This window comes from Chiloscyllium plagiosum, unplaced genomic scaffold (genome assembly GCF_037043375.1).
Source record: "Chiloscyllium plagiosum isolate Xiang-an unplaced genomic scaffold, Cpla_swu_hap1 HiC_scaffold_48, whole genome shotgun sequence".
NCBI lineage: Eukaryota > Metazoa > Chordata > Chondrichthyes > Orectolobiformes > Hemiscylliidae > Chiloscyllium > Chiloscyllium plagiosum.
The window spans coordinates 35,011,105-35,072,052 of NW_028270186.1; the positions used below are offsets into that span (position 1 = coordinate 35,011,105).

The window sequence follows — 60,948 nt, forward strand, 5'->3', positions numbered from 1 at the left end:
GCATGGCACTCATCCACAGATTCAATCAAAAAGCACTTCGACCTGGACCCAATGTACCGGCCATTGCAACCAATAGCTGGAATTGACAACCGGAAGCGGCAAATTCAAACCACTACAAATGCCGGAGGAAAGATCACAGAAGCCCTTCACAGGATGCTCCCAAGCACTGAGGATGTCACCTAGACAGGGGAAGAAACGTCTGCAACACAAATTCCCAGGTCGGCAAAAAGAACCACAACAACGAGCACACGAGCTACAAATCTTCTCACAAACCTTGAACATTCTCTGTGGCCAGGATTGAGAGTCCTGAAGGTTGTGCTGCCTACCTGGTACATGGGTTTGGGATATGTCATCTGGGGTGCAGACGAACTTGGAGTGGGAGGGGAATGAGTCAGTGGCCAGGGTTCGTGTTGGTACCAATGGCTGGACAAGCAAATGACAATGAGAAGAGGGACGATAAATACAGAACTGCACTGTTATATCGGAACGCAAGCAGTAGAAGAAATAATGTAAATAAGCTTGTGGCTCATACAGAAGTTAGCATGCATGACATGGAGGGCATCACAGTGACATCACTGCAAGAGGATCAGGAGTGGGAGCTGAATTTCAGTGGGTATTCATCCTGCCGAAATGATAGGCATGTGGGCAGAGAGACAGATTTGTCTCATTCGTAAGTAATGGAATTGAATCAATTAGAAGCAATGAAGTAATCTCAGATGGTGTAGAATCTGTGTCGGTAGAACTGGCAAATCAAATAGCTGAAACAATGCTGCTGCAGTTATGTACAGGCCGCCAGACAGTAGTCAGGAGCTGGGGTGTAAGATACACAGGAGATAGAAAGATCTGTAGGAAAGGCAACGTTACAGTGATTATGTGGGATTTCATTATGCAGCTGGACTGGGAATTCAGGTTGATAGTGGTTTGCAGGAAAATGGATTTGGGGAATGTCTGTGATATGGCTTTTTGAAGCAGCTTGAGCAGGCAGACTAGATGAGGAGAGCTTTGGATGAAGGAAATAATAGGAGGCAGTGATCATAATATGATTGAACTTATTCTGCAATTTCAGACGGAGAAGTTAGAATCAGAAGTAATGGTATTACAGCTGGATAAAGGCAATTACAGAGGCATGTGAGAGGAACTAGGTAGAATTAACTGGGATACAGGTCCAGAAGGAAAGACTGTGGACAAACAATGACAGGAGATATTTGAAGCAATTCAAGATGGACCAGAGATTTATCTTGAGGAAAAAGAGGCATGATAGAGAGAGGATGAAGCAACCATAGCTGACTAGGGAAGTTAGGGACAGCATAGAAGCAAATGAGAATGCATATAATCTGGCGAGGGTCAATGGGAAACCAGAGGATTGGGAAGCTTCCAAAGACAAAACGGAGAGCAAACAAAATAAAATAAGGAGGGAGATTATTAAATATGGAGCTAAGCTAGCCACTAGCATAAAATAAGTCTGTAAGAGCTTATTTCAATATATAAAGTACAAAAGAGAGGCAGAAGTAGGCATTGGACTGCTGGAAAATGATATTGGAGAGGTAGTATTGGGGAACAAGAATAGCCCGAGGAACTGAAAAAATTGGTCACGGTGGAAGATACGATTAATACCTTAACATTCAAGATAGTGAGGTGCCAGAGCTGAGTACGCTGCCCAGCACCATGAAGAGCATGGTAGAAAAAAACTGAATGACAAGCAGAAGGTTAATTATCCTGGACCGGATGGACTACATCCCAGAGATAGAAGGAAGATAGCTGAAGAAGGTGTGGGGGGATAGTGGTGATCTTTTGGGGATCACTAGAGTAAGGAACGATCCCAGAGCACTGGACACCCACTAACGTGACACCCCATTGTAACAAGAGATTGAGGAAAAAGACAAAAAAATCAACAATTAATGGCTTAACTTCGGTCGTGGGTACGATCCTGGAATCCATTGTGAAGGATGAGATTTCTGAATACTTGGAAATGTTTGGTAAAATGGGAGAAAATCACTTCATCAAGGGAAGATCATGTCTGACAAATCTGTTGGAATTATTTGAAGAGGAAATGAGCAGGCTAAACAAAGCACAGCCACTGGATGTTATCCACCTGGATTTCAAGAAGGCCTTTGACAAGGTAACACGCAGGAGATGACTGGATATGATAAGGTCCGTGGTGTTAGAGGTAAGGTAGCGGCATGAAGGGAAGCTTGTCTGTCTGGCACAAAGCAGACTGTGCAGATAAAATAGTCCTTCTCAGGATGGCAGTCGGTGGCATGTGGTGTTCTACAAGATTCAGTGTTGGAATCCTACCTTTTTTCTTGTTACGTTAACAATCTAGATGATGGAACTGAGTGTACTCTGGCTACGTTTGCAGACGATACATAGATAGGCAAATGGACTGGTCGTATTGAGGAGGCGGAGAGGCTGAAGAAGGAGATTGACAGATGCATTCCAATGTTGGAAAGTGTGTGGTCATGCAATTTGGCATGAAGAATAGAGGCATGGTCTATTTTTTTTTAAATGAGGAGAAAATCCAGAAATCTGAAGTACAAAGGGAATTGGGAGTTATATTGCAGGGTTCTTTCAAGATAAGCTTGCAGGTTGAGGCATTCATCAGGACGGCAATTGCATTTATTGTTGACGGCATTTATTACGAAAGGAATTTAATATAAAACAGGTTGTATAAGTCTCTGGTCAGACCACATTTGGAGTATTCTGCGAATTTTTCAGCCTTATGTCTCAGGAAGGATGTTGTGGCCCTGGAGCATGTGCAGAATATTTTCACGAGAATAGACATAGGAATGAAAAGATTATCATATGAGGAATGTTCGTAGGCTCTGGGCCTATCCTCGGTAAAGTTTAGAAGGGTGAGACAGAATTTAATGGTAGCACAGACTACTGAATTACCTGGACAGAGTTGATGTTGATAAGATGTTTCCATTGAATGAGAGCTCAAGGCCAGAGACTTAGATGAAAGGGAACACCTTTTAGAACAGTGAAAAGCAGAAATGTATTTAACCAGAGAATGTCGAATCTTTCAAATTTATTGCCACAGAATGCAATGGGGGCCAGGACATTAAGTCTATTTGAGACGGCTTTAGATAGGTTCCTGATTATCCAGGGGATGAAAAATTACGAGGAGAAGGCTGGAGAATCAATTTGAGAAATCTATCAGCGATGGTTGAATGATGGGCAGTCGCGAAAGGCTAACTGGCCTAATTTCTGATCCTGTGTCTTATAGACGTCTCTGAGTAGATGGATTCATGTTCTTCATGAATGTCAGAAGCTGGTGGGAATAGTTAACTGTTTTAGAAGTAAGATATTGTGGCTGCTGTCAGGGTGGTGGATCATATGACACTCAGTGCAGGATTACACACCAACTGCACTATATTAATGTAGTGATAGTTTATTCAAAACCTAGATCTCTCTATCTCTCAGTCACATTGGGGAGTGGAGGTTGTGCAGGGTGGGCGTAACGTCCTCAGAGGCACTTCAATTATCCAGAATCATGCATCCTGAGTGAAACAGCAGACATGGAATTTATCACCATCTCATTATCTGTTTAGAATATAAGGAGTGATTGTCCCTTCCACCTCACTGTTCAATGCAATCACCTCTTATTCTCTGAAAGCACTCCAAATCAAACTTTACTCACTCCTTATGATGCCATTATCCCAAGGATTAATCTGGTGGATCTCCTCTTCACTCTCTCTGTGGTAAGGAGATCACTCCTTATGAAGGACAGAAAATCTGTCCACAATTCCCCAAATACTGCCTTAACAACACTCTCATGTTTGATCGCAAGAAATGCTTTCCCTCACTTAGCTGGCTCAATTTCTTTCGTGTGACAAAGGAAACCATTCATTTACAATCCATTGCCACTGATGTGGAACGTAAAACATCCTTACATCTGGAGATCAGCATCAAAAAAAGCAGCACTAGAAGTGCCTATCGAGATGGACATCACTCTCGGGGAGAGACTCAATGACAAAGAATGCACCTAAAACAGTGAATGGCAACCGACTTGAATGGAGATCAGCTGTTGGATTATGGGAAATAGGTAAAGGAAGGGATTTGCCTTCACTTTTGTTCTTCCCTCACGGGATGTGTGCAGCCTTGGTCAGGCCAGCATGTTATACCGACCTTGAACTGAATGGTTGGGTCAGCTGTTCCACAGGACAGTAAATAGTAAAACAAACTGCAGTGAATTTGCATTTAAACAGAGACCTGACCAGGGAAGTACGACCCATTGCCTTCTTAAATGTGCTTCAGAAAAGCCGATATCAACAGATTATTATTCTTTGCATCTAGATTACTGGCCAATCACGTGACCACCATACACTATCTTCCCATCTTTCAGATTCTGTACAGAGAACAAGTGGTAAGAAGGGGCTTGAAACATGTATCCAGAATTATCAAAGGCGCAAACAATGGTTTATTCAGGAGTTGTACTGCGGCTGAGGAGGAGACTGGGACGTCTTAATGTTTGTTCTGGACAGGATTGGTATGTGGGGAGGATATGGAGATGTAACCTTTGCAGGAGAAAATGAATCAAGATGGTTGAGAACTGTGTGTTTCATCCTCGCAAATTGGGGAGTTATTTTTAAATAATAATTTGCTGGTTATTATTTCTAATGAATGGAATCTTTGATTGGAACTGAAAAAGTTGACTTGCAAACTTCCAAAATTTACACATCATCAGTATCAATGCAGTTCAATCGACAGACTGAGTGACTTACGAGGAACACCAACTATAGCAAGAATAGGATAGTAACCAGGTTGAATAACCAGTAGTACATCTTCAATCCGATATGCTAATTATATCCAAGGCTGGGAAAGCCAGTAAATACAATAGGATAAACTCCTGCCCATTGCTGGAACATTGCAGTCTAATGTTCTCACAGACTGATCTTTTCTCCACCTCTCGCTGGAGTTGCTGATCCCTGTTACTGGTGTGGGTGATGCTCCCACTCATACTGTGGGATAAAAACCTGAAAACATTCCCTTATTGATAGAAGAGAGAAACTCTCTCGGGACGACTAGGATTCATGGAGACTGACATAATCACAATCGCTGAACAAATTGCTCCAGTGGACCGATTTGAATCGGTTAACTGTTGAATCAATACTGTTTTATTAAAGTTCAAAATAACTTTGAACATTTGTGCATTCTGGATGTAATATGTGAGTGTGACTGAAGGAAGAAATGTTGAAGATGGCGATTGATTGTGTGTAATCATTCAGTCTGCCTTGGATATGGATGTAATGGAAGAAATAGTGTTTAACGGAGCATCAACATGCTTCTATTTTCAAAAATAGAGAAATAAATCCTGTAACTACAGATCAGTCATTGCAATATCTGTAAAACATTGACAGAATATCCATGACCCGATGACAAAATGTGCCTAAGAAAACGTAGGTTATAACAAACTAATGGCAAGGATATGTTAACAGAGAATTGTACGTGACAAACATAATTCAGATTGTTATTCCAGAAGGAGACATCGCAGGTGTGGGTCATGTAGTTGATGGTATCCATGTTAACGAACTGTGATGAAGTGTCATTTAATGGACTTCAATTACATTGTGATTATGACATTGGGGAAAGACAGAAGATGGAGAGGACTGGGTGACATGGTTGCTTCGAGTTGGTGGTGGAACAGTGATGTTCTCCAGTCACCAGTATTGGAACGTTACTCTTGATAACTCATATGAAGAACCGATTCCAGGATACATTTACAATGAGGAACTGGCAGAGACAATATTAATAAAATGCATTCGTGCAATATAAAATCCAGAAACAAAATGATTTTCTGCACAGAGCAATATATGCAAAGTACAAAGATATAAGGTTGTTAAAATTCACTCCTGATACTTTGCTTTTAATGCAATAAATAAACCAGAAACAAAATGATTTTCTGCACATACCAATATAGGCAAAGTACAAAGAGATAAGGTTGCTAAAATACACTCCCGATAATGTGCTTTTCATGCAATATAAAATCAAGAAACAAAATGATTTTCTGCACATACCAATAAATGCAAAGTACAAAGAGATAAGGTTGTTAAAATGCACTTCTGTTACTGTGCTTTTCATGCAATATAAAACTCAGAAACAAAATGATTTTCTGCTCATACCAATAAATGAAAAGTGCAAAGAGATAAGACCCTTAAAATGCATTACCTGATACTGTGCTTTTCATGCAAAATAAAATCCAGAAAAAAATGATTTTCTGCACATACCAATATATGCAAAGTACAAAGAGATAAGGTTGTTAAAATGCACTCCTGATACTGTGCTTTTCATGCAATATTTGCTGGAAGGCTCCCAATCACTGAGGATATCACCTAGACAGGGGACGAAACGTTTGCAACAAAATGTTCCAGCAAATATTGATAAAGTTTGAACACACTTACCTAGTTTTGTAATCCACATTTCAATTTATATAGCACAGTATCAGGAGTGCATTTTAACAACCTTATCTCTTTGTACTTTGCATATATTGGTATGTGCAGAATATAATTTTGTTTCTGGGTTTTATATTGCATGAAAAGCACAGTATCATGAGTGCATTTTAACAACCTTATCTCTTTGTACTTTGCATATATTGGTATGTGCAGAAAATAATTTTTTTCTGGACTTTATATTGCATGAAAAGCACAGTATCAGGTAATGCATTTTAAGAATCTTATCTCTTTGTACTTTGCATTTAAAACTTCCAGCTCGGCGAACAGAACCACAGCATCGAGCACCCAAGCTATAATTATTCTCACAAACTTTATCAATATTTATTTCACCCACAGATGAGGTGCTGATTTCACCTCTGTCAGTGTTCACCCTCACTGTGATTCTCCGGCCTTTCAAACTGTGTAGTCTCTCACACAGTTTGGCGGGGGTTGCGGGAAACTCTGCTTTCTGCATGGAACCAATCTATTGACCTAATGGGTTCTGTTTATCTGTCAGTAAATTCTGTGATATTATTGGTAATAAATACTCTGGGATGGCAGCCAGTATCAGCACAGTACTCACGTCATATGGCGTCCAGAGGAATTTCTAAATAAAACTTCTAATTACTGTCTGTGCATATTTATATACTCTAATGCGGTCTCCTGATCTATCTAACTTCACCATCATCTAACACCTTTTCCACTCTGCCAGTCACTCCTCTTTCTATCCTCTCAGTTTATCTCCTTTCACTTTCTTTCTCTCTGTTTATTTCTCTCACACATCATCTATCTACACACAATCTCTCTATCTCCGTTTGTTCAGTTGGAGTGCTTATGACTCCTCGATGGGCTGAATGGCCTCCATCTGTGCTCTAATAATTCGGAGTTCTCTGAACCACGACAAATACTTTACGTGCCTGGACAGACACGCTGGACTTGTGACACGTACAGTGCACAGTCAGCCATTCTTACTTCCTGGTATTTTCCAATGGGCAGCTGCCTTGAAATGTCTGTTCAAACGAAACGGATTAAATGAAATTCAAGCAGTCGAGAGGACATTCATGACTGTGTATTTCAATCAGGAATTAATGAAGGATGAGATTACAGAATAACATAAGCAATTAATGAAAAGCAGGGCAACACAAGAAATGGCAGTTGAGAACATCATGTGCTTCCAAGTAGGCTTGATGGTCTTAACGATAAATTATCAATCCAGGCAATCAGCTCCTGTTCTTTGAACCCAAGTTCGAATCCTGCCACTGCAGATGGTGGAAATTCAGTTCAATATCCCTGGAATTATGAATTCACCTATGAGATTGAAATCATTGCCGATTTTCAGAAAAATTCTTCTGGATCACTAATATCCTTCAATGAAGGAATCTTCTATCCTCATCTGGTCTGGCTAACATGCAATTTCAGACCAACGGCAATGTCATTGACTCTCAAACACCCCCTGAAATGGTCTAGTGAGTCATTCAGTTATACCAACCGTTACAAAGTTTCAAAGAAATGAAACTGGCTGGACCACCTGGCATTAAACCCTGCACCGGAAAAATCAACAATGGAAACATCACTGTAGAACCTCCAAAGTCTTCCTTGCTATCATCTAATGAGTAGTGCCAAAACTGGGACAACTGCTTTACAGACTATTTTAGCAACAGCCCGACATAATCATACTCAAGGACTCATGCTTAACAGAAGTAACCCAGACACCACCATCACCATCCCTGGATATGTCCTGTCTCAAAGGCAGGACCTATACAGCAGACGGGGCAGCTCAGTGAGGTACAGTTGATAGGTTGTTGCTCTGGGAGTCCACAAAATTGACTCCAGACCTAACGAAGACCCATGGCTTCTTTTTAAACATGGACAACGATGTCTCTTGCTGATTACCACGTAACGTACTTCATCATATGAATCAGTACTCCTCTATGTTAAACAACACTTGGAGAAAGAACTGACTGTGACAAGGGCACAAAATGTATTCTGCCTGGGAGATTTCAAAGTCCACCACCAAGAATGGTTCGCAGCAGTACTACTGATCAGGCTGGTCGGGTCAAAAAGGACATAGCTACTAGATTGGGTCTGCAGCAGATGGTGAGGGAAAGAACAAGAGGGGAAAAAAAACATATATGACCTCAACCTTACCAATCTACCAACTGCGGATATATCTGTCCATGACAGTATCGGTAAAAAGTCTCACGGTGACATTCAAAATAAACTCTTTTGTGTTATGTGGCACTATCACCATGCTAAATGGTACAGACTTCGAAGAGATCTAGCAACTCAAGACTGCTCCATGAACTGGAATGCTCATTTACAGACGTTTCATCGCCATACTACGTAAAATCTTTCCAGCATGACTCTAATCTTGACATTCTGAGGATCTCCAGAAAAAGAATGTGTGATTTTACAGAACAAAAGTAGTTTCCCTTTCACAAAACCATGCCACTCTGGGTTTAGCTTTTCTAACTGCCCTGCAATTCCTTCCTTTCCAACAGGCTCTCGAAGATTCCCACCAATAATGGTTAGGCAAAATGGTTCCTGCTTTCTGTCTCATTCGTTTCTTGAAGACAGGCGCCACATTGGAGGGTCTCCAGTTTCGCTGGAACACTCCTGTAATCCAGAGTGTTATGGAAGATTTCACACAGTGCTGCTAGTCACTCTGTGACCACTTCTTTTAAAATTAACAATGAATTACTGCTGACCTGCTATCCTTATTCTTATCTGTTAGTTTAAAACCGTGTTACTTTTGTTGCAGACAGTCAAGAAATTCCCTCCTATTACCATTTTGTTTTTACCATTTAAGTGCTTACAGTGTTTTCCCCATGAGGAACGATTTAAAATACTGGTGTAAGTTATTTGCCTGTTCCCTGTGGCCAGTTCCCCAGTTAGACCCTCCATATGGCCTCAATATACGTTCCTGACTGTGCTTCTGCCTCAGCTCACAAACACATTCTAAGCTTTTTTTTCTCCAGACGGAAAAGCTTGTGATGCTCGCTTTTATATTTCTTGCAAATTTATTACATCATATCTTTTCATACTTCTTCCTCGCTTTCTAGATTCATATGGTCATATTGTGCACATTTGGTCCAATTTATCCATGCTGGCCAGATTTTCTAAACTAAACTAGTCTCATTTGCTTGCACTTGGCCCATATGCTTCTAAATGTTTCCCATTCATATGTATGTCCAAACGTCTTTGAAATATTGTAGCTGTACTTGCATCTACGACTGTTCCTCCGGCAGCTCATTCCATACTTACATCACCCTCTGTGTAAGTAATGTTGCCCCTTTGTCCCTTTCAAGTTTTCCCTCATTTACTTTAAAGCTATGCATCTATGTTTGAACTCCCTGATTCTGCCGAAAAGACCTTGGCTATTCACCCGATCCATGCCTCCCATGACATTATAAACTTCGAGCATGTCACCCCTCAACCTCCTACACTCCATCTGATACTAACTTCGAGATAAAACGTTTAATAATAAGCACTTCAAATTTGAAATAATTATAAAGATGACAGGTAAAAAAAAGCCCAAACTTCATACGGGTGTCAATAAGAGGTCAAGCACCTGAATTGCTTATTGTGAAGGAGATGATGATCTATAGAGTGAAAACCTATCTCTTGATAGATCCATATAATACCACATGGTCAACATTCTCTCTCCTGTTTTCTCTGTGACCTTGTGTGGTTGTGTTTTCTTTACCTTACATTGAATTGGAGAGAACCCCTTTCCCCCATTCACATCTTAATTTAAACCCATTTTGCATCATCTTCTCGTTTACACCTGCTAATAGCCCGTTTATCTTATGCCATGCCCTCTTTTCCAAGTCATGCATCCCCCAACTCCGGCAAGCTTTAAAAAGCCCAGTTTCCAACCTTTTTCAGTTCTGGACAAGTCAGACGGACTTGTAAGGCTAACTCTGTTTCTCTGTCTCTGCAGATGCTGACGGACCTGCTGGGTTTCTCCAGAAACGAATAGGCACAACACAAATTTTCAATTTAGGAAATAGCGAAGGATACTGGAACTAAAAACACAAAAATTGCTGGAGAAACTGAGTGCTTCGTAAAAGGGTCACTGGGCCCAGAAGATTAACTCTACCTTCACTACAAAAGACGCCCGCAGACCTGCTTTGTTTCTTCAGCAATTTTTGAACAAAATCCAATTTGTGAAAGCTTCTCACACGCCCTGTCCAACACGGAGCGTTGTACCCTGGGAACTGAACGATAATGCAAAGTGCACACATTCATTGGCTCTGAAAATGCATATGGCTGGCATCACTGACCCCACAGAGCTCTTCATCATGGTCAGGGAGAAAGCCAAAGAGAAACACATTCAATTCAATTGCAGAATATGACATTAAGATAAAGGAGAAGATTCAGATGAATATGTTAAAGAGTTTGAGTAATGTAACAAATTGGAAGCTTGACACCAAGGAGAGCCCTCAGCAGAATGAGAGTAGGAAAATGGAAATATTACCGCATCAGAAACCAGGTGATGTCACTGAGTTCAGGGTTGATGGGTGAATGGGTCTTGATGTGAACTGGGGGGCAGTCAGTAGAATTGAATTGCAGATATTGCAGCTCAAACTGGACTATCACGTGATGCTGTTGACAACAGCAGAAACAGAAGCAGGATTGTATTCAAACATAATCTGGATCATTTTCCCCAGGATATTCCATCAGTCTACAATTACCACCAAGCCGAGTGATGGTTCGGTGATGTATGTGGGTGAACATGCCAAGGTCAGGACCATGTGTACCTAAAGCTGATGACAAACCATTAAAGCTACCGCACTTGAATGGTTTCATTCCAAACAGCAGAACTAACATCTGATAGAGAGGACGAAATGATCCGAAGACCAACAGATCAGATCTAAGCTCTGCAGTCCTGTCACATCCAGATATAAATGCCGGTGTACTACTAAACAACTTATTGGAGGAAAGGATGCCAGAAATATACCCATTTAAGTAATGGAACAGCCCTGCACATTAATGAAAAAGACAAGTATCTGCACCATCCTCAGCCAGAGGTGTTGAATCGATGATCCACGTCACCCTCGTCATGATGCCACAGAATCTCAGATGCCAGTCTTCAACGAATTCGATTCGCTGCACTTGACATGAAGAAACGGTTGGACACGTAGATACGACAAAGGCAATGGGCCCTGACACCATTCCCGCAATGGTACTGAAATCGTGTGCTGCACAACAAGCCGTGTTCCCCAGGAAAGCTTTTCCATTCTCACTACACCTCTGACAACTCCCTGGCAATGTGGAAAATTACTCACATTATGTCCCGTCCCCTAATAGATTAGTAATTACATTCTGACAATTCAACACTCCCTCAGTGCCTTGATAATCACATTGGTGAGAGTTAATTTTGACAGAGCTGTCAAGCAGAAGAGAAATAACCCGCTCAGTATGATTTCCAATAGGTTCCTTTGTGGATATGGTGCTGTTGTGGAAATGTCACTGGATTACTAATCCAATACAGGATAATACTCTGGGCAGCTGGTGGAAGTTAAAACAATTAATAAAATATCATGATCTAAAATCTGGTGATGGTAACAGTGACCTTGCATCCAATGTTGATTGTTAACATCTATCTCCTTCCCCAACGTACTTTCAGGAAGTGAATCTCCCGTGCTTTCCTGATCTGGCCTAAAAATAATTCCAGACACAGAGCCATGTGATAAAGTCTTCAATGGTCCCTGAAACGGCCAAGCAAGACACTCAATTGTATCACACTGCTCCAAGGTCTTAAAGGATAAAACCAGACAGAATTCCTGGCACCAGCCTCGATATCAGAAAAGGGAACGGGAATCACAGTCCTGTTGATCATGCAGAGTCTTCCTTCCTAACATCTGAGAGCTTGTGACAATATTTACAGAGCTTTCCACAGGCTGCACGAAACATCGGGAAAGGAGTAGGCCATTCAACACATGAGCCTTCCCCATTCTAGTTCATGGAGAAAATCACCTCAGTGCAGTTTTCCCAACACAGTGTTCATATCCATAATAGTATGTTTAAACATTGTGAAATATAAAATAAGAACTGTTGTAGTCCCTTCAGTCCATCAATCTTGCTCCTCGATTCAATATACAAGCAGTTCTCTGATAACGCGGGTTTATTAAACGTGACTTGACTGCAGTGCGATTCGTGAATTGTGCATTTTATTTCTATAAAGTGAGCTCCCGCTTACTGTGACACGATTCCTTGCCAGGCACCAGCTGAACAACAAAACCATGCTTCAGGATCCTCGTTCTGCAAAATGCACCCTCTGAGTGTTCAGCTAAAACAGGAATGCAATCCGCTCTGCAAAGCCTTGAACCTGAGCCTGAAACGGGGAAGTGTTCTCTCCAATTAGAAGGAACTTTATTTCAAACCAGGTGGAGAATCTTGAGGAGAAATGGAATTCCATGTTGGCATCACGTGGTCACTCAGGCCTGCGCGCTTTCTGGTGAAGAGTTTGGTGAAAGGAACAGGGATGTAGCCAGTGACTGTATTGTGAAAGTGTTTCATTTACAGCACTATTTCATTGCCATATATGAGTTAAAGGTTTAATTAGACTGTGCTAATGTGTGTGTTAGATAACATTTGTCCTAGCTTAAGAACCCATCCATGTACCTATCCAAGTGCCGCTTAAAGGTCACCAAAGATTCTGACTGTATCACTCCCACAGGCAGCGCATTCCATGCCCCCACCACTCTAAAAGGGTAAAGAACCCACCCCGACATCTCCCCTATACCTTCCACCCTTCACCTTAAATTTATGTCCCCTTGTAACACTCTGTTGTACCCGGGGAAAAGGTTTCTGACTGTCTACTCTATCTATTCCTCTGATCATCTTATTATCCTCTATCAAGTCACCCCTTTTCCTTCGCCGTTCCAATGAGAAGAGGCCTAGCACTCTCAACCTATCCTCGTAAGACCTATTCTCCATTCCAGGCAACAGCCTGGTAAATCTTCTCTGCACCCTCTCCAAAGCTTCCACATCTTTCCTAAAGTGAGGGGACCAGAACTGCACACAATACTCCAAATGTGGCCTAACCAAAGTCCTGTACAGTTGCAATATCACTTCACGACTCTTGAATTCAATCCCTCTGCTAACGAACGCTAATACACCATAGGCCTTCTTACAAACTCTATCCACCTGAGTGGCAACTTTCAAAGATCTATGAACATAGACCCCAAGATCCCTCTGTTCCTCCACCTCACTAAGAAGCCTACCGTTAACCCTGCATTCCGCATTCTTATTTGTCTTTCCAACATGGACAACCTCACACTTGGCAGGGTTGAAACTCCATCTGCCAGTCCTCTGCCCAGCTCTGCATCATATCTAAGTCTCTTTGCAGCTGACAACAGCCCTCCTCACTATCCACAACTCCACCAATCTTCATATCATCTGCAAATTTACTGACCCACCCTTCGACTCCCTCTTCCAAGTCATTAGTAAAAATTACAAACAGCAGAGGACCCAGAACTGATCCCTGCACAACTCCACTTGTAACTGGGCTCCAGGCTGAATATTTGCCATTTACCACCACTCTCTGACTTCGACAGGTTAGCCAGTTTTGTATCCAATTGGCTAAATTTCCCTCTATCCCATGCCTCCTGACTTTCCGCATAAAACTGCTATGGGGAACCTTATCAAATGCCTTACTAAAAGCCATGTGTACTACATCCACTGCTCTACCCTCATCCACATGCTTGGTCACCTCCTCAAAGAATTCAATAAGACTTGTAAGGCAAGACCTACCCTTCACAAATCCGTGCTGGCTGTCCCTAATCAAGCAGTGTCTTTCCAGATACTCATAAATCCTATCCCTCAGTATCCTTTCCATTACTTTGCCTACCACCGAAGTACGACTAACTGGCCTGTAATTCCCAGGGTTATCCCTATTCCCTTTTTTGAACAGGGGCACAACTTTCGCCACTCTCCAGTCCTCTGGTACCACCCCCATTGACAGTGAAGACGAAAAGATCGTTGCCAACAGTTCTGCAATTTCCTCTCTTGCTTCCCACATAATCCTAAGATATATCCCGTCAGGCCCGGGGGACTTGTCTATCCTCATGTTGTTCAAAATGTCCAACACGTCTTCCTTCCTAATAAGTATTTCATCTAGCTTACAGGTCCGTTTCACACTCTCCTCTTCAACAATATGGTCCCTCTCGTTTTTAAATACTGAAGAAAAGTACTCATTCAAGACCTCTACTATCTCTTCCGACTCAATGCACAATCTCCCACTACTGTCCTTGATCGGACCTACCCTCGTTTTCGTTATTCTCATGTTTCTCACATACGCATAAAATGCCTTTGTTTTATCCTTGATCCTTTCCACCAAAGATTTTTCATGCCCTCTCTTAGCTCTCCTAATCCCTTTCTTCAGGTCCCTTCTTGCTATCCTGTATGCCTCCACTGCTCTGTCTGAACCCTGTTTCCTCAACCTTACGTAAGCCTCCATCTTCCTCTTTAAAAGACATTCAACCTCCCTCGTCAAACAAGGTTCCCTCACACGACCATTTCTTTCCTGTCTGACAGGTACATACATATCAAGGAAACGTCGTATCTGTTCCTTGCAAAAGTTCCACATTTCCCCAGACATCCTTCCCTGACTGCCTATACTCCCAATTTATGCTCCTCAGATCCTGTCTTACAACAACGTAATTACCCTTCCCCCAATTGTAAAACCTACCCTATCTCTCTCCATAACCAAGGTGAAAGTCACAGAATTGTGGTCACCATCACCAAAATGTTGACCCAATAACAAGCCCATCACTTGTCCCGGTTCATTACCGAGTACCAAATCCAAAATGGCCTCCCCTTTGGTCGGACAGTCTACATACTGAGTTAGAAAAGCTTCCTGGACACAGTAAACAAACACTGCCCCATCCAATCTACTTGATCTAAAGAGCTTCCAATCAATATTTAGGAAGTTGAAATTGCCCATGACTACTACCCTGTGGCTTCTGCACCTTTCCAAAATCTGTTTTCCAATCTATTTCTCCACATCTCTGCTGCTATTGGGGGGCCTATAGTAAACACCCAACAAGGTGACTGCAACTTTCTTATTTCTGACTTCAGCCCATACAAACTCCAAAGGCAGATCACCCTCGGACTGCCTTTCTGCAGCCGTTATACCATTTCTAATTAGCAACGCCACCCCACCCCCTCCTTTTTTTTAACCACCCTCCCTAATCTTACTGAAACATCTGTAACCAGGATTCTCCAAAAATCATTCCTGTCCCTCTTCTATCCACGTTTCCGTTCTGGCCACAACGATGTAGTCCCAGGAACTCATCCACGCCTTAAGTTCACTCATCTTATTTCTGATACTCCTTGCGTTGAAGTATACGCACTTCAACCCATCTCTGTGTCCGCAAGTATTCCCTGTCTGTGTTACCTTCTTCACAGCCTCCCTACATTCTTGGACATCCTGATAAACAGCTCGCCTACTTGCTGGACTACATTTCTGGAGCCCATCCCCCTGCCAAATTAGTTTAACCCCCCCCCCCCCCCGAAAAGTGCTAGCAAATCTACCCACCAGGATATTGGTGCCTTTCTGGTTCAGGTGCAACCCGTCCTGCTTGTGCAGGTCCCACCTTCTCCAGAATGCAGTCCAATTGTCAAATACCTGAAGCCCTCCCTCCTACACCATCCTTGCAGCCACGTGTACAACTGACTCTCTCCCTGTTCCTTGCCTCACTGTCACATGGCCCCGGCAACAACCCAGAGATGACGACTCTGTCCGAGCTTTTAGCTTCCAGCCTAACTCCCTGAGCTCTTGAATGACCTCCCCACCCCTGTTCTTCCCTATGTCGTTGGTGCCAACGTGCACCATGACTTCTGGCTGCACACCCTCCTCCTTAAGGATTCTGAAGACACGGTCCGAGACGTCTCGGACCCTGGCACCCTAGGAGGCAACAAACCATCCGAGAGTCTCGCCCATGTCCACAGAACCGCCTGTCCGTCCCTCTAACTAGAGAGTCTCCTATAACTAGTGCTCTCCTCCTCTCCCCCTTTCCCTTCTGTGTTTCACAGCCAGACCTCGCGCCACAGACCCGCTCACTGCAGCTTACCCCTGCTACCCCAACAGTATCCAAAGCGGTATACCTATTGTTTCGGGGAACGACCACAGGGGATCCCTGCACTGCCTGCTTCCTTCCCTTCCCACCTCTCGCTGTTACCCAGCTACCTCTGTTCTCTGGCATAGCTATGTCCCTGTAGCATCTGTCTATCACCCTCTCAGCCTCTCGAATAATCGTCAGTTCATCCAACTCCAGTTCCAGTTCCCTAACTCGTTCTGTGAGGAGCAGGATCTGACTGCATTTCCTGCAGATGAAGTCGGCAGTAGTATCGGTAGTCACCCCTACCTCGAACATCCTGCAGGAGGAACATTCCAGTGCCTGCGCTGTCATTACTCTACACCTCGTCTCCGAAAACAAGAACACTGAGTAGTTACCATGACAATTCTTCTCTCAGGAAGTGCATTCCTGACCCCAGCACCCTCTGAGTGAAAACCAATCCTCAATTCCTCTCCACATCTCAAATCCTTCACTTTAAAATGTGCTCCATTGATCTTGGCCCTTTCACTAAAAGGAACACCAGCTATCTATCCCTCCTCTCCATGTCACTCGTAATCATATCCTTCTGAATCTCGGCCCACTCAGCATTCTCTCCTCCAAACTAAAGAGCCCAAGCTTATCCAGCCTCTCTCCGTAGCTAATATGCTCCATCCCAGCGAACATCCTGGTGAATCTCCTGTGAGCCCTCTCCACTACAATCATATTCTTCCTGTAATGTGGCTCCCTGATCTACAATCAGTATTCCATCTTGGCAAAAGCAAACATCCGCATAACTCTTCTTATCTATGCCTTGATGAATAAAAGTTATGCCTACGGTCCCCTATGCTTTCTTAAATTGTGCATTAACCAGTTTAGTCACATTCAGGGATTTGTGGAGAAACACCCTCTGAGCTTCCTCGTGTGCTGCCATTCATTGAGTTCTCCCCTGTCCAGTTCCTTCTTCCAAAGTGCATCATTTCATACTCATCAGGGTTACACCCCATCTGCCATTGATCCACCCATCTGACCATTCCATCTGTATCTTCCTGTAACATAAGACCTTCCTTCTCACTGCCAACCACCCGGCCAATCTTTGTATCAAGCACAAACTTAATTGTCACACTACCACCACCCCGTCTATATTCACAACTGCATCTTTTATGAATACCACAAATAATCAGGTTAAAGATGACACAACACCAGGTTATAGTCCAACAGGTTTATTCGGAGGCACTAGCTTGGCAGAGCTGCTTCTTCATCAGGTGGCTATGCGCTTTGAAATCTCGTGCCTCTGAATAAACCTGCTGGACTATCACCTGGTGTTATGTGATTTTTAAGTTTGTCCACCCCAGTCCAACACTAACACCTCCGTTTCAGAAATAATAAAGGACACAGTACTGAACGCTGTGATACACCATTGGACACCGGTCTCAGTCACAGTAACAGCCTTCAACCACTACCCTCTGTCTCCTAACAGTAAGGTGATTTGGATGCAACTTTGCAAGTCACAAATGACTCCGACCTGTTCCTTTGTTATTCTTTCCCGCTTGACACACTTGCAGAACATCTGGGGATTCTCCCTAATCTTGCCCTACCAGCAGCTGTCTATGTCCCTGTTTTAGGCAGTTCTCACCAAGTGAAGAATTTCTTCGTTATTACGGTCTTAAATAGTCTGTCCCTTAAACTGCAATTATTTGCCTTGAATGTGGAACTGACGGCCAGGGAAACGTCCTGTTTATTTCCAACTTGGCATATGTTTTGTGAAGTTTCCAAGTTTCATTGTGACCCTCCTCTCATTCTTTCAAACTCCAAAGAACACAGGTCGAGTTTCCTCATCAGGCAATCTCGCCATCTGAGTGATTAATCTGGACAATGTCCATTGCACTTTTGTGTGCTTAGTATATTCTTTCTCAGATTGGGTCACCAACACTTTACGCAATGGATGTAGGTTTGCTCGCTACATTTCCAGACGTTTCGTTATCTTACTAAGTAACATCTTCAGTGGACCTCATGCGAAACAATGCTTAAAATTCCTTCTTTCCATTTATGTGTTTGGATTTATTTGTGTTGGTGATGCTATTTCCTGTGGCGAAGTCACTTCCTGTTCCTTTTCTCAGAGGGTGATTGATGGGGTCGAAAAACAAATAGCACATCGAGTTAGACATCTGTTAGAAATACAAATGGATTTTCTCCATTGTTACTGTTAATTCCTAAATATACAATATCACATGCTGTATAATAGATTCCAGCAATTTCCAACTTGTTAATTGTTCGGCAGTTCTCCAAAATATGTCTTCTTCCCTTTTTCGATGCTTGGATTCCTTCCATTAATCTATAGTGCTTGGACCACGTTTGCTAACTTCTATTTATCCACAATGGCTTCCAGCCTCTGCAGAATGCACAGGGAAATGAAACACAGTCATCGACAGTTCAATTAATATTTCTATTCCCAATTTATGTCAGACATTTTCATATGAAGTACATTAGGTTTTCAGACTTAGCAATGCTCAATCCAGTTACATTCTCAAATACCACCGTGTTACTGATATAAGTTGACTTTATGTCGTCAGTTGCACAAACCCTACATGATCACTGGGTATTACTGGGTGATTTTGTGGATCTTCCTCCATGAAGGCAGATGCAAAGTAACTGGTCATTCTTGGCTATTTCCCTGTTAGTCACAATAAACTCTCCTCTCCAGATTACCAATTTCCATATTTAACCTTGCGTTTACTTTGTTTCCTTTGAAATATACATTGTAGATTTTATGCCGTGTTTTTGTTCTTGTTTGTTAGCATTCATGTTGTTTTTAATTTCCTTATCAATTCCATGGCCCTTGTTTCTGGATCGTGAATTTCTGAGAATTCTCAGGTTTCCACAATGACTGAAATTCTTATGAAGCCACTTCCTATGATTAACACGTTTTCTGATTTGTTATGTTAAACAACATTGTGTCACTTTCCCTTTCTTTGGTGTTTATACCTGAAATAAATAGACGTATTATTCAGACTTCGCATTATTCCTATAAATCTCCTGATCCTGACCAGATATATCCAGGAACACTGCAGGAAGACAGAAGGAATTGCGGGAGCCCTGGTTGATATTGTGCATCATAGCTGGCCAACAGGTGAGGTCCCGGCGGACTGGAGGGTTGTGAATGATGTGCCTTTACTCACGAAGGGCTACAAAGAAAACTTGGGGACTACGGACCACTAAAGTCTGTGGTAGGTAACTTACTTGAAAAGGTTCTGAGAGATAAGATATGCGTGCATTAGGAAAGACAGAGTGTGATTCGGAGCAAGATTAAAGTGGTGATAGAAAAGTACAGTAGAGCAAACAGCATCCAAGGAACAGGAAAATCAACATTTCGGGCAAAAGTCTATCATCAAAGTCAGCACGGCTTTGTGCATCCAACACCATAGCTCACAAATTTGTTCGAATTCTTTGACGAAGTGACCAGCAACGTTGAGGAGGTCAGGGTGGTATGCGTAGTCTATATACAAAAACAAAAAAAAACAGGATACAACGTGACAATGGCACTCAGGAGGGGCATTTACCCCCTGCCCACTGGGGGCATTTGCACGTCACAGATCTTTATCTTCTGTCCCATTATCAATACTGCATCCAGAGAATGAACTGCCCTTTGGTAGACATTCAGTCATCATGATCACCTTCATAACTGACTCCAGCTTGAGCCGAACCCGACATACAAACTAAGCAAGAGAAAAACGAGTAGTAATACTAATGAAGTTAAAAGTGTGCACTCTACCCATCCAGGATTATAATTTAGCACGACTTAATACCAGAATGATTCAATTGACGTTCTTTAAAACGAGAGAAACGTAATTATCGATATCCATTAAAGCATCCAGCCTGCTTTATAGTGTCCACAAAGTTTTCGCGTCCTCTGGAGCGTCAATGGATCTATTGAAAGATCCACCAGTGCGTAGAACTATTGAAAGCATATGGAGCACCGCTGCGTTCATTGAGGAATACTGAATCTCAAGTTCCCTTAGTCTTCTGAATCACTGTCGCTGAAAATACCTGAAAGAACATAATCCTGGAGCCCTCGTTGGATCTTTTCCCTATGTTCTGGAAGCTTCCATAAGTCTTTGATTGTCTCTGCAACTACGTAATCGCACAAGGACAGGATGAGGGCATGAGCCTGATTCTGGCCTGCGCACTGTAACTCGATGAACTGTTTCACTCTTCACCCGTCCCTCTTCAGCTTAAAAGTGTAGGAATCATGGCAGCCTGTCCTCGAATAAATTCTCACTGGCTGAACACCTTTTGTCTCCAGCAGACGGATGATATGAACATTCTTCATTCTGTCCCTGTTTCGAGGTCGTCACCTTGTTCAGTTAAGGTACGGACCTGTTTTTCAAGGGCGAGGATCCGCTCCTTAGAGGAATCGAACACAGTCACTGCCCCTGTAGTTTGGCGCTTGACCTCATCCGTTCTGTTTCCAAGGCCTTCAAGTTGCTGCTCATGTTTGTGGAGCAGGGCTGAGAGTGGTTCTAGCCTCCTGCTGAACCTTTCTTCAACGGTGCCTTCAATCGTTTCACGTAACTTGGTGAACTCGGTGACCAAGACCTGGTGAATAACTGGGCCATCGAACGACCAGAGGGGGTTGCTGGTGCGGCCAGAGGCAAGTTGAAAGCTTCTGATGGGTGCACCGCTTTTTGGGACTTACTTGATCCTTTCCCATATTGTCATTTCCACTTGACAAAATGGGATTCGTAAGGATTCTACAGCACTTTTAGCGTTAACTTTTAAGTAAATGACTGTGTTGGGGTGGGGTTGAGCATCATTGTGATGCAGAGCTCAGCAAAGCAGACCTTTCAGATCTCTGTCATCTTGTTTCCCCTTTAAAACTTTATCGATGTTATCCATTTCGTTTAATTCCTGGATATTCTGGAGCCGTGTCATTCAGTACCACTATCTACAGTTTCCCCAACACTTCATGTTGCTGCCCACTCCTCGATAATCCTTGACTCCTTTGTGATTCGTGAACCTTGCCTCAAAAATATTCAATATCTCTGCGTCCTATGTTCTGCTGGGAAGAGTGTCCAAAAGACTCACTACACCCTGAGAAAACAAAGATAAACCGGCCCATCGGAGTGTGAGATTAGTTTTAGTTTTGCATTCTTATCTGAGAAAGGATAGAGTAACACTGGAAACAGTTCCGAGGTGTTTCACTTCATTTATTCCATGCCTCAAAGGCTGATATTATGGAGACTTTAACAGGTTACCATTAGAATGAGAGCTGATCTTATTGAAATATACAAAGCCTTGAGGCAAGTGGATCAGCGAAACACCGACTGGGAGTTGAATAGCCCAAACTTGATCCCGTTGTCATTGAACCTGAAAAGTGTGGAAGCTGGACATTCGAACCATCGAGTCCACACTTACCCACTGAACAGTATCCCATCCAGACCTGCCCCCCCCCCACCCTATCCATGTAACCCTGCAATTCCCATGAATAACCCACTTAACCTACACATCCATGGTCACTCTGCGTAATTTAGCATGGCCAATCAAACTATGCTGCACATCTTTGAACTGTGGGAGGAAACTGGAGAACTGAGAAGAAACCCACACATGCACGGAAAGAATGTTCAAGCTCCACATAGAATGTCGGACGAGGTTAGAATTGAGCTCAGCCCCTTGCTGATATGAGGCAGCAGTGCTAACTACAAATCTAACACGCTGCTCCGTTAGCCCTATTAGTTACCTGCGGCTGATGAAAGAAATCTGCCTGACTTGTTCCTGTCACTCAACCTGAACCAGACTGAGACCTTTAACATCGGTCATATCACCAACCTGGTTAAATTTAAAGTTTGTTATGAGCAGTGGAGGAGTGACTAAAGAAGGAAACATTGACACCCTCCAACCTCAGTCAGAACCGGAGTGAGGAAAAATTCACAAAGTGGGATTCCATTCAAGTGGGAATACTCTTTCTCAGAAGTTTGGGATGGCTGAATCTTTTTATTAACATTATATAATATTATATAATCTTTTTATGTCTTTGTCTGATTTTACATAGACAAGTGAATCAGGGATATTGCTGCATCGAGAGAAAAGTGCAGAAGGGAGCACAATGAGATGAGCCATGACCTTACTTACTGGTGGAGTAGTATCAAAGGGCCAATTGGCCGACTCGTGTCCCTCAGTCCTAAGTTCTGATATTCGATTCAGCCCTCCGGACCTGCTATACACAGGCAGATTGAGGTCAAGCCGATGGTTAGGTGTAGTTTCGGAAGTGGACTTGGAAATTCCAGGCTTCGTCAGGAAGTGACCCCGAGCCGCAACCCCTTTTTCTAGGCTTCCCCACTCTGTAAATTATGCTCTGGAATTGCTCAGAATACAGCTCCCATATCCCATCCAGGGTTAACTCAGGCAAATTTCCTCCTCTCCCAAATGCAACATTGTACACATGACTTCCAGGAAAATAACCAATTACTTTCCAAAAACATAACGTAAAAACTTAAGAAGTAGGAACATGAGTCGGTTATTTGGCCCTGCAGGCCTGAACTCTCATTCAATAAGGACATGTCTGATGTACGTCCGGGCTCATCTCCACTTTCCTTCCCTGTATCCCTCCACAACTCTCTGGGTTAGGGAATTCCAGACATTCACTGCCTTCTGAGAGAGTTTATCATTTTTCACCTCAGATTGAAATCGATGTTTCTTATTCAGTATCTACCGCTTCGCGTTCGAGACTAAAGGGAAACACCTTCTCAGCATCTACCTAGTCAAGTACCCTCTGTATCTTGTACATTTCAGTAATATCACCCTCATTCTATTCAACCACAACGAATAATCGCCTCACCATTCGAGATGCATTCAATAATTCATTCATTTCATCCCAGTAAGCTGCCTCATGAACCAACCTAGTTATCTGCTGCATCAGCATGCTGACGTTATGATTCATACACAGGAACGCTCCAATCCATTTGTACTGCTCCATATTTGGTAGTCCTCTTCATGAAATAACAGCCTGTATTTTGGTTCTCAGTGTCATCCACAAACTCGGATGTATATTGCACTCAGCTCCCGCCGTCAGGCTATCAGTATAGATTGTAAATAACTGATGCTATCGGCCTGATATTTGTGGTAATCCAGTAGATATGTCTTTATCATTAAAATCCATTAATCCTGACTCTCCGAAATCTATGTATTAGACAACTACCATCCCATGCTAATATATTATTCATCATACTACGAGCCTCTGTCACGAGTCAGAATGTTTATTTTATGATACCTTGTGAAAAATCTCTGGAAAGCCTCATGTTGATCAGTTCCCTTTATCTAATCTGCCTGACACTTTCTCAGGGATTCCTGATGAAGGGCTCCTGCCGAAACATTAATTTTCCTGCTCCTTGGATGCTGCTGACATGCTGTGCTTTTCCAGCATGGCTCTAATCTTGACATTCCCAGGGATCTCCAAAAAATAATTTTATAATTTTACAGGACAAAAATAGTTTCCCCTTCACAAACCATGCCAACTCTGCATTAAGGTTTTTTAAGTGCACTGCAATGGCTTCCTTCATAACAGGCTCTAGCAGATTCCCAGCAATAATGGTTAGGGTAAATCGTTCATGCCTTCTATCTCATTCCTCTCTTGAAGACAGGCGCCACATTGGAGGTTCTCCATTTTCACTGGAACACTCCTGTAATCCAGAGAATTAAGGAATATTTCACATCGTGCCGCAAGTCACTCTGTGACCACTTCTTTTAAAATTCACTATGAATTACTGCTGACCTGTCTATCTTTATTCTTATCTGTTAGTTATAAACCTTGTTCCTTCTGTTAGAGACAGTTCAAGAACTTCCCTCCTACTACCATTTTGTTTATTCCATTGACATGCTTACAGTGCCTTCCCCATGCGGAAATACTTTTGCAAATTATCTATCTGTTACCTGTGGCCAGTTCTCCAGTCACCTCCTCCAAATGGCCTCAATGTACTTTCCTCAGTTTACTTCTGACTCAGCTCACACACACATCTTAAAGCTTTTCTTATGTAGACGAAAAAGCTCATGATGCTTGTTTTTACACGTCAATTTATTACACGTCAATTTATTACATCATATCTTTTCGTACATTTTCCTCGCTTTCTAGATTCATGTTCATATCATGCACAAACAGACCATTTCGTCCAACTTGTCCATGCTGATCAGATTTTCTCAATTAAATTAATCCCATCTGCTTGCACTTGGTCCATATGCCTATTCACGTTTCCCATTCATACGTTGGTCCAAATGTCTTTGAAATGTTGTAGCTGTACATGTTCCTCTGGCAGCTCATTCCATACATACATCACCCTCTGTGTAAAAAAAGTTGCCCCTTTGTCACTTTCAAGTTTCCCCCCTTTCAACTTAAAGCTGTGCATCTGTGTTTGAACTACCCGGTTCTGCAGAAAAGACCTTGGCTATTCAACCCGTCCATGCCTCCCATGATATTATAAACTTCTAGTATGCCACCCCTGAACCTCGTACACTCCTTCTGATAGGAGACTAAACGTTTAACGATAAGCACTGCAAATTTGAAAGAATATTAAGAATGACAAGTAAAGAAAACATACCAAACTTCATACTCTTAGTTTTGCTCTATGTTACAAAACTAAGGCAGCATGAAACTTTTTTAGTGCCAATAAGTGGTCAAGCATCTGAATTTCTTAGTGTGAAGGCAGTGATGATGTATACTGTGAAAACGTATAGATCTAGATCTATTTAATACCACATGGTCAACATTCTCCCTCCTGTTCTCCTTCTGACCTTGTGTGGTTGTGTCTTGATTATCTTAAAACCAGTTGGAGGGAACCCCTTTCCCTCATTGACACCTTAATTTAAACCCATTTTGCATCATCTTCCCGTTCACAACTGTTAATAGCCCGTTTATCTTTTGCCACGCCCTTTTTTCCAAATCAACCATTCCCCCATCTCTGGCAAGGGATTAAAAAGCCCAGTTTCCAAACTTTTTCAGTTCTGAACAAGTCACACTGGACTTGTATCGCTCACTCTGCTTCTCTGTCTCTGCATATTCTGCCAGACCTGCTGAGTTTCTCCAGAAACGAATAGGCACAGCACAAATTTTCAATTAAAGAAATAGCGAAGGATACTGGAACTAAAAACACAAAAACTTCTGGAGAAAGTGAGAGCTTCGTAAAAGGGTCACTGGACCCGAAAAATGAACTCCACATTTACTACAGAAGATGCCGCCAGACCTGCTTTATTTCTTCAGCAATTTCTGTTTTTGAACAAGTTCCAATGACGTGTGTGAAAGTTGCTCAAACGCCCTGTCCAACACGGAGCGCCCTACACTGGGAACTGAACGATAACACAAAGTTCACACATTCATTGGCTCTGAAATTGCAAAAGGCTGGCATCACTGACACCACAAAGCTCTTAATCATGGGCAGGGAGAAAACGAGAGGTAAACACATTCAATTCAAACGCAGAAGATGGCATTACGAGAAAGGAAAAGATTCGGATGAATATGTTAAAGGGTTTGAGTAATGTAACATATTAGAAGTATGACACCAAGGAGAGACCCTCAGCAGAATGAGAATATTAAAATGGACGTATTCCTGCATCAGACAACAGGTGAGGTCACTGAGTTCACGGCTGATGGGTGAATGGGTCTCGATGTGAACTGGGGGACAGTCAGTACAATTGAATTGCAGATATTGCAGCTCAACCTGGGCATTCTTGTGGTGCTGTAGACAACAGCAGCAACAGAAGTAGGATTGTATTCGAACATAATCTGTAACATTTTCCCCAGGATATTCCATCAGTCTATAAATACCATCAAGCCGAGTGATGGTTCGGTGATGTGTGTGGGTGAACATGCCAAGGTCAGAACCATGTGTACCTAAAATTGATGAGAAGCCATTAAAGCTACCGCACTTGCGTGGTCTCATTCCAAACAGCAGAACTAACATCTGATAGAGAGGACAAAATGATCCCAAGACCAACAGAACAGATCTAAGCTCTGCAGTGCTGCCACATCCAGACATAAATGTCGGTGTACTATTAAACAACTTACTGGAGGAGAGGACTCAGAAATATCTCCATCTTATGTAACGGAACAGCCCTGCACATCAGTGAAAAAGATAAGGATGGAGTATCTGCGCCATCATCAGCCAGAGGTGTTGAATGGATGATCCACCTCACCCTCATCATGATGCTCACAGAATCACAGATGGCTGTGTTCAACCAATTCGATTCGCTGCACGTGACATGAAGAAACAGCTGAACACAGTAGATAGGACAAAAGCAATGGGCACTGACACCATTCCTGCAATAGGACTGAAGACTTGTGCTGCACAATAAGCTGTGTCCCTGGGGAAGCTGCTTCATACCAGCTCCAACTCTGACAAGTCCGTGGCAATGTGGAAAAGTACTCAACTATATCCTGTCACTAATGGATGAATAATTTCATTTAACACTCCCTCAGTCCCTTCACAGTAATCAAATTGGTGGGAGGTATTTTTGGCAGGGCTGTCAAGAAGTACAGAAATAACCAGCGCAGTGTGGTTTCGGATCGGTTCCTTTGTGGAGTTGGGGCTGTTGTGGAAATACCACTGGATTACTAATCCAATACAGGATAATGCTCTTGTAGCTGGTGGAAGTTATGAACAATTAATACAGTCTCAAGATCTAGGATCTGGTGTCAGTAAAAGTGACCTTACACCAATGTTGATTTTAAACTTCGATCTCCTACCCCAACGTACTTTCAGGAAGTTTATATTCAGTGCCTTGGTTTACACAGCCCGATCTGGGAGACGTTCCTGGCCTGGCCTAAGAGTGACTCCAGACAACAGACATGTGATCAACTCTTCAATGGTCTCTGAAACGGTCAAGCAAGACACTAATGTATCAAACTGCCCTGAGGTCTTAAAGGATAAAACCAGACAGAATACCCAGCCCCAGCCTTACTACAAGAAAACGGACTGGGAAACACAGACCAGTTGACCCTGCAGAGACCTCACATCTGAGAGCTTGTGACAACATTTGCAGAGCTTTCCCACAGACTGCACAGAAACATCGGAAAGGAGTAGGTCATTCAACACACTGAGTAACCTCTCTTCTATTTCATGGAGAAAATCTCCTCAATGCAATTTTCTCGACACAGTGTTCATATCCCACAATATGTTTAAACACTGTGAAATGTAAAATAAGAACTGCTGTAATCCCTTCAGTCCATCAATTTTGCTCCTCGATTCAATATACAGGCAGTTCTCTGGTAGCGCGTGTTCATTAAATACAATTTAGCTGCAATGCGATTCGTGATTTGCGCACCTTGAAAGGAATCGCGTCACAGTGAACGGGAGTTCACTTTATAGAAAAAGGTGCGCAATTCACGATTCGCATTGCAGCAAAATTGTATTTAATGAACACGCGCTACCAGAGAACTGCCTGTATATTGAATCGAGGAGCAAAATTGATGGACCGAAGGGATCAGCTGAACAATAAAACCCAGCGTCAGGATCCTCTGTCTGCAAAATGCACAATCAATGTGTTCATCTAAAACAGGAATGTAATCTGCTCTGCAAGCCTTAAAACTGAGCTTGAAACTGGGAGTATTAGTCTATATTTAGAAAGAACTTTATTTAAATAGAGGAGAATCTTGGGGAGAACTGGGATACCGCATCAGCATCACGTGGTCAGTCAGCCCTGAATGCCTTCTGGTGAAGAGCTTGGTGAAAGGTACACGGCTGTAGTCAGTGACTGTACTGTGAAAGTGTTACATTAAGAGCATTATTACATTAAAATATATGATTTAAAGGTTGACTTAGACTAACTTTAATTTTTGGTTTTTACTGATATTTTGTGGTTCTCCCCTTACCTGTTTTTTTCCCATTAGCCCCATTATTAATATTGCACGATTTTCTGTAATATAATATTGCACAGGTATACAGCTATCGTGATATTGGAGAGTAACCTGTAAAGATATCTGATCCTCTGTCTTCATACCATGCCCCTGCTCTCTCCATATCCCTTTACCGTATAGAAATCCTCATTTATATTCAGTGCCTTGGTTTACACAGCCCGATCTGGGAGACTATTCCCCAGGTTCACCAGTCTCTGAGAAGAGACATTTATTCTCATCTCAATGCAGAGTGGCCTGTCTGTATCTAATATTGTAGCCCCTTGTTTTTGATGTCCCTCCAAGGGAAATTATCACCCCTGCTTCCAATCTGACTCGTCCTGACAGATATTTTATGTATTTCATAGAGATGTCCACTCATTTTCCTAAACTCCTTGGAATACAGGCCCAGGCGCACCAGACTCTTCACCCACAACAAACCCGTCATTCCAGAGATCAGTCTGGTCTCCTTCGCTGCTCTCACTCAATGTCAGGTTTGTCCATTATAAGGCAAGGAGACCAAAACTGCACACGATACTGCGCAATGTTCGAAATGAGATCTCACCAATGCCCTGTCCAGCTACAGTAAAACACCCTTACTCCTGGATTCAAGTACCCCTGAAATGAAGGGGAATACACAATTTATCTGCCTAACAGCTTTCGGTTCCTGCAATATTGCTTTCAGTGACTGGTGTGCAGGGAGATCCAGATCCTTTTCAATGTTACAGCTCCCCACTTGTTGGGACTGTCTGCACTGGTCAGCGTGCCAATTCCATTCCCAGTATTGACTTCTGGTTTCAGATCTCATTGCCCTGCACTGACCTCGGAGGGCTGCACAGAAGGAAACAAAATTGCAGCTTAAGTTCCTTTATAGATCAACATTTTTCAAAAAATCCCTAATCAAACGATAGGCCCCCGTTCTGTTATTCCCATTAAAAGTCACAACATCACATATCCCCCGCTCCCCCCATTGCTCTTCATCTGCCATGTATTTGTCCAGACACTCCCCACTTGTCTCAATCACCTTGCAGTTTTTTTTTACATCCTGCTCACCCACTCACAATCCGATATTGTTTAGTGCCATCGGAAGGCTTGGAAATATTGTATTTGATTTCCTCAACCAAATATATGATGTGTATTGGGAATAGCTGGGGCCCAAGCCCCAGTCGTGCTATATCTGCCAGGGGTTTCACTCGAAACAAAACTTGTTTATTCCTACTCACTGCTTCGTGCCAGCTCCCCCATTCTAAAACCATATTATTCCCAGGCCCATAGGATTTGAATTTGCATAATAGGCTTGGGACTTTATCAAAAATCTTCCTGAAAATTGAATCGTATTGTATTGATTGCTTCTCCATAATTATGCTAAAAGTCACTTTCTCAAATATGATTCCCATTTGATAAATATCTTTTGACTTTGTCTGTGCTCATTACTTTCAGATCCGGTACTTCCTCTAAAACCGTTTGGTTGCTAATTTCATTGTATTCTCTTTTTTTCAACAGACTAATGTTCGCTAGTATTGTTGGGAAGTTTTCTTTTTTTGTTTTTGTTCTTCTGTGAAGACATAACTGAAGTATTTGCTCCATAGTTCTGCCTTTTCCCTGTCCTCAATTCTCTGGTATCAGACTGTAAGAAAGCTGCACCTTTTTTCCCCCAATTTTGCCATTGACGTATATTCAGAAGATATTACAAGTCCAATCTTAAAACCCCTATTAATATACTCTTCAGAAGCCCATCAATTCCTATCTTAAGCTACACAATGATTGACCTTCCACAGACATGCAAACACAGAAGCATAAAATTTGTACCATCAGAAATACAGCACGGTCTCCATTAGCCCCACTTTCCAACACAAGACCCGTAGCCGTGAATCTTATGGCAATTTTCCTGACCCCAACACCCTCTGGGTGAAAAACAATCCTCAATTCCTCTCCAAATCTCAAACCCTTCACTTTAAAATATGCTCCACTATTCTTGGTCATTTGACTGAAAAGAACAGCTGCTGAATATCCATGTCCCTCGGAATAATATCCTTCCAAATCACGGCCCACTCAGCCTTTTCTCCTCCAAACTAAACAACCCGTACTTATCCAGACTCTCTCCATAGCTCATTTGCTCTATCCCTGGGAACATCCTGGCGAATCTCCTCTGAGCCTCCCTCCACTACAATCAGATAGTTCCCGTAGTGTGGTTCCCAGAACTACATACAGTATTCCATCTTGGTCAAACCAAAGTTCTATATAGCTCATATAATCTATGCCCTGATGAATAAAGGTTATGTTTACATCCCCGATGCTTTCTCAAATTGTGTATTAGTCACATTCAGGGATGTGTGGAGAATCACCCTCTAAGCATCCTCCTGTGCTGCCATTCATTTAGTACTCCCTTGTCTGGTTCCTTCTTCTAAAGTGTATCATCTCATATTTATCAGGGTTACATTCCATCTGCTATTGATCTGTCCATCTGACCATTCCATCCGTATCTTCCTGTAACATAAGGCCTTCCTCCTCACTGCCAACCACCCGGCCAATCTTTGTATCAAGCACAAACTTAGTTGTCTACTCCCGCCAACCCCGTCTGTATTCAAAGCTGCAGCATTTATGGGTACCACAAATAAGAAGGTTATAGTTCACACAACACCAGGTTATAGTCCAATAGGTTTATTCGGAGGCTCGAGCTTCGAAGAGCTGCTTTTTCATCAAGTGTTATGTACTTTGAAAGCAAGTGCCTCTGAATAAACCTGCTGGAGTATAACCTGATGTTATGTGATTTTTAGGTTTGTGCACCCCAGTCCAACACCAGCACCTCCGAATCACAAATAATAATGGACAATACACTGGTCCCTGTGATACACCATTGGACACCGGTCTCCAGTTACACTAACAGCCTTTAACCACTACCCTCTGTCTCCTTACACTAAATTGATTTGGATGCAACTTGGCAAGTCAGTAATGTCTCCTACCTGTTCCCTTGTTATTCTTTCCTGCTTGACACACTTGCATCTGGGGATTCTCCCTAATCTTACCCTGACAGCAGGTTTCTATGCTCCTGTTTTCGGCAGTTCTCACCGAATGATGAATTTCCTCATTATTACGGTCTTAAGTGGCTAATCCATTATCTTGCCATTATTTGTCCTGAATTTGGGTTAGACAGCCAGGGAAGAATTCTGTTCATTTCCAAATTGTCATATGTTTTGTGAATTTTCCAAATTACTCTGTGGACCGACCTCTCATTCTTTGAAACTCTGGAGAACATTGGTCGAGTTTCCTCATCAGGCAACCTCGGCATCTGTGGCATTAATCTGGAGAACGTCCATTGCACTTCTTTTTTGTGGTCAGTATATTCTTTCTCAGATTGGGTCACCAACACTGTACACAATGGATGCAGGTTTGGAAGGTTAATTTCCAGACGTTTCATTACCTTACATCTTCAGTGGACTTCATGCGAAGCAATGCTAAAGTTTCCTGCTTTCTATTTGCATGTTTGGGTTTCATTGGGTTGTTGATGTCAATTCCTGTGGTGATATTATTTTCTGTGGCGAAGTCACTTGCTGTTGCTTTTCTCAGGTGGTGATAGATGGGGTCTAACAACCAATAGCACACCTAGTTAGACATCTGTCAGAAATACATACGGATTCTCTCCATTGTTGCTGTTAATTTCTAAATATCCAGCATCACACGCTGTAAAATAGATTCCAATAGTTTCCCTGTAGATGTGAAGTTAATTGGTTGGCAGTTCTCCATACTATGTCCTCTTCCTTTTATAGATGCTTGGATCCTTTCCATTAATCTATAGTGCTTGGACCATTTTTCCTAACTTCCATTTATCCGCAATGGTTTCCGGCCTCTGCAGAATGCACAGGAAAATAAAACAGTCTCGACAATGCATTTAATACTTCTATTATTGATTTATGACTTACATTTTAACATGTAGTACATCAGGCTTTTCAGACTTAGCTATGCTCAATCCAGTTACACTTTCAAATATGACCTTGTTACTGATATAAATTGACTTTACGTCTTGAGTTGCAGAAGTCCCACAATATCACTGGGTATTACTGGGTGATTTGTGGATCTTCCTCCATGAAGACAGATGCATAGTAACTGATTATTTTCTTGACGATTTCCCTGTTCTTCACAATAAACTCTCCTCTCCTAATTACAGATTTCCATATTTGACCTTGCTTTTATTTTGTTTCCTTTGAAATACGGATTGTAGATTTATGCAGCGTTTTTATTCCTTTTGTTAACATTCATGTTTCTTTCTGATTTCCTGATCAGTTTCAAGGTCCTCGTTTCTGGATCGTGAATTTCTGAGAATTCTCAGGTTTCCGCAATGACTGAAACTGTTCCAAAGCCACTTCCTATGATTAATACATTTTCGAATTTGTTATGTTAAACACCATTGTGTCACTTTTCCTTTCTTTAGTGTTTGTTAGTGAAATAAATAGAGGTATTTTTCAGACTTTGTATTTCTATTAATCTCCTGGTCTGACCAGATATGCTCAGGAACACTGCAAGAGGAGAGAAAAGGAATTGCGGGAGCCCTGGCTGATAGTTTTGCATCATCTCTGATCAACGGGTGAGGTCCCGGAGCACTGAAAGGGAGCGAAAGCTGTGCCCTCTACTCAATAAGGGTTACAAAGAAAAACCTGAGAACTATAGACCAGTAAACCTAAAATCTGTAGTAGGTATCTGACTGGAAAAGATTCTGAGAGATAAGATATACTTGCATTTGGAAAGACAGGGTGTGATTAGGAGTAAGATTAGAGTAGTGCTAGAAAAGCACAGCAGGTCAAGCAGCATTCGAGGAACAGGAAAATCAATTTTTTAGGCAAAAGCCCATCATCAAACTCAGCACGGCCTTGTGCATGGGAGATCATGGCTCACAAATGCGTTCGAATTAGTTGATGATGTGACTAGCAACGTTGAGGGGGGCAGGGTGGTATACGTAGTCTATATGAATTCCAGTAAGGCCTTCAATAAGGGGTTCCACATGGTATGCTGCGCTGGAGGGTTAGATTGCATGAAATGTAGGAGGACCTGCCAAATTAGATACAAAATTGTCTTGATGGGAGGAAGCAGAGGGTAATAGTGGAAGGATGCTTGTCAGACTGGAGGCCTGTGACTAGTGGAATGCCTCACGGTTTGGTGCTGCGACCACTGCATATTATAAATATCTATAATTTAGATGAGAATGTATAGGCATGATTTGTAAGTTTGAAGATGACATGAAAATAAGCAGCATCATGGGGAGTGAGGAAGGTTATCAGAAATTTCAGAAAATACAGCAGTATCTTGATCAGCTGGAGAAGTGGCTGAGAAATGGCAAATGGATTTTAATATAGATCATTATAAGTTCTTACATTTTAGAAAGTCACATCAAGGTTGGAGTTTCCTGGTGAATGTTTGTGTCCTAAGGGCTGTAGTTGAACAGAGGGACCTTGGAATTCAGTTGCATGGTCCTCTGAAAGTTGATTCAAGGGTAGACAGGGCAGTGAAGAAAGCTTTTGGCACACTGGCCTTCATCAGTGTACATCACTAAGTATGTAAATTAGGGAGTTACGTTGCAAATATACAGGAGACCATACTGGTAGCGTTATGTTCAGATGTGTTCACTTTGCTATGGGAGGGATGTTATTAAACTGGAAAGAGTGCAGAAGAAATTTACAAGGATGTTGCAAAGGATTCAACGGTCTCAGATATAAGGAGAGGTTGGTCAAGGTAGGAATTATTACTTTAGATGTATGAGGCTGAGGGGGAATCTGATAGAAGTGTATAAGATCGTGGGAGGGATGGACAGAGTGAACTCAATTTTGTTTCCCCAGGGCTAGGCAATCACGGACAAGAGGGCATCAGATTAAGGTCAAAGGGGAAACAATAAAAGGGAACCTGAGGATCAACTGCTTTTCACACAGGGGTGATACGCATATAGAATGATGTGCCCGCGGAAGAGTTGAGGCGGGAACATTTGCAACATTTAAAAGCCATTTGGACAAATACACGGACAGGAAAGGATTAGAAAAACACAGGGCAATGGCAGGGAAATGGGGTTAGCGTGGATGGACATTTTGGTCGGAATGGACCAGTTTGGGCCGAAGGGCCTATCTCCGTGCTGTCGGACTCTATGACTCTAACAACCATTGCTTGTGTCCCACTGAATGTTATATTGTACTTTCCCAATTCACTGGAGCATACTTGACCCTCCAGGCTACCATGATGTTTAAACAGAATGTTCAAGCATTCTATATTGTATGCAGACACCGTGTAAAATGCACCTTATTAATGTCACTATTCCTTAAAATCTGATTCAGTGCAAGTTTATTAATTCATCCTTCGGGTCACACAACACCAAATCCAAAATAACCTGCTATCTAGTTTGCTTCACAACATTCTCTTCAACCCATTTCATATGCACTTACAGAATGTATTTTTCACAGCGGGAGCAGTCACTGACTTAATGAATATCTTCCGACATTAATCTCCTCGAAAACGGCCATCTTGTCGAGGAGAATATTGAGGTACAGACTACTAGACGAGGTGGGATTGAGGTTCACAAGGAAGAGGTATTCGGCTCCGGCTGGTTTCTGTAGTGTAGTGGTCATCACGTTCGCCTTACACGCGAAAGGTCCCCAGTTCGAAACCTGGCAGAAACTGCTTTGTTCTTCAACTGCACTCTTTCATATGGACAAAAGCTGAGCTTTCTTGCATGCTTTCCCATCTGCAAACCTGCCTTCGAATTTGCTTGAACAAATCTGCTCTGGTAGTGAAATGTAATGCAATTCCATTTAATTACAGTGCAAAGCGTTGTTAAGTTTTTCTCCAACCTGGTTCTGATCATATGCCATTCTGTTGCTTCCACGAAAAGCAGTACCGCATTTGCCTTCCTTTGCGCAAGCGGCTCGGTTCAAAGACAAGAAAGAAGCAGATGCTGTGGTGTCACAGCAAACCCGGAATTCCTGAACTTGTCTGTCTGTCAAATGTACACCAAGGTCGTCTCAGAAAGACCTCATTTGGAAACTGTCAATCGTTATTCAACGTGCGAGAATTGGCACCAAATATCCTGAATCATGTTTTGGTGCAATTCGCACGTTAGTGGCTCATTGAAATAGGAACAGCAATGAAAGAAATTACACTCTCAGAGGATCCTTTCGACTTGCGCATTCATAGCGTCGCTAGTATTAAGTTCCACCCCGAGATCTAAGTCATGTTGGAACTGAAACGGAGGAATCGACAGAGAGGCTGCAGAATGACATCGCATTCGTATGGTTTTCTTTAAATCACTGACGAGCAGGAAAATGTAAACGGGGAGGGCGAGTGGAGAAATGAGGCAGTTGCAGATCTGGTGAAATTCCTTCTTTGTGATTCACTCATCAACCAGAGACGTGAAGGTGACTCAGGCGTGAAAGCTCTTCACATCGTGAACAAAAAGCACTCAAGGGCAGTTAGCACCTCTTCTGGAGTGGGGGTGGGGTGAGGTAATTGCCTTTTTACTTCTGTTACTATGTTCAGAAACTGGCTTTTAGATTGAGGTGAACAGAAACTGCATTTCTAAAAAGCACCATGGAATTTAGCAAAATGTATTGAGTCGCTTTTCCTCGATTCCCACACAGGTTTCCAACTCAGTTGGTATCCATGTGGCTCATGTCCAGGAGTGAACAACTCAGCAGCAAATTGCACGGTTAAGGTAAAAGGCAAGGAAAGTGGCATCTCGAACTGGCTCCGAGGTCAGAGCATTCTCACAATGAGATCTGTCGTTCTCATGTGATCTGTCGTTCTCGGATTGTAATGCTACCTCCGGTTTTAGGGTGGAGAACATTCTTTGGGTTTCTTATTCTGAAAAAAAAAACAGACACAGTGACTGAAACTATGCTGCACGGTATGATGTGTATCACGGCCTGCTCAGGTTTGTGCATTTTCCCTGTAGTCCGGTGTGTTTCGTGTTCCGTGTAAACGTGAAAGTCGTCCTGTTTCGAACAATGGGTGAAATCATTTAGCAAAGCAAGAACTGAAATTCCAGTAATGTCAAGCAACTCATGGTTATTTGGCCAAATCATAAGCGAACCCATATTCTCGCGCACTCACAGATACATTTGTAGCTGAAAGAAATCTGAGAAGATAGACTCAGCTTACCATTGAATTTTGTCTGGATTGATGGGCTATCAATATTTGCTGCGAAATTGACATTGTAGCCGGGCACATTCCAGCAGCTGTGCGAGTCCGAGAAGAATCATGGAGCCCTTTTCATGTGACTTTGCATCTGTTGATATGCAGGAGAACAATTGGAAATAGAAGAAAATGAGGCGCTGCGGCCGAATGGTAGTGTGGCCGAGCGGTCTAATGCGCTGGATCCAGGTTTCAGTCTCGAAAGGGGCCATTTCGGCTGATCAATTCCAACGCTGCAGCATTGTTAAAATGCTGTTTCGTGCCCACTGTATATTGATGTTGAAAACAAAAGTAAAATGGGTTTGCATCCCAGGGCACCTTCTGTGGTGTGGGATGCTGCCAAATATTTCAAAATGTCTCTCCTGTCGTGTTCGTGTTCGCCTCCCGCTCGGAAAATTGCAAACAGTTCTGCCGTCCCAGGCAAGTTGAGCTTTTACTGGAACTGAATGGAGACTGTTATTTTATCGCTGTTGTGAAACCAAGTCCTACGGTGACTCTACCCGTTGTTATTTGGGTTTCTAGCTGATGGGAAAATCGTTCCAATGAATTTCGATGTCATACCTTGTTGAATTTCTCCCATTTCCTTCATTTCCGTCCTGGAAGCATCGGCAGGGAAAGGTAATCTAATCGAGACTGTGTGTGGTGAAATTCACTTTTTACGGCCAATTCTTATTATGTTCTTTCTTTCTCTCTTTTCAGCATTGTCTGGAAAATGGTGGTGCACTAAGGCTGCAGAATGTTTGAAAGACTCGTTTGGAAATGCCCTGTTGTTAGTTGTGAGATTACTTTATGACTCATGCCCTCAGATTGTATCACATTTAGCATTCATGCATCTCTGTGTCTGAAAATGCATGAGGTATGCCAGTTTTGTTTGTGTTCCGTGTTAAATGTTTTCTGTTTTGCGATTCGCTCAATACATTTCGATTTAACAGGGTTTCTGAGGTAACTTCTAGCAGCAAAAATCCTCATCTGAGGATCTGGCAAAAATTCACAGAGTATGGTCAGTCGGAGCTAAAGTAAGGAAGTCGTTCGTTTCAGCAGTGTTTCACAATACTACCTTTCCCGTGAGCAGTCGAACAGGCTAAATGATTGTGCCACAGACTGCGACGGCAAACTCCGCTAAAAAGTAATCCTTTAAAGCCTGTCGAATCAACATGACGTTATTGGGGTAGATCGTGAAAAAAGATATTCCGGTGGACTTCGTCCACGCTCACCACATAGCCAAAATTAAACAAGTCGCGTTCCCCAGCATTTGGCCCCAATCCCTTTTAACGCATCCTATCCAGAAACTCACCCGATTACCTTTGCAATTTTCTGAGTGTAATAGCCTCCTCCACTTCCTCTGGTAGATCATTCCAAACACGCACAACCTTCTTTACAGGAAATGTGTCTCAGGTCCTTTGTCACTTTCAGCCCACTCACATTAAAGCTATGCTGTCGAGTTTTCAACTCACACCAACTTGGGTAAAACACGTAAGTATTCAGTTTACCACCCATCCAGAAGGTCATGTCGCAGCTGTTACGCTGCTGGGAAAGTCGTCCCAGCCTATTCCACCTCGCCCTACGGTACAAACATCGACGACATCTTTGTCTATATTTTGTCATCAATTTAACGTGGCTTTTTGTTTCCGTTTTCAGGATGTCGATTACGCTGGACACCAACGAGCTATTGGAAACAGAAATGTGAAAAGAAGAACGGATTCAACTTTCACTGCCGGATGCCACTGTGCAGCCGCACGCCCGGCTGCGGCTGGTTTCTGTAGTGTAGTGGTCATCACGTTCGCCCAACACAGAAAGCTCCCCAGTTCGAAACTGGGCAGAAACCGCTTTGTTCTTCAACTGCAGGCTTTTATATGGACAAAAGCTGAGCTTTCTTGCATGCTTTCCCATCTGCAAACCTGCCTTCGAATTTGCTTGAACAAATCTGCTCTGGCAGTGAAATGAAATGCAATTCCATTTAATTACAGTGCAAAGCGTTGTTAAGTTTTTCTCCAACCTGGTTCTGATCATATGCCATTCTGTTCCTTCCACGAAAAGCAAGACTGCATTTGCCTTCCTTTGCGCAAGCGGCTCGGTTCAAAAACAAGAAAGAAGCAGATGCTCTGGTGTCACAGCGCACCACGAATTCCTGAACTTGTCTGTCAAATGTACACCAAGGTCGTCTCAGAAAGACCTCATTTGGAAACTGTCAATCGTTATTCAACGTGCGAGAATTGGCACCAGATATCCTGAATCATGTTTTGGTGCAATTCGCACGTTAGTGGCTCATTCAATCAGGAACAGCAATGAAAGAAATTACACACTCAGAGGATCCTTTCGACTTGCGCATTCATAACGTCGCTAGTATTAAGTTCCGCCCCGAGATCTAAGTCATGTTGGAACTGAAACGGAGGAATCGACAGAGAGGCTACAGAATGACATCGCATTCGTTTGCTTTTCTTTAAATCACTGACGAGCATGAAAATGTAAACGGGGAGGGCGAGTGGAGAAGTGAGGCAGTTGCAGCTCTGGTGAAATTCCTTCTTTGTGATTCACTCATCAACCAGAGACGTGAAGGTGACTCAGGCGTAAAAGCTCTTCACATCGAGAACAAAAAGCACTCAAGGGCAGTTAGCACCTCTTTTGGAATGGGGGTGGGGTGAGGTAATTGCCTTTTGACTTCTGTCACTATGTTCAGAAACTGGCTTTTAGCTTGAGGTGAACAGAAACTGCATTTCTAAAAAGCACCACGGAATTTAGCAAAATGTATTGAGTCGCTTCTCCTCGATTCCCACACAGGTTTCCAACTCAGTTGGTATCCATGTGGCTCATGTCCAGGAGTGAACATCTCAGCAGCAAATTGCACGGTTAAGGTAAAAGGCAAGGAAAGTGGCATCTCGAACTGGCTCCGAGGCCAGAGCATTCTCACAATGTGATCTGTCGTTCTCATGTGATCTGTCGTTCTCGGATTGTAATGATACCTCCGGTTTTAGGGTGGAGAACATTCTTTGGGACTCTTATTCTTAAAAAAAACAGACACAGTGACTGAAACTATGCTGCACGGTATGATGTGGATCACGGCCTGCTCAGGTTTGTGCATTTTCCCTGTAGTCCGGTGTGTTTCGTGTTCCGTGTAAACGTGAAAGTCGTCCTGTTTCGAGCAATGGGTGAAATCATTTAGCAAAGCAAGAACTGAAATTCCAGTAATGTCAAGCAACTCATGGTTATTTGACCAAATCATAAGCGAACCCATATTCTCACGCACTCACAGATACATTTGTAGCTGAAAGAAGTCTGAGAAGATAGACTCAGCTTACCATTGATTTTTGTCTGGATTGATGGGCTATCAATATCTGCTGCGAAATTGACATTGTAGCCGGGCACATTCCAGCAGCTGTGCGAGTCCGAGCGGAATCATGGAACACTTTTCATGTGACTTTGCATCTGTTGATATGCTGGAGCACAATTGGAAATAGAAGAAAATGAGGCGGTGCTGCCGAATGGTAGTGTGGCCGAGCGGTCTAAGGCGCTGGATCCAGGTTCCAGTCTCGAAAGGGGCGTGGGTTCAAAACCCACCACTGCCATTTCTGCTGATCCACTCCAACGCTGCAGCTTGTTAAAATGCTGTTTCGGTGCCCACTGTATATTGATGTTGAAAACAAAAGTAAAATGAGTTTGCATCCCAGGGAACCCTCTGTGGTTTGGGATACTGCCAAATATTTCAAAATGTCTCTCGTGTCGTGTTCGTGTTCGCCTCCCGCTCGGAAAATTGCAATCAGTTCTGCCGTCCCAGGCAAGTTGAGCTTTTACTGGAACTGAATGGAGACTGTTATTTTATCGCTGTTGTGAAACCAAGTCCTACGGTGACTCTACACGTTGTTATTTGGGTTTCTAGCTGATGGGAAAATCGTTCCAATGAATTTCGATGTCATACCTTGTTGAATTTCTCCCATTTCCTTCATTTCCGTCCTGGAATCATCGGCAGGGAAAGGTAATCTAATCGAGACTGTGTGTGGTGAAATTCACTTTTTACGGCCAATTCTTATTATGTTCTTTCTTTCTCTCTTTTCAGCATTGTCTGGAAAGTGGTGGTGCACTAAGGCTGCAGAATGTTTGAAAGAGTGGTTTGGGAATGCCCTGTTGTTAGTTGTGAGATTACTTTATGACTCATGCCCTCGGATTGTATCACATTTAGCATTCATGCATCTCTGTGTCTGAAAATGCATGAGGTATGCCAGTTTTGTTTGTGTTCCGTGTTAAATGTTTTCTGTTTTGCGATTCGCTCAATACATTTCGATTTAACAGGGTTTCTGAGGTAACTTCCAGCAGCAAAAATCCTCAGCTGAGGATCTGGCAAAAATTCACAGAGTATGGTCAGTCGGAGCTAAAGTAAGGAAGTCGTTCGTTTCAGCAGTGTTTCACAATACTACCTTTCCCGTGAGCAGTCGAACAGGCTAAATGATTGTGCCACAGACTGCGACGGCAAACTCCGCTAAAAAGTAATCCTTTAAAGCCTGTCGAAGCAACATAACGTTATTTGGGTAGATCGTGAAAAAAGATATTCCGGTGGACTTCGTCCACGCTCACCACATAGCCAAAATTAAACAAGTCGCGTTCCCCAGCATTTGGCCCCAATCCCTTTTAACGCATCCTATCCAGAAACTCACCCGATTACATTTGCAATTTTCTGAGTGTAATAGCCTCCTCCACTTCCTCTGGTAGATCATTCCAAACACGCACAACCTTCTTTACAGGAAATGTGTCTCAGGTCCTTTGTCACTTTCAGCCCACTCACATTAAAGCTATGCTGTCGAGTTTTCAACTCACACCAACTTGGGTAAAACACGTAAGTATTCAGTTTACCACCCATCCAGAAGGTCATGTCGCAGCTGTTACGCTGCTGGGAAAGTCGTCCCAGCCTATTCCACCTCGCCCTACGGTACAAACATCGACGACATCTTTGTCTATATTTTGTCATCAATTTAACGTGTCTTTTTGTTTACGTTTTCAGGATGTCGATTACGCTGGACACCAACGAGCTATTGGAAACAGAAAGGTGAAAAGAAGAACGGATTCAACTTTCACTGCCGGATGCCACTGTGCAGCCGCACGCCCGGCAGCGGCTGGTTTCTGTAGTGTAGTGGTCATCACGTTCGCCTAACACGCGAAAAGTCCCCAGTTCGAAACTGGGCAGAAACTGCTTTGTTCTTCAACTGCAGGCTTTTATATGGACAAAAGCTGAGCTTTCTTGCATGCTTTCCCATCTGCAAACCTGCCTTCGAATTTGCTTGAACAAATCTGCTCTGTTAGTGAAATGAAATGCAATTCCTTTTAATTACAGTGCAAAGCGTTGTTAAGTTTTTCTCCATCCTGGTTCTGATCATATGCCATTCTGTTCCTTCCACGAAAAGCAAGACTGCATTTGCCTTCCTTTGCGCAAGCGGCTCGGTTCAAAGACAAGAAAGAAGCAGATGCTCTGGTGTCACAGCGAACCACGAATTCCTGAACTTGTCTGTCTGTCAAATGTACACCAAGGTCGTCTCAGAAAGACCTCGTTTGGAAACTGTCAATCGTTATTCAACGTGCGAGAATTGGCACCAAATATCCTGAATCATGTTTTGGTGCAATTCGCACGTTAGTGGCTCATTCAATCAGGAACAACAATGAAAGAAATTACACACTCAGAGGATCCTTTCGACTTGCGCATTCATAGCGTCGCTAGTATTAAGTTCCGCCCCGAGATCTAAGTCATGTTGGAACTGAAACGGAGGAATAGACAGAGAGGCTACAGAATGACATCGCATTCGTTTGGATTTCTTTAAATCACTGACGAGCAGGAAAATGTAAACGGGGAGGGCGAGTGGAGAAGTGAGGTAGTTGCAGCTCTGGTGAAATTCCTTCTTTGTGATTCACTCAGCAACCAGAGACGTGAAGGTGACTCAGGCGTGAAAGCTCTTCACATCGAAAACAAAAAACACTCAAGGGCAGTTAGCACCTCTTTTGGAATGGGGGTGGGGTGAGGTAATTGCCTTTTGACTTCTGTTACTATGTTCGGAAACTGGCTTTTAGCTTGAGGTGAACAGAAACTGCATTTCTAAAAAGCACCACGGAATTCAGCAAAATGTATTGAGTCGCGTCTCCTCGATTCCCACACAGGTTTCCAACTCAGTTGGTATCCATGTGGCTCATGTCCAGGAGTGTACATCTCAGCAGCAAATTGCACGGTTAAGGTAAAAGGCAAGGAAAGTGGCATCTCGAACTGGCTCCGAGGTCAGAGCATTCTCACAATGTGATCTGTCGTTCTCATGTGATCTGTCGTTCTCGGATTGTAATGCTACCTCCGGTTTTAGGATGGAGAACATTCTTTGGGACTCTTATTCTGAAAAAAAAAACAGACATAGTGACTGAAACTATGCTGCACGGTATGATGTGGATCACGGCCTGCTCAGGTTTGTGCATTTTCCCTGTAGTCCGGTGTGTTTCGTGTTCCGTGTAAAGGTGAAAGTCGTCCTGTTTCGAGCAATGGGTGAAATCATTTAGCAAAGCAAGAACTGAAATTCCAGTAATGTCAAGCAACTCATGGTTATTTGACCAAATCATAAGCGAACCCATATTCTCACGCACTCACAGATACATTTGTAGCTGAAAGAAGTCTGAGAAGATAGACTCAGCTTACCATTGATTTTTGTCTGGATTGATGGGCTATCAATATTTGCTGCGAAATTGACATTGTAGCCGGGCACATTCCAGCAGCTGTGCGAGTCCGAGAAGAATCATGGAGCCCTTTTCATGTGACTTTGCATCTGTTGATATGCAGGAGAACAATTGGAAATAGAAGAAAATGAGGCGCTGCGGCCGAATGGTAGTGTGGCCGAGCGGTCTAATGCGCTGGATCCAGGTTTCAGTCTCGAAAGGGGCCATTTCGGCTGATCAATTCCAACGCTGCAGCATTGTTAAAATGCTGTTTCGTGCCCACTGTATATTGATGTTGAAAACAAAAGTAAAATGGGTTTGCATCCCAGGGCACCTTCTGTGGTGTGGGATGCTGCCAAATATTTCAAAATGTCTCTCCTGTCGTGTTCGTGTTCGCCTCCCGCTCGGAAAATTGCAAACAGTTCTGCCGTCCCAGGCAAGTTGAGCTTTTACTGGAACTGAATGGAGACTGTTATTTTATCGCTGTTGTGAAACCAAGTCCTACGGTGACTCTACCCGTTGTTATTTGGGTTTCTAGCTGATGGGAAAATCGTTCCAATGAATTTCGATGTCATACCTTGTTGAATTTCTCCCATTTCCTTCATTTCCGTCCTGGAAGCATCGGCAGGGAAAGGTAATCTAATCGAGACTGTGTGTGGTGAAATTCACTTTTTACGGCCAATTCTTATTATGTTCTTTCTTTCTCTCTTTTCAGCATTGTCTGGAAAATGGTGGTGCACTAAGGCTGCAGAATGTTTGAAAGACTCGTTTGGAAATGCCCTGTTGTTAGTTGTGAGATTACTTTATGACTCATGCCCTCAGATTGTATCACATTTAGCATTCATGCATCTCTGTGTCTGAAAATGCATGAGGTATGCCAGTTTTGTTTGTGTTCCGTGTTAAATGTTTTCTGTTTTGCGATTCGCTCAATACATTTCGATTTAACAGGGTTTCTGAGGTAACTTCTAGCAGCAAAAATCCTCATCTGAGGATCTGGCAAAAATTCACAGAGTATGGTCAGTCGGAGCTAAAGTAAGGAAGTCGTTCGTTTCAGCAGTGTTTCACAATACTACCTTTCCCGTGAGCAGTCGAACAGGCTAAATGATTGTGCCACAGACTGCGACGGCAAACTCCGCTAAAAAGTAATCCTTTAAAGCCTGTCGAATCAACATGACGTTATTGGGGTAGATCGTGAAAAAAGATATTCCGGTGGACTTCGTCCACGCTCACCACATAGCCAAAATTAAACAAGTCGCGTTCCCCAGCATTTGGCCCCAATCCCTTTTAACGCATCCTATCCAGAAACTCACCCGATTACCTTTGCAATTTTCTGAGTGTAATAGCCTCCTCCACTTCCTCTGGTAGATCATTCCAAACACGCACAACCTTCTTTACAGGAAATGTGTCTCAGGTCCTTTGTCACTTTCAGCCCACTCACATTAAAGCTATGCTGTCGAGTTTTCAACTCACACCAACTTGGGTAAAACACGTAAGTATTCAGTTTACCACCCATCCAGAAGGTCATGTCGCAGCTGTTACGCTGCTGGGAAAGTCGTCCCAGCCTATTCCACCTCGCCCTACGGTACAAACATCGACGACATCTTTGTCTATATTTTGTCATCAATTTAACGTGGCTTTTTGTTTCCGTTTTCAGGATGTCGATTACGCTGGACACCAACGAGCTATTGGAAACAGAAATGTGAAAAGAAGAACGGATTCAACTTTCACTGCCGGATGCCACTGTGCAGCCGCACGCCCGGCTGCGGCTGGTTTCTGTAGTGTAGTGGTCATCACGTTCGCCCAACACAGAAAGCTCCCCAGTTCGAAACTGGGCAGAAACCGCTTTGTTCTTCAACTGCAGGCTTTTATATGGACAAAAGCTGAGCTTTCTTGCATGCTTTCCCATCTGCAAACCTGCCTTCGAATTTGCTTGAACAAATCTGCTCTGGCAGTGAAATGAAATGCAATTCCATTTAATTACAGTGCAAAGCGTTGTTAAGTTTTTCTCCAACCTGGTTCTGATCATATGCCATTCTGTTCCTTCCACGAAAAGCAAGACTGCATTTGCCTTCCTTTGCGCAAGCGGCTCGGTTCAAAAACAAGAAAGAAGCAGATGCTCTGGTGTCACAGCGCACCACGAATTCCTGAACTTGTCTGTCAAATGTACACCAAGGTCGTCTCAGAAAGACCTCATTTGGAAACTGTCAATCGTTATTCAACGTGCGAGAATTGGCACCAGATATCCTGAATCATGTTTTGGTGCAATTCGCACGTTAGTGGCTCATTCAATCAGGAACAGCAATGAAAGAAATTACACACTCAGAGGATCCTTTCGACTTGCGCATTCATAACGTCGCTAGTATTAAGTTCCGCCCCGAGATCTAAGTCATGTTGGAACTGAAACGGAGGAATCGACAGAGAGGCTACAGAATGACATCGCATTCGTTTGCTTTTCTTTAAATCACTGACGAGCATGAAAATGTAAACGGGGAGGGCGAGTGGAGAAGTGAGGCAGTTGCAGCTCTGGTGAAATTCCTTCTTTGTGATTCACTCATCAACCAGAGACGTGAAGGTGACTCAGGCGTAAAAGCTCTTCACATCGAGAACAAAAAGCACTCAAGGGCAGTTAGCACCTCTTTTGGAATGGGGGTGGGGTGAGGTAATTGCCTTTTGACTTCTGTCACTATGTTCAGAAACTGGCTTTTAGCTTGAGGTGAACAGAAACTGCATTTCTAAAAAGCACCACGGAATTTAGCAAAATGTATTGAGTCGCTTCTCCTCGATTCCCACACAGGTTTCCAACTCAGTTGGTATCCATGTGGCTCATGTCCAGGAGTGAACATCTCAGCAGCAAATTGCACGGTTAAGGTAAAAGGCAAGGAAAGTGGCATCTCGAACTGGCTCCGAGGCCAGAGCATTCTCACAATGTGATCTGTCGTTCTCATGTGATCTGTCGTTCTCGGATTGTAATGATACCTCCGGTTTTAGGGTGGAGAACATTCTTTGGGACTCTTATTCTTAAAAAAAACAGACACAGTGACTGAAACTATGCTGCACGGTATGATGTGGATCACGGCCTGCTCAGGTTTGTGCATTTTCCCTGTAGTCCGGTGTGTTTCGTGTTCCGTGTAAACGTGAAAGTCGTCCTGTTTCGAGCAATGGGTGAAATCATTTAGCAAAGCAAGAACTGAAATTCCAGTAATGTCAAGCAACTCATGGTTATTTGACCAAATCATAAGCGAACCCATATTCTCACGCACTCACAGATACATTTGTAGCTGAAAGAAGTCTGAGAAGATAGACTCAGCTTACCATTGATTTTTGTCTGGATTGATGGGCTATCAATATCTGCTGCGAAATTGACATTGTAGCCGGGCACATTCCAGCAGCTGTGCGAGTCCGAGCGGAATCATGGAACACTTTTCATGTGACTTTGCATCTGTTGATATGCTGGAGCACAATTGGAAATAGAAGAAAATGAGGCGGTGCTGCCGAATGGTAGTGTGGCCGAGCGGTCTAAGGCGCTGGATCCAGGTTCCAGTCTCGAAAGGGGCGTGGGTTCAAAACCCACCACTGCCATTTCTGCTGATCCACTCCAACGCTGCAGCTTGTTAAAATGCTGTTTCGGTGCCCACTGTATATTGATGTTGAAAACAAAAGTAAAATGAGTTTGCATCCCAGGGAACCCTCTGTGGTTTGGGATACTGCCAAATATTTCAAAATGTCTCTCGTGTCGTGTTCGTGTTCGCCTCCCGCTCGGAAAATTGCAATCAGTTCTGCCGTCCCAGGCAAGTTGAGCTTTTACTGGAACTGAATGGAGACTGTTATTTTATCGCTGTTGTGAAACCAAGTCCTACGGTGACTCTACACGTTGTTATTTGGGTTTCTAGCTGATGGGAAAATCGTTCCAATGAATTTCGATGTCATACCTTGTTGAATTTCTCCCATTTCCTTCATTTCCGTCCTGGAATCATCGGCAGGGAAAGGTAATCTAATCGAGACTGTGTGTGGTGAAATTCACTTTTTACGGCCAATTCTTATTATGTTCTTTCTTTCTCTCTTTTCAGCATTGTCTGGAAAGTGGTGGTGCACTAAGGCTGCAGAATGTTTGAAAGAGTGGTTTGGGAATGCCCTGTTGTTAGTTGTGAGATTACTTTATGACTCATGCCCTCGGATTGTATCACATTTAGCATTCATGCATCTCTGTGTCTGAAAATGCATGAGGTATGCCAGTTTTGTTTGTGTTCCGTGTTAAATGTTTTCTGTTTTGCGATTCGCTCAATACATTTCGATTTAACAGGGTTTCTGAGGTAACTTCCAGCAGCAAAAATCCTCAGCTGAGGATCTGGCAAAAATTCACAGAGTATGGTCAGTCGGAGCTAAAGTAAGGAAGTCGTTCGTTTCAGCAGTGTTTCACAATACTACCTTTCCCGTGAGCAGTCGAACAGGCTAAATGATTGTGCCACAGACTGCGACGGCAAACTCCGCTAAAAAGTAATCCTTTAAAGCCTGTCGAAGCAACATAACGTTATTTGGGTAGATCGTGAAAAAAGATATTCCGGTGGACTTCGTCCACGCTCACCACATAGCCAAAATTAAACAAGTCGCGTTCCCCAGCATTTGGCCCCAATCCCTTTTAACGCATCCTATCCAGAAACTCACCCGATTACCTTTGCAATTTTCTGAGTGTAATAGCCTCCTCCACTTCCTCTGGTAGATCATTCCAAACACGCACAACCTTCTTTACAGGAAATGTGTCTCAGGTCCTTTGTCACTTTCAGCCCACTCACATTAAAGCTATGCTGTCGAGTTTTCAACTCACACCAACTTGGGTAAAACACGTAAGTATTCAGTTTACCACCCATCCAGAAGGTCATGTCGCAGCTGTTACGCTGCTGGGAAAGTCGTCCCAGCCTATTCCACCTCGCCCTACGGTACAAACATCGACGACATCTTTGTCTATATTTTGTCATCAATTTAACGTGTCTTTTTGTTTACGTTTTCAGGATGTCGATTACGCTGGACACCAACGAGCTATTGGAAACAGAAAGGTGAAAAGAAGAACGGATTCAACTTTCACTGCCGGATGCCACTGTGCAGCCGCACGCCCGGCAGCGGCTGGTTTCTGTAGTGTAGTGGTCATCACGTTCGCCTAACACGCGAAAGGTCCCCAGTTCGAAACTGGGCAGAAACTGCTTTGTTCTTCAACTGCAGGCTTTTATATGGACAAAAGCTGAGCTTTCTTGCATGCTTTCCCATCTGCAAACCTGCCTTCGAATTTGCTTGAACAAATCTGCTCTGTTAGTGAAATGAAATGCAATTCCTTTTAATTACAGTGCAAAGCGTTGTTAAGTTTTTCTCCATCCTGGTTCTGATCATATGCCATTCTGTTCCTTCCACGAAAAGCAATACTGCATTTGCCTTCCTTTGCGCAAGCGGCTCGGTTCAAAGACAAGAAAGAAGCAGATGCTCTGGTGTCACAGCGAACCACGAATTCCTGAACTTGTCTGTCTGTCAAATGTACACCAAGGTCGTCTCAGAAAGACCTCGTTTGGAAACTGTCAATCGTTATTCAACGTGCGAGAATTGGCACCAAATATCCTGAATCATGTTTTGGTGCAATTCGCACGTTAGTGGCTCATTCAATCAGGAACAACAATGAAAGAAATTACACACTCAGAGGATCCTTTCGACTTGCGCATTCATAGCGTCGCTAGTATTAAGTTCCGCCCCGAGATCTAAGTCATGTTGGAACTGAAACGGAGGAATAGACAGAGAGGCTACAGAATGACATCGCATTCGTTTGGATTTCTTTAAATCACTGACGAGCAGGAAAATGTAAACGGGGAGGGCGAGTGGAGAAGTGAGGTAGTTGCAGCTCTGGTGAAATTCCTTCTTTGTGATTCACTCAGCAACCAGAGACGTGAAGGTGACTCAGGCGTGAAAGCTCTTCACATCGAAAACAAAAAACACTCAAGGGCAGTTAGCACCTCTTTTGGAATGGGGGTGGGGTGAGGTAATTGCCTTTTGACTTCTGTTACTATGTTCGGAAACTGGCTTTTAGCTTGAGGTGAACAGAAACTGCATTTCTAAAAAGCACCACGGAATTCAGCAAAATGTATTGAGTCGCGTCTCCTCGATTCCCACACAGGTTTCCAACTCAGTTGGTATCCATGTGGCTCATGTCCAGGAGTGTACATCTCAGCAGCAAATTGCACGGTTAAGGTAAAAGGCAAGGAAAGTGGCATCTCGAACTGGCTCCGAGGTCAGAGCATTCTCACAATGTGATCTGTCGTTCTCATGTGATCTGTCGTTCTCGGATTGTAATGCTACCTCCGGTTTTAGGATGGAGAACATTCTTTGGGACTCTTATTCTGAAAAAAAAAACAGACATAGTGACTGAAACTATGCTGCACGGTATGATGTGGATCACGGCCTGCTCAGGTTTGTGCATTTTCCCTGTAGTCCGGTGTGTTTCGTGTTCCGTGTAAAGGTGAAAGTCGTCCTGTTTCGAGCAATGGGTGAAATCATTTAGCAAAGCAAGAACTGAAATTCCAGTAATGTCAAGCAACTCATGGTTATTTGACCAAATCATAAGCGAACCCATATTCTCACGCACTCACAGATACATTTGTAGCTGAAAGAAGTCTGAGAAGATAGACTCAGCTTACCATTGATTTTTGTCTGGATTGATGGGCTATCAATATCTGCTGCGAAATTGACATTGTAGCCGGGCACATTCCAGCAGCTGTGCGAGTCCGAGCGGAATCATGGAACACTTTTCATGTGACTTTGCATCTGTTGATATGCAGGAGCACAATTGGAAATAGAAGAAAATGAGGCGGTGCTGCCGAATGGTAGTGTGGCCGAGTGGTCTAAGGCGCTGGATCCAGGTTCCAGTCTCGAAAGGTGCGTGGGTTCGAATCCCACCACTGGCATTGCTGCTGATCAACTCCAACGCTGCAGCTTGTTAAAATGCTGTTTCGGTGCCCACTGTACATTGATGTTGAAAACAAAAGTAAAATGGGTATGCATCCCAGGGAACCCTCTCTGGTGTGGGATACTGCCAAATATTTCAAAATGTCTCTCGTGTCGTGTTCGTGTTCGCCTCCCGCTCGGAAAATTGCAATCAGTTCTGCCGTCCCAGGCAAGTTGAGCTTTTACTGGAACTGAATGGAGACTGTTATTTTATCGCTGTTGTGAAACCAAGTCCTACGGTGACTCTACTCGTTGTTATTTGGGTTTCTAGCTGATGGGAAAATCGTTCCAATGAATTTCGATGTCATACCTTGTTGAATTTCTCCCATTTCCTTCATTTCCGTCCTGGAATCATCGGCAGGGAAAGGTAATCTAATCGAGACTGTGTGTGGTGAAATTCACTTTTTACGGCCAATTCTTATTATGTTCTTTCTTTCTCTCTTTTCAGCATTGTCTGGAAAGTGGTGGTGCACTAAGGCTGCAGAATGTTTGAAAGAGTGGTTTGGGAATGCCCTGTTGTTAGTTGTGAGATTACTTTATGACTCATGCCCTCGGATTGTATCACATTTAGCATTCATGCATCTCTGTGTCTGAAAATGCATGAGGTATGCCAGTTTTGTTTGTGTTCCGTGTTAAATGTTTTCTGTTTTGCGATTCGCTCAATACATTTCGATTTAACAGGGTTTCTGAGGTAACTTCCAGCAGCAAAAATCCTCAGCTGAGGATCTGGCAAAAATTCACAGAGTATGGTCAGTCGGAGCTAAAGTAAGGAAGTCGTTCGTTTCAGCAGTGTTTCACAATACTACCTTTCCCGTGAGCAGTCGAACAGGCTAAATGATTGTGCCACAGACTGCGACGGCAAACTCCGCTAAAAAGTAATCCTTTAAAGCCTGTCGAAGCAACATAACGTTATTTGGGTAGATCGTGAAAAAAGATATTCCGGTGGACTTCGTCCACGCTCACCACATAGCCAAAATTAAACAAGTCGCGTTCCCCAGCATTTGGCCCCAATCCCTTTTAACGCATCCTATCCAGAAACTCACCCGATTACCTTTGCAATTTTCTGAGTGTAATAGCCTCCTCCACTTCCTCTGGTAGATCATTCCAAACACGCACAACCTTCTTTACAGGAAATGTGTCTCAGGTCCTTTGTCACTTTCAGCCCACTCACATTAAAGCTATGCTGTCGAGTTTTCAACTCACACCAACTTGGGTAAAACACGTAAGTATTCAGTTTACCACCCATCCAGAAGGTCATGTCGCAGCTGTTACGCTGCTGGGAAAGTCGTCCCAGCCTATTCCACCTCGCCCTACGGTACAAACATCGACGACATCTTTGTCTATATTTTGTCATCAATTTAACGTGTCTTTTTGTTTACGTTTTCAGGATGTCGATTACGCTGGACACCAACGAGCTATTGGAAACAGAAAGGTGAAAAGAAGAACGGATTCAACTTTCACTGCCGGATGCCACTGTGCAGCCGCACGCCCGGCAGCGGCTGGTTTCTGTAGTGTAGTGGTCATCACGTTCGCCTAACACGCGAAAGGTCCCCAGTTCGAAACTGGGCAGAAACTGCTTTGTTCTTCAACTGCAGGCTTTTATATGGACAAAAGCTGAGCTTTCTTGCATGCTTTCCCATCTGCAAACCTGCCTTCGAATTTGCTTGAACAAATCTGCTCTGTTAGTGAAATGAAATGCAATTCCTTTTAATTACAGTGCAAAGCGTTGTTAAGTTTTTCTCCATCCTGGTTCTGATCATATGCCATTCTGTTCCTTCCACGAAAAGCAATACTGCATTTGCCTTCCTTTGCGCAAGCGGCTCGGTTCAAAGACAAGAAAGAAGCAGATGCTCTGGTGTCACAGCGAACCACGAATTCCTGAACTTGTCTGTCTGTCAAATGTACACCAAGGTCGTCTCAGAAAGACCTCGTTTGGAAACTGTCAATCGTTATTCAACGTGCGAGAATTGGCACCAAATATCCTGAATCATGTTTTGGTGCAATTCGCACGTTAGTGGCTCATTCAATCAGGAACAACAATGAAAGAAATTACACACTCAGAGGATCCTTTCGACTTGCGCATTCATAGCGTCGCTAGTATTAAGTTCCGCCCCGAGATCTAAGTCATGTTGGAACTGAAACGGAGGAATAGACAGAGAGGCTACAGAATGACATCGCATTCGTTTGGATTTCTTTAAATCACTGACGAGCAGGAAAATGTAAACGGGGAGGGCGAGTGGAGAAGTGAGGTAGTTGCAGCTCTGGTGAAATTCCTTCTTTGTGATTCACTCAGCAACCAGAGACGTGAAGGTGACTCAGGCGTGAAAGCTCTTCACATCGAAAACAAAAAACACTCAAGGGCAGTTAGCACCTCTTTTGGAATGGGGGTGGGGTGAGGTAATTGCCTTTTGACTTCTGTTACTATGTTCGGAAACTGGCTTTTAGCTTGAGGTGAACAGAAACTGCATTTCTAAAAAGCACCACGGAATTCAGCAAAATGTATTGAGTCGCGTCTCCTCGATTCCCACACAGGTTTCCAACTCAGTTGGTATCCATGTGGCTCATGTCCAGGAGTGTACATCTCAGCAGCAAATTGCACGGTTAAGGTAAAAGGCAAGGAAAGTGGCATCTCGAACTGGCTCCGAGGTCAGAGCATTCTCACAATGTGATCTGTCGTTCTCATGTGATCTGTCGTTCTCGGATTGTAATGCTACCTCCGGTTTTAGGATGGAGAACATTCTTTGGGACTCTTATTCTGAAAAAAAAAACAGACATAGTGACTGAAACTATGCTGCACGGTATGATGTGGATCACGGCCTGCTCAGGTTTGTGCATTTTCCCTGTAGTCCGGTGTGTTTCGTGTTCCGTGTAAAGGTGAAAGTCGTCCTGTTTCGAGCAATGGGTGAAATCATTTAGCAAAGCAAGAACTGAAATTCCAGTAATGTCAAGCAACTCATGGTTATTTGACCAAATCATAAGCGAACCCATATTCTCACGCACTCACAGATACATTTGTAGCTGAAAGAAGTCTGAGAAGATAGACTCAGCTTACCATTGATTTTTGTCTGGATTGATGGGCTATCAATATCTGCTGCGAAATTGACATTGTAGCCGGGCACATTCCAGCAGCTGTGCGAGTCCGAGCGGAATCATGGAACACTTTTCATGTGACTTTGCATCTGTTGATATGCAGGAGCACAATTGGAAATAGAAGAAAATGAGGCGGTGCTGCCGAATGGTAGTGTGGCCGAGTGGTCTAAGGCGCTGGATCCAGGTTCCAGTCTCGAAAGGTGCGTGGGTTCGAATCCCACCACTGGCATTGCTGCTGATCAACTCCAACGCTGCAGCTTGTTAAAATGCTGTTTCGGTGCCCACTGTACATTGATGTTGAAAACAAAAGTAAAATGGGTATGCATCCCAGGGAACCCTCTCTGGTGTGGGATACTGCCAAATATTTCAAAATGTCTCTCGTGTCGTGTTCGTGTTCGCCTCCCGCTCGGAAAATTGCAATCAGTTCTGCCGTCCCAGGCAAGTTGAGCTTTTACTGGAACTGAATGGAGACTGTTATTTTATCGCTGTTGTGAAACCAAGTCCTACGGTGACTCTACTCGTTGTTATTTGGGTTTCTAGCTGATGGGAAAATCGTTCCAATGAATTTCGATGTCATACCTTGTTGAATTTCTCCCATTTCCTTCATTTCCGTCCTGGAATCATCGGCAGGGAAAGGTAATCTAATCGAGACTGTGTGTGGTGAAATTCATTTTTTACAGCCAATTCTTATTATGTTATTTCTTTCTCTCTTTTCAGCATTGTCTGGAAAGTGGTGGTGCACTAAGGCTGCAGAATGTTTGAAAGAGTCGTTTGGAAATGCCCTGTTGTTAGTTGTGAGATTACTTTATGACTCATGCCCTCGGATTGTATCACATTTAGCATTCATGCATCTCTGTGTCTGAAAATGCATGAGGTATGCCAGTTTTGTTTGTGTTCCGTGTTAAATGTTTTCTGTTTTGCGATTCGCTCAATACATTTCGATTTAACAGGGTTTCTGAGGTAACTTCCAGCAGCAAAAATCCTCAGCTGAGGATCTGGCAAAAATTCATAGAGTATGGTCAGTCGGAGCTAAAGTAAGGAAGTCGTTCATTTCAGCAGTGTTTCACAATACTACCTTCCCGTGAGCAGTCGAACAGGCTAAATGATTGTGCCACAGACTGCGACGGCAAACTCCGCTAAAAAGTAATCCTTTAAAGCCTGTCGAAGCAACATAACGTTATTGGGGTAGATCGTGAAAAAAGATATTCCGGTGGACTTCGTCCACGCTCACCACAGAGCCAAAATTAAACAAGTCGCGTTCCCTCGCATTTGGCCCCAATCCCTCTAAACGCATCCTATCCAGAAACTCACCCGATTACCTTTGCAATTTTCTGAGTGTAATAGCCTCCTCCACTTCCTCTGGTAGATCATTCCAAACACGCACAACCTTCTTTACAGGAAATGTGTCTCAGGTCCTTTGTCACTTTCAGCCCACTCGCATTAAAGCTATGCTGTCGAGTTTTCAACTCACACCAACTTGGGTAAAACACGTAAGTATTCAGTTTACCACCCATCCATAAGGTCATGTCGCAGCTGTTACGCTGCTGGGAAAGTCGTCCCAGCCTATTCCACCTCGCCCTACGGTACAAACATCGACGACATCTTTGTCTATATTTTGTCATCAATTTAACGTGTCTTTTTGTTTACGTTTTCAGGATGTCGATTACGCTGGACACCAACGAGCTATTGGAAACAGAAAGGTGAAAAGAAGAACGGATTCAACTTTCACTGCCGGATGCCACTGTGCAGCCGCACGCCCGGCAGCGGCTGGTTTCTGTAGTGTAGTGGTCATCACGTTCGCCTAACACGCGAAAGGTCCCCAGTTCGAAACTGGGCAGAAACTGCTTTGTTCTTCAACTGCAGGCTTTTATATGGACAAAAGCTGAGCTTTCTTGCATGCTTTCCCATCTGCAAACCTGCCTTCGAATTTGCTTGAACAAATCTGCTCTGTTAGTGAAATGAAATGCAATTCCTTTTAATTACAGTGCAAAGCGTTGTTAAGTTTTTCTCCATCCTGGTTCTGATCATATGCCATTCTGTTCCTTCCACGAAAAGCAATACTGCATTTGCCTTCCTTTGCGCAAGCGGCTCGGTTCAAAGACAAGAAAGAAGCAGATGCTCTGGTGTCACAGCGAACCACGAATTCCTGAACTTGTCTGTCTGTCAAATGTACACCAAGGTCGTCTCAGAAAGACCTCGTTTGGAAACTGTCAATCGTTATTCAACGTGCGAGAATTGGCACCAAATATCCTGAATCATGTTTTGGTGCAATTCGCACGTTAGTGGCTCATTCAATCAGGAACAACAATGAAAGAAATTACACACTCAGAGGATCCTTTCGACTTGCGCATTCATAGCGTCGCTAGTATTAAGTTCCGCCCCGAGATCTAAGTCATGTTGGAACTGAAACGGAGGAATAGACAGAGAGGCTACAGAATGACATCGCATTCGTTTGGATTTCTTTAAATCACTGACGAGCAGGAAAATGTAAACGGGGAGGGCGAGTGGAGAAGTGAGGTAGTTGCAGCTCTGGTGAAATTCCTTCTTTGTGATTCACTCAGCAACCAGAGACGTGAAGGTGACTCAGGCGTGAAAGCTCTTCACATCGAAAACAAAAAACACTCAAGGGCAGTTAGCACCTCTTTTGGAATGGGGGTGGGGTGAGGTAATTGCCTTTTGACTTCTGTTACTATGTTCGGAAACTGGCTTTTAGCTTGAGGTGAACAGAAACTGCATTTCTAAAAAGCACCACGGAATTCAGCAAAATGTATTGAGTCGCGTCTCCTCGATTCCCACACAGGTTTCCAACTCAGTTGGTATCCATGTGGCTCATGTCCAGGAGTGTACATCTCAGCAGCAAATTGCACGGTTAAGGTAAAAGGCAAGGAAAGTGGCATCTCGAACTGGCTCCGAGGTCAGAGCATTCTCACAATGTGATCTGTCGTTCTCATGTGATCTGTCGTTCTCGGATTGTAATGCTACCTCCGGTTTTAGGATGGAGAACATTCTTTGGGACTCTTATTCTGAAAAAAAAAACAGACATAGTGACTGAAACTATGCTGCACGGTATGATGTGGATCACGGCCTGCTCAGGTTTGTGCATTTTCCCTGTAGTCCGGTGTGTTTCGTGTTCCGTGTAAAGGTGAAAGTCGTCCTGTTTCGAGCAATGGGTGAAATCATTTAGCAAAGCAAGAACTGAAATTCCAGTAATGTCAAGCAACTCATGGTTATTTGACCAAATCATAAGCGAACCCATATTCTCACGCACTCACAGATACATTTGTAGCTGAAAGAAGTCTGAGAAGATAGACTCAGCTTACCATTGATTTTTGTCTGGATTGATGGGCTATCAATATCTGCTGCGAAATTGACATTGTAGCCGGGCACATTCCAGCAGCTGTGCGAGTCCGAGCGGAATCATGGAACACTTTTCATGTGACTTTGCATCTGTTGATATGCAGGAGCACAATTGGAAATAGAAGAAAATGAGGCGGTGCTGCCGAATGGTAGTGTGGCCGAGTGGTCTAAGGCGCTGGATCCAGGTTCCAGTCTCGAAAGGTGCGTGGGTTCGAATCCCACCACTGGCATTGCTGCTGATCAACTCCAACGCTGCAGCTTGTTAAAATGCTGTTTCGGTGCCCACTGTACATTGATGTTGAAAACAAAAGTAAAATGGGTATGCATCCCAGGGAACCCTCTCTGGTGTGGGATACTGCCAAATATTTCAAAATGTCTCTCGTGTCGTGTTCGTGTTCGCCTCCCGCTCGGAAAATTGCAATCAGTTCTGCCGTCCCAGGCAAGTTGAGCTTTTACTGGAACTGAATGGAGACTGTTATTTTATCGCTGTTGTGAAACCAAGTCCTACGGTGACTCTACTCGTTGTTATTTGGGTTTCTAGCTGATGGGAAAATCGTTCCAATGAATTTCGATGTCATACCTTGTTGAATTTCTCCCATTTCCTTCATTTCCGTCCTGGAATCATCGGCAGGGAAAGGTAATCTAATCGAGACTGTGTGTGGTGAAATTCATTTTTTACAGCCAATTCTTATTATGTTATTTCTTTCTCTCTTTTCAGCATTGTCTGGAAAGTGGTGGTGCACTAAGGCTGCAGAATGTTTGAAAGAGTCGTTTGGAAATGCCCTGTTGTTAGTTGTGAGATTACTTTATGACTCATGCCCTCGGATTGTATCACATTTAGCATTCATGCATCTCTGTGTCTGAAAATGCATGAGGTATGCCAGTTTTGTTTGTGTTCCGTGTTAAATGTTTTCTGTTTTGCGATTCGCTCAATACATTTCGATTTAACAGGGTTTCTGAGGTAACTTCCAGCAGCAAAAATCCTCAGCTGAGGATCTGGCAAAAATTCATAGAGTATGGTCAGTCGGAGCTAAAGTAAGGAAGTCGTTCATTTCAGCAGTGTTTCACAATACTACCTTCCCGTGAGCAGTCGAACAGGCTAAATGATTGTGCCACAGACTGCGACGGCAAACTCCGCTAAAAAGTAATCCTTTAAAGCCTGTCGAAGCAACATAACGTTATTGGGGTAGATCGTGAAAAAAGATATTCCGGTGGACTTCGTCCACGCTCACCACAGAGCCAAAATTAAACAAGTCGCGTTCCCTCGCATTTGGCCCCAATCCCTCTAAACGCATCCTATCCAGAAACTCACCCGATTACCTTTGCAATTTTCTGAGTGTAATAGCCTCCTCCACTTCCTCTGGTAGATCATTCCAAACACGCACAACCTTCTTTACAGGAAATGTGTCTCAGGTCCTTTGTCACTTTCAGCCCACTCGCATTAAAGCTATGCTGTCGAGTTTTCAACTCACACCAACTTGGGTAAAACACGTAAGTATTCAGTTTACCACCCATCCATAAGGTCATGTCGCAGCTGTTACGCTGCTGGGAAAGTCGTCCCAGCCTATTCCACCTCGCCCTACGGTACAAACATCGACGACATCTTTGTCTATATTTTGTCATCAATTTAACGTGTCTTTTTGTTTACGTTTTCAGGATGTCGATTACGCTGGACACCAACGAGCTATTGGAAACAGAAAGGTGAAAAGAAGAACGGATTCAACTTTCACTGCCGGATGCCACTGTGCAGCCGCACGCCCGGCAGCGGCTGGTTTCTGTAGTGTAGTGGTCATCACGTTCGCCTAACACGCGAAAGGTCCCCAGTTCGAAACTGGGCAGAAACTGCTTTGTTCTTCAACTGCAGGCTTTTATATGGACAAAAGCTGAGCTTTCTTGCATGCTTTCCCATCTGCAAACCTGCCTTCGAATTTGCTTGAACAAATCTGCTCTGGTAGTGAAATGTCATGCAATTCCATTGTTAAGTTTTTCTCCAACTTGATTCTGATCATATGCCATTCTTTTCCTTCCACGAAAAGCAGTACCGCATTTGCCTTCCTTCGCGCAAGCGGCTCGGTTCAAAGACAAGAAAGAAGCAGATGCTCTGGTGTCATAGCGCACCACGAATTCCTGAACTTGTCTGTCTGTCAAATGTACACCAAGGTCGTCTCAGAAAGACCTCATTTGGAAACTGTCAATCGTTATTCAACGTGCGAGAATTGGCACCAAATATCCTGAATCATGTTTTGGTGCAATTCGCACGTTAGTGGCTCATTCAATCAGCAACAGCAATGAAAGAAATTACACTCTCAGAGGATCCTTTCCACTTGCGCATTCATAGCGTCGCTAGTATTAAGTTCCGCCCCGAGATCTAAGTCATGTTGGAACTGAAACGGAGGAATCGACAGAGAGGCTACAGAATGACATCGCATTCGTTTGGTTTTCTTTAAATCACTGACGAGCAGGAAAATGTAAACGGGGGTGGCGAGTGGAGAAGTGAGGCAGTTGCAGCTCTGGTGAAATTCCTTCTTTGTGATTCACTCAGCAACCAGAGACGTGAAGGTGACTCAGGCGTAAAAGCTCTTCAGATCGAGAACAAACAGCACTCAAGGGCAGTTAGCACCTCTTCCGGAGTGGGGGTGGGGTGAGGTAATTGCCTTTTGACTTCTGTTACTATGTTCAGAAACTTGCTTTTAGCTTGAGGTGAACAGAAACTGCATTTCTAAAAAGCACCACGGAATTTAGCAAAATGTATTGAGTCAGTTTGGGAAGCAAACCAGAAGCACTCCCAGCCTTAGCATTTCACGCGCTTGGATAAATAGACAAAGTCTTTTACCTGTTTAGGGGAGTCCAGAACGAGAGGGCATAGATTTAGGTTGAGAATGGAAACATATTAAAGAAACCTAAAGGTTTTCTTTTTCACACAGAGGGTGATGCGTGTATGGAATGAGCGGCCAGAGAAAGTGGTGGAGGCTGGTACAATTGCAACATTTCAAAGGAATTTGGATGGGTATGTGAATAAGAAGGGTTTGGAGAGATATCGGCCGGGTTCTGGCAGGTGGGACAAGTTGGTTTGGGATATCTGATCAGCATGGACGGGTTGGACCAAAGAGTCTGTTTCCATGCTGTACATCTATATAACTCTATGACTCTATGACTGCACCTTTACCAGTCATGTCACTGGTGCCATAGAATAGCTTCACGTGCTCATTTCCACCCCCACTTCCGGTTTGGTATTCGTGGCTCCTCCACGAAGTTTATCTGATACCGGTTCTCAGAACTGGGGTTATGTGACTGACTACAGCAATGGGTACCTCCTTGTGTGGGGAAGTTGGTGAAAAAAAACTGTTATTAACACACTGTTATTTAAACATACATTACACTAATATCCCGCACTACCCCCTGAACCTTGTTGTTTCTAGAAATCTATCAAACTCAGTCATCAACATGCTGTCCTCGATGGAACCACTACAGCGTTTGGGGATATCGAATTTAAAGATTCAGCTAATTCTGAATTCCCACATGTCTACTATCGCTCGTCTAATATTCCTGTTGTGCATCTGTTACTCTTTCTAACATATCCTCTGTCACTGTGATTATCACTGTTTTAAAAGCCTGTCTCCTCATGACTCAGTGATTGTTTAATTGTTAAAATATTCTGCATTGTGGCTGCAGTAAGCTCGTTAGAATCCGAGTCACTGCATTTTCCTCCTTGTGACTCATGCTGAAGAAACACGGAAAGGAATTAATTGATTTTACATGAAAGCATTCTCACAGATTACAATTTCCCCCCATCAAAGCCACTCTCTCACACACATTTCTGCGATTCATATTTAAGGATTCAGACTCACCCATTCTCAGAGAATTCCCTCCCTCCCGCAATCACTTACCACCTTTAAGTTCCCCCTCCCATTTCCCTTACAATCACTTTCACATTGACCCTGTTCAGCCTGTGTTGCTGCGCTCACTGTTGCTGGGTGACCATGCGTAAGTCTCACCATCGGGACCTTCAAACCAGTTGATCCATTTCGATACCGCGGTTGTGAGATCAATCCTCAGGTTGCAGCTTTTACTGACATGGACCTGCGATTATTGAAACATCAGGCTCAGGAAAAGGGCACAGGGCAACATTGAGGAAAATAAACTTTATTCAAAAAGCACCAGTTTCTGTGGACTTCCGCATCATTTATTTCACTTGTTCATTCGGCTCTAGCGAGACTATTGTGTGTAGTTATGCAATTCACATTATAGCAGGGATGCGACAGCACTGGAAACAATGCAGGGGGGTTTTGCCAGGATATTGCACGGGCTGAAGAAG

The 60,948-nt window shown here is 43.3% G+C and overlaps 4 non-coding genes across 4 annotated transcripts; all 4 read left to right on the forward strand.

Moving 5' to 3' along the window:
- The first annotated feature begins 48,329 nt into the window (after positions 1 to 48,329).
- On the forward strand, positions 48,330 to 48,402 carry trnav-aac (transfer RNA valine (anticodon AAC)). Its single transcript has one exon. It is a non-coding gene; the product is annotated as a tRNA-Val (tRNA).
- Positions 48,403 to 51,688: 3,286 nt separating this feature from the next.
- On the forward strand, positions 51,689 to 51,761 carry trnav-aac (transfer RNA valine (anticodon AAC)). Its single transcript has one exon. It is a non-coding gene; the product is annotated as a tRNA-Val (tRNA).
- Positions 51,762 to 55,046: 3,285 nt separating this feature from the next.
- Positions 55,047 to 55,119, forward strand: trnav-aac (transfer RNA valine (anticodon AAC)). Its single transcript has one exon. It is a non-coding gene; the product is annotated as a tRNA-Val (tRNA).
- A 3,285-nt stretch (positions 55,120 to 58,404) lies between these two features.
- Positions 58,405 to 58,477, forward strand: trnav-aac (transfer RNA valine (anticodon AAC)). The gene has a single exon. It is a non-coding gene; the product is annotated as a tRNA-Val (tRNA).
- Positions 58,478 to 60,948: the final 2,471 nt, after the last annotated feature.